Here is a 64,015-nt window from a genome sequence, read left to right as displayed (position 1 = left end):
CCCGTGCTTGGGTCGACCCAAACTTTTCTGGGGTTGACTCAAACCACTGTTCATCAGACTTGGGTCGGCTCAAGCTTTTCTGGGGTCGGCCTCTCAGAAAATCCAAAGACTTGCTTTTTTGGACATTTCAATCTGGGGTCGACTCAACTTTTTCTGGGTCGGCTCAACTTGAGGTCGGCTCCACTGGGGTCGGCTCAAGAAAACTTGGGCTCGGCCCCTTCAGTAAATTTCAAAAGGCTATATTTTCAGATGGCTGAAGTTTGGGTCGGGCCGAGCTTTTCTGGGGTTGACCCGAGCTGGGGTCGGCCCGAGCTTTTCTGGGGTCGACCCAAGATCTGTGTCATTTATGCCATTTGTGCCAGAATATTTCTAAAACGTGCTAGGGTCGACTCCATCTCTTCTAGGGTCGACTCCTACTCTGTGCCAAGTGTTCCAAAGGCGTGCCACTTCGTTCCAAGGTGTGCCAAATGTATTGGGATCGACTCCAAACTAATTGGGGTCGACTCTAACCATGTTTTTCTGCACTTTGAAGGTTAGTTATGCACATTGAAATAACAATATGATATTCCAAGCAAATTACGATGCATGGCACAATAGAGTTTCATATCCTTAACAGTAGAAATTACCGAATTGCCCTTTTAGGTATTTTTAACGTGAAACTTTACCAAAATGGATTTCTTGAGCTTTCTACCATTCTCTATTATAAATTTTATCTCGTTATCAATTCTTGAGAGTGGTTTTGACCATATATTCTTATATACCGTGAATGTATCGAGGGTGTGTCATTTATCAATGATGTATCAAATATTTCTTCCTTACTCACTTTATGTACTGGATTAATTGAGTTAATAGCATTAGCACTTCCATATGGCCTCAATGGCTTTGTAAGCATCAAAATAACACTAGGATCCTCAGATCCTTCTCAGACTGATCTACCCTGAGCAAGGGGCCTTTGTGGTGTCATTCCATTTTCTGACAATGTGCTTGTTGCTTACGAGTTTATGTATGATATCTAGAGGGCACCGAGAGACAGGAGTTTGATGAGCATTAAGCTTGACATTGGGAGAGCCTATGATAGGTTGAGGTGGGATTTCGTGGACTCACTCTTTGGAAGAGTTTGGGCTTTCATCCACTTTGGATCAGGTAGATTCGGGGGTGTATTCAGTCCCCATCCTTTGCCATTCTAGTGAACAGCTCCCCTTCGCTGTTTTTTCGAGTCTTCAGTCGGACTGAGGTAGGGATGCCCTTTGTCGCCGCTCTTATATATCATCTGTGCCGAACTACTTGTCTAAAGCGTTGCGACGTGCTGCTAATATGAGGAGGTGGAGGGCCTATAGGTCGACGTCGGATTCATTTTAGATCTCCACACCTGCTTTTCGTCGATGACTGCTTACTGCTAGCCCGAGGGATTAGACGGTCGGCTAGGATGATTCGAAAGATTTTGTGGGAGTATTGTTAGTGTCCGGATAGCAAGTCAACTTGCAAAGTCAGCTATCAGTTTTAGCTCGAAGATCCACCTAGGAGTGAGGATGACGATTACTGATATCTTGGAAATTGAGGAGCAGGAGGGACCTTGAGAATACTTGGGTCCCGATCTTAGGCAGGTGGCTTCGTAGGGTGGACTGCACTTCTATGGAGGAGGGCAACAGATGGAGACTAGAGATTGGTAGGCGGGTGCTCTATTGATGATGGGCAGAGTCATACTGGTGAGGTTAATCTTGAGTTCGATCCTTGTTATCTGTTTTCCATACCTTGATGCCTATCGCAGCATTGTAGCGTATGGAGCGATAGTTCAGGAGCTTCTTCTGAGGTCAGTAGGGGCATTCATCTACTAGCATGAGATATTGTCTGTCAGTCGACCAGCAGTGTGGGGCTAGGGATCCACTCCTTGACCGAGCGATGGGAGATCCTTTCGACCAGGTTGGCAACCAGATTTCTTCTAGAACCGGAGAGTCTCTGGGCGCTTTGATGATGGCCAAGTATGGAGATCCGGCCGACTTGGTAGTCTCTTTCTAGGCCACTGCAGCTCCTTCATTTGGAAAGAGATTTGTGCCCGCGCCCTCGGTGGTTTTAACCGAAGATCAAATAGGAGATTGGGGATGGGCGGTCCATAGACGTCTTGAAGCATAGGTGGCTACATGCGATGCCATTGATCAGCTGGCCTACCTTGATCGATGTGGGACTTTCTGGAGGGGGCAGAGTCTGTGATCTATTTGCTCCAGGTTAGCAGGTGTGGAATGAGGCCCTCGTCTAACGGGCTTTTGAGGATAGGTTGGCTGAGCTTGCTAGTCCCTTCTAGTGGAGACTACAAATAAGAGGGTCTGGAACTTGATTGGAAGGTCAGAGATGAGGGCCCAAGACTTACTCCCGGTGGTCAGAACGTCTACGGCTCAACAGATTGATGGGGGCTGGATCTGAAGGCTCCACATTCACCTGCGAGTTGCCTTGTTTATCTGAAAGGTGGTGTGGGGGCCTGCCCACCAGAGGTGTGCTAGCTTGGCGAGGGATGAGCTTTTCTCCAAACTACAGGGACTGCTCGGAGGAGGAGGAGACTATTTCCATGTCCTTATCTTATGCCCGAGAGCCTCCCAGATTTGGGGGTTTGCTATGAGCCCCCACGACCCCTAGTGAGGTGGACGTTTATCGAGGACTTCCTGCAGTTCTTGAAGATCTTCTTGCGGAGTTCTAGCCGAAAGAAACTAGGAATCAGAGCTACCTATCTAGCCTATCCCTGTTGGCTAGATAGAAATGCCCGGATCTTCGAGAGGCAGAGCAAATTCGAGATAGGTAGCGGACATGGCTCTTCTCCATGCAGTGAAGGTTATCCGCACCACCACGCCATCGTCCCTTGGGATAGCCAGAGAAATCTGGGCCTCTTTTTGCTGTTGCAGTGCCCAGGACTGTGTTGATTTCATGGAAGCCCCCACCTCTTGGTTTTTCTCGAGGTAAACTTTGACAGGAGTGTTGGTGAGGGTGGATGCACAGGAGGCGCGGGTTTCGTCATCAGAGACCACGATGCTAAGCTACTAGCAGCTGGGGTCGGCGAATCTTCGACACATTCATAGCCTGCGTTGAGCTCATAATTGCTTGGGATGGTATCACCTACGCGAGGCGTGTGCTGGAGGCGGACCGCATCCTCCTTGAGAGAGATTTGACCATGGTGATCGAGTGGATCCGGGGTCAGAGATGTGGCGCTGATTCAGACCGCTGCTCTAGGACATCCGCATGCTTGTAGATGAGTATGGTCTATCGCGGGCCTCACACATCTATAAGAAAGCAAATAGCACTGCTGATTGGGTGGCCTCCTTCAGGGCCCACCATTCTAGGGGCTTTGCCTTGCTAGATCACATGTCGGTGCTTTTTTTTGTTACATTGTCTTCTCTTTTCTAATTTTGTTGGTTGCATTCACATCCGTTATGTGTGAGCCGTGCCGTTGTACGATAAAAAGAAAAAAAAAAGAGAATGAACCGAAGAGAAAGCACAACCACGAAGAATGGAGCACCATACAACCTTGGAGTCCACCTCGAAGGTTTGAGGAGTGTACTCCTCTTAATGCCTTGAGGACCCAAACCTTTATGGAGATCCAAGACCGAGGCAACCTATGTTGGCCCTAGGACTCCTGATGACACAAAGGAGTGCCTACAACTAAAAGAGAAGATCCAAGACCGAGGCAACCTTGGAGTTCACCTCGAAGGCTTGAGGAGTGTACTTCCTGATGACACACGGTAGGTGGACTATTAGAGGAAAGGCGGTTGCGATGGGCAAACCCTTGAAAGGAGAGCTGCTTCAGACTCGAAAAGGGAGGCTGGTGTTGTGGCAACAAACGATCGAGATGATGTGGCATGGACCAGATTCATCTAGCTTATAATCTACGCGGTGACCCAGATGCATGCGGAAATCCTCCAAGGCATTGGTCAAGATCCCAACATCGACCTGGAAGCTAGGATTGGGACGATCTGACTAGAAGTAGCTGACCTCTAGAGTCGAAATCTCTCATTTCTGCCTGGTGACCTTGACAACTAGCTCGAGGTAAGTAGAATTTTCTTGCAGTAGAGACAGCTTGCTCCCTCGCCTAAATGTCCATGAGGCTTTAGCAATTCTATCACATGTCAGGCGGTTACGGTATGCTCCTGGATTATTATGTCATGTCAGCATGTTATTACAGCATGACTTCAAGTTTATTAGGATATGATTCGTAGAAGATTTAGGATTATAGCTATAAATAGGCTTGAAGCCCTTTAAAAAAGATAATCGATAAATCACTCTTTAACCGAGCGACACTTTGCCTCACTGATCCTTTATTCTACGTCTTCTTCTTTATTTTTCACTAAGAAACCTTGTTTGCCTTAATCATTGGAGGGTCCAACTGGAGCCAATCTAGTGAGCTCTCTAACTCTTGTCTGTTGTCTTGTAGGTCCATGAAGACGGTCCACGTCAACATCCTAAGATCGACAGCATCACTAGCCATTTTATTAATAAATGTTGGTGCTAGATTCCCCATTGGACGGAATGGTGCACACATTCCTAGTTGGATTGTGCAAGTATGAGAGTATGCCACCGGTGTTAAAAATTGGAAAAGAGAGTAAACAGGATTGGTATTATACAGATGCTGATGCACTAAACTTCAAGGACTTTCTCTGATGGTTTCAGTGACTAGAGCCAACCATTCTTCCACTCTCCATATTCTGATAACTGTTATGCCTCATATTGTATCATAAACCTCCTGCTAGGCCGATGGGAAAATTCTATAGGTCATCGTATTTGATCGGTCCCAAGTTTGATATAGTTGGTCTTGGCTTGGTCTATCTTTAACGGCTATTCGACCTATCCTGGCCGATACTCTTTGCGTTGAGCCTATGAGATGTCTGGTACATATTAAGCCACTGCTTTGCTGCTCGATTTATTCTTTGGGTGGAACTCAATAGTTTTATAGCTTTGGCTTCTAAGCATAGGGCTGAAATTGGATTGGATACTACTATATTCATATCTATATTTATTTTATTTGATGAATATAAATATGGATACAGATGTTTGTCGGTTACAAAACTTTATATTCATATTTGTTTAAATGATACAGATATAAATCATATATTGAAAGTATGAATATAAATACATATATAAGTTAGATAATTAAACTATATGACTATAGAATCAAAAAAATTACTAAGTAGAAGGTAAATCAAATTAATAACGTATTAATATGGTTATTTTTTTTAAAAGTTGATGAGTATTATATAAAATTAAATAGAATTATAAATAAAATTGGATATTTGGATACAAATTGGATAGTTATTTATCTTTATGTATATTGATTTTTTTAACGGATATGAATGCGGATATGAATATTAGCCTATATTAAAAAAATTAAATATAAAACCCAATCTAAATAAATATTATTCTATTTAGTTTTATTTATATCTAAGCATGTTGCTTGCTTATCCATCCGAGAGCCCCTTCTACTTCAAAACTCCTCTCCTTCGTTTTGTGTCGGCACTGTCACGTGGCTTTGTTTTTATTCGCCCGTTAGAATATGGTGCAGACGACAGTTAATCCAATCCGACCTATTCTAGTTAAACAGGTTTCCATGAACCGAGAATCACTTATTTTAATTTTTAATCCTCCCGCGGCCGCCATTTAGTTCCCGTCCATTCCGCCTTGGAGATATCGACGGGGAGATGGTGCAGGCCCCGCACCGCACTCAAAGTTAATGGGGCCAAATGGGCCCATCAGTCTGGCGGATGCCAAGTCACCATGCCGGTCGAGTCAGCTCGGGCGGCCGTCCGAGTCGGACCGGAATTAGCGGCACCACTCTCTCCTTCTAAATAGCTGGGCAGCACGGCCGTCGTCGCCATTTCTCGGTTGCCAGTTGGGTGTTTTTTTTTCCGGTCTTCCTTTTGCTCACAGAGAGAAAAAGGGTGAGCAGAAAGGTGTAGAGAGCGGTTTCGGAGAGAAGAAGCGGTTTCTCGGCGGCCATTTCCGGTTTTCTGGTCACGGTAAAGCGGCTTTCCCAGCCTTCTGTTTCATCTCCTTCGATCTCTCTGGGTTTTGATCACCGATTGTTTATCTCCATGTTCCGGATCTCTTTGTATAAACCCTTTGGTTTCTTTTTAAAGTTTTTTTGGGACATCGGAGTGGTTTGAGAGAATGCATCGCTTTTGCTTTCTCTGATTTTTTTTCTCTTCGATTTGTTTTCTGATGAAATCTGAGGTTTCAATCTGTGAACGAGAGAGAGATCGGGGCATTTGAGTGCTCCGACGAGTTGCTACTGACTGAGACTTAGTCGTTAGAGTTAGGGTTTTTCTCAGTTTGTTCTGATCGGTTGCATGGTTTTGATTTCTGCTTTGGAGACTGTAGATCTAGCGAGATGGTCGCCGATCTGTTACCTTGGTGTTGCTTTCGTTCTCTTCTATAGAGTTATAATATTGCTCTTCGACTTTTACCTTTTTTTGGTTGATATCTTATCTTTCTTCTTCCTTGGGTTCTTATGCCTTTTGAGTGTTTACTGTCGCGTTTTACAGTCGCGCGCAATGTTAGGGCTATTCTACTCGGGTTCTTCAGTTCATCGAGAAATCACGGGCATTAGGCTTCGACTCTTTTAATTTGAAGAGTGTTTTGTTTCTATGTTTGATATATTAAGTTAGAAGAGTTTGCAGGATGTTTTTGATTGTTTAATCGAATGGGGTTTCATCTAAGTACACCCCCCGCCCCTGGGCCGCTTTTTTGATGTCGCTGGATCTGTATGTCTCTTACTTTCACTTATAAGATTTTTTCTTTCGTGGATTCTGCCACTGCTTTTCCTCAATTTTGAGGCGCCCGTTTGTATACTGCCGCTCCATGCTAGCCATTTTATTATATTCTGTGTGCTATTTTTATTGTCTAATGCTGTTTTTACATAAATGGCAGTTGTTAACTTGCTGGGTTTCTTCTAGTTTTGCATTTTTACTAGTTTTCCTCTAGTTTAGGGTTTTGTTCTGTCTGCTGCTTGGGTGTTTGGATACTATTATATTTTAGATTGTTGGAGTTTTAATTAAAAAAAATTGAATTTTCTTATTCTCTAATCTTTAGTTTCTAAGTGTTTTAAAATACTCTAAATGCTCTTTTGTGAGATGTCTCTTTCTGTTAGTTTTCGAAAAGATATGGTGTTTTCAAAATATTACGTATCTTCGGAATGTTCGGATAGAGTCTATAAATAGACTCTTCCAGGATTAATCTAAAAAACAATCTAATCTCTCTTTCTCACTATTACTCAATCTTCCGAGAGTTTCTTCCACAAGACAGAGTTTTTTTACTCTTCAACTTTCTACTTTTATTTTTTTTATTTTCTGAGCATTTGAATGAGTCGGTCGAGTCAAGTCTTTAAGACGATCATTTTCGTTAGAAGAGGATTGGCCTGAGCCGAGTCATTGTACCTTGAGGATGAGATCGCCGCAAACCTGTACGCAGGGGCGAATCATGTTCTTATGGTAGTGTGTATCACACATCTCGATCTAAGCAAGCACTTTTCAATCTTCTTATTTTATTCTAGTAGATTATTTCTTTATAATACTTCTATAAATAAAGATATAGCAGTTTCTAGGCAAAATAGTTTTCAAACAGTTTAAGAACATGAGCTTGATTGGACTAGAAATTATTATATATTTATTTATTTATTAAAATTTAATTTGATAGCATAAAATTAGATTTATTTTAATTGGGTAGAAATTTAAAAGCTTTAATTTCATTCAGAAGGTTGTTTCTTCACAAAAAATAGTCTTTTAAGAAAGTCATATTGCTCTGAAAATTGTGCAAACAGATTTTTTGCGGCTTTAAAAACCATACAAAAATTTTCTTTAAATTTGAAATATTTGCAGAATTTTTCTGCAACTTTAAAGTTTGTGCAGAAATTTTTTGTAGATTAAAAATCTGTGTAAAAATTTACTGTAGCTTTAAAATCTGTACAAATTTTCTACAGCTTTATAACCTTGTGCGATCTATTTTCTGCAATTTTAATTTTTGTACAGAAGTTTTTACATCTTTAAAATTTGTGTAGAAAACTCATGCACTTTTAAAAGTTGTGTAAAAATTATTGTTGCTTTAAAAACTGTGCATATATTAGTTGTTCTCAAATTACATATTGCTGCTTTGAAAAATGTGTAGAAATTGCAAAGTTACATTATTTGTTATATTTTTTAGTGTTGTTATTTAATTTTATTGATATTATTGCGCTATATTGCATTTATTTTAAAACCTAGAATCTAACTCAAAACCTTATGAATTAAAAGAGTACTAACAAAAAAATAAATCGGCATATCTGGATTCGTCATAAATTTGTAAGACAACTAAAAAAGAGTAGTGTTATTTTCTTTGAATTTGTCAAAGTCTGAGAAAAACTTGGTAGATCATTTAACCAAGGGTTTGTCTAGGGGTGGAGTCCTAGAATCATCGAGGAGGATGTGGCTTAAGCTTACTATTTGATAGTGGATATCTAACCTCTGTGATTGGAGATTTCATGGAGGAGGTTCAATATGGTAGAAACGAAACTGATTGAGTGATCGTATCAGAGCATATTTTTCAAAGTATATCTCCTTTTATTCCTATAATGAGTGCTTTTATCAGTAACAAAAATATATATTGAAAACGTTGAGTTATACTCTTAATGAGTCCAAGATAGAAAATCTACAGGGTATTAGGCCGCAACTAGGGGTTTAGGCTAACCCTAATAAAATTCTCATGAAAAATCAAGGTACTAAGCCAAGGCTTTTAAATGGCGCTGACCACATAAAGACTTAATTGATCTATACTGTGTGTGTGATAAGTAGAAGTTTGAGTCAAAGGATCTAGTTCAAGGTCTAATCCGCTATGGTTCCTTCAGATAGATACTATCAACAGTAAGTGAGGTTCAAGTACATGGGGCACCTCACCCATTGCATAGTATAAGTTGTTCATATATTCTACTTTATGATTTTCAAAAATTTAAATCTTTTGTGGAAGATTGTTGGAGTTTTAATTAAAAAATATTTTTTTTTATCCTGTAATCTTTAGTTGTTTTAAATGCTTTAAATAATTCTTTTGTGAAACTCTTCTTTCAGAAGAGTTGTGATTTTTCGAAAGAGAACGTTGGTTTTTGAAAAGATATGGTGTTTTCGAAATATTACATATCTTTGGAATCATCACGTCTCTTCGGTCTTCGGATAGTCTTTAAATAGATTCCTTCAGAATTAATCTAAGAAACAATCCAATCTCTCTTTCTCACTAGTATTTTGTCTTCTGAGAGTTTCTTCCACAAACAGAGTTCTTTTACTCTTTAACTTTTTGCTTTCTATTTTTTTCTTTTTTGGGCATCTGAAGTAGTCGGTCAGGTTAATTCTTTAGGCGATCGTGCTCGTTAGGGAAGGATCGGGCTAAGCCAGGTCGTTGTATCTTGGGGACGAGATTGCCATAAATCTGCACGTAGGGGGCGAATTACACTCTTAGGTTAGTGTATATCACACGTCTCGATTTAGGCAAGCTTTTTTCAATCTTCTGATTTTATTCTAGTAGATTATTTTTTTATAATACTTCTATATATAAAGATATAGCAATTTTTAGGCAAAATAAATTTTCAACATAGATTTCATGATTACCAACTTTGGAACATATGCTAGGGTTCATGTTCTACAATATAAAGTCAGTTTATTGTATTACTTATTTGATGCTGTTTTATGCCTTGATTTCTGAGTTTTCGTGAACTGAGGGTTGATTTTGATACTTTTGGATGGAGACATACTACGATTTGCTATGATTGCGTGCATGGATTTGTGATATATCCACCCCTGGAGTTATAATGGGGAGGTTTTTGTTAGTATTATGTGATAATTAGATATTTGATGTAGCCATGCTATTTCCTATATGTGTCCATATTTGAAATGCATTTATGTTGCTAGTATTGAGTTGACCCAAATTATGCACTCATGATATTTGCATCACAGAATTTTTGGCACTCTTTCTTGCATCAAATGTTATGCTCAGCATTTCTATGCAAAGTTAGCTTACTGGCAAATTTTTTAAACAATTTTTAAATGGAATTAAAACAATTAAGTGTTGTTTGGTATTACTTTCATTTTTCTATTTTTAGAAATATTTTTTTTCTTTTTCTTTTTCTAGTTTGTAAAAATACACACATGATTATTTTTTAAAAATTAGCATATTGATGGTGATGGGCACGGTGGTAGTTGCAGTGGAAGTATTGGAGATGGTGATGGTATTGGTAGCAGGTATGATGCTGGTATAATGGAGATGGTGATCATGATGGCATTGGTTGCGGTGGCAGCGACAACGATAATGATTGTGGCAGGCACCAATGATGTGGCAAAGACGACAGTGGTGGTGATGGTGTGTTGAAGGTAGTGATGGTAGTGATAGTTATGGCAGCAGTAGTGGTTGTGGAGGCACTAATGATGTGGAGAAAGTAGCGATGATAGTGGTGGCAGCGGTGACAATGAGGGTGGCAGCAGCAGCGAGAACGGTAGTAGCACCAACGGTGATGGAGGTGGTAATAAAATCATGAGATTTTTTGTTTTTGAAAATATTGAACACAATGATTACTTTCTTTCATTTTTCTAGAAATAATGAACTGACTTTTAAAAAATAAAAAATAAAAACAGCAATACTAAACATGTTTTTTGTCTTGATTTCTGTAATTTTGTTTTTAAAAAATAAGAAGAAGAAATAAAAACGATGCCAAACGGGCCCTAAGATTACAACTTCTTTTTATTTCATTAATTATGGAGTCCTATCCTGGGATTAGAAACCATGCTTGTTTTCCATTAAGATATCTTTATGTATTTTTTGTTTATTTAATGGATCTTAAGATTTATAGGTGTAGTCAAAGATGCTTTTATGGTAATTCATCTAGAAATTGGAGGATATATGGTTTCGTTTACTTTAAAATTTAATCTTTGCCTTTTGTTTTTTGTATTATCTATTAGCAATTCATAGAACTCATATATATATATATATATATATATATATATATATATATATATATATATATGCACATATATAATATGTGTATGTGTTTGTGTATTTTCACTTGTATCATCATTGAGCATGCATGCATGTATATCTCTGTGTTCACTCTTTAAAATTCTTGTTAGGTGTATTCATTACTGTTGCTGAGTTTACTGAAATATTGTAAAGCTGTGTTGTTTGATTTAGTCATTGTTGGTTCCTTTCCTGTACCCTTAGTTTTTGATGTACTTTGAAATTGATGCAACTTTATTTATTTATTATATTAGATTTTGTGCATGTTGGTTTCACTTTAGTACATAGAGCTATCATTCCATGGCTGTGCTTCCCATGGAGTGGGCATTTTCTAGTCTGCTGGACATTCGCTTGCTAAATTTTGCTTTTGGTTATCTTTGTTTCTCAGTCTGCTTTCAATTATTGGGTTTTTTGAATATTCCCATCAGATAATTTACATTTTTTATGCTTTAGAGTTAATGATGTTTAATTTTGTGCAAATAGTGTTGTTTATGTCCTCAGGGATTCTGAATTCAGTGTTTGTTGTGTGATATAATGCCAAATTGTCAGCTTCTCCTTGCTACTTCTTTCCCCCGTCTTTAATTTAATGAAGATTGCACTTCACTGTTTGTCTTACCGTGCTTTCATGTACCTACTGAAGGCAAAAACTACTATTCATGTCATTTACCAGTGACATGCATGCTATAGGTCCCATATGCGACTTAGCTATGCCCAAGGATAATGCCAGATGATGAGTGGTGCAAGGCTAGGTGCTTTTAACTTGCATGTACATGTTTATGAAGCATACAAAGTATTGCTCAGTTATCCACCCTAATGTTGATGAAAATTTTTAAGTTTCCTTTTATGATTTCATACTCAATTATTTAGTGTATCTATATTTTGAACATTATGGGTTCTCTGTTTCTTGTTTTGTGTTGTTGTCACATGTTGTTTCTATAGTTACTTCGAGTTTCTGCATTATAATTTTAACATTTACCAGTAGCAATCAACTGATCCCAGTTATGTGTGCATAGTTTGCATGAGTACCTTCTCAGGAAGATATTCTCTGTTTAATGTAAATATGGTCTGCATTCTTGGGTTTAAAACTTAAATCCAGGAAGCATGGCGTCTTCTTTCTTTCCATAAAGCATGACCTTTCATTGTTAAGGAGATTAGTGCAATTTCACTTATGAAATTATGCATACCATTGTCCTTTACACTTGTTCAAGTTTTGGGAACATTGTATGAACGCTTTTCTGTTGTTCTAGTTTAAACTGCTTAGTCAACAATGAAGGGCTTCTTACCTGCCAACAGGCCAGGTTTCACAGCAGACCCTCTCCTGCATAAGTTGCTTTTGCAACAAATTTAGAAGGTTGACATCAGGTTGACAGCCATTTGCAAAATGCACTCAAACCTTTGATAGAATGTACCTCTTCCCATTTAGCTTACCCGCATAGATAGGTGAGGCATGGTGATTACGATCAAGAAAAGGATTTATAAACTTATTTTCTTTGTTGATAAATATGTCTAAGATTATTAAAAAAAGCTTTTTGTTAAGAATGTTAGTATTTCAGATGTGAACCATTACTGATCTTATCCTATACTCTGTATGCTATATATACACTACAGTTTTTTATGCATTAATTATTTAGAATTATTGGATCCGCACTGCGTATTAGTTGGCTAGCCCATACTTTTCACAATATGGTCTCGCCACATTCTTCACAATGTATATGTTGAACTGTTTACTATATAACCTTGCCATGTAAACAAATTTGCCTAATTTATAACCTCTTAGTTGCCTCCTTTAAGGGAACAAATCAGTTGCAATTAACATCTTGAGTTTCTTTTAGTTGATTCTTCCACTTGTCTACCATGATTGAGAAAGCTTTCATAAGAGATAATCTTTTATTCTTTTATTTTATTTTGATATATTATTTATTATTTCCATAATATTGCAGGAGAATGATAGCCTTTTTTTCCTTTGCCTTTTCTTTTCATATTCTTTTTTATCACTTCTTATTCTTTTGCAGCTATAGTCATGGTGAGGAAGAGAAGAACAGAAACTTCTGGGGCTGCAGATAAATCTGAGTCTCAGGAGCCAAGTGGCAGTGCTGGGCGAGGTGGGTCGCAGCATCCAGTTGAGAGGGCTTCAATGCCACAGCAACACGGAGGTGGGGGAGGAGGACGTGGCCAGGGTCTAGCCAACCCGCAGCAGTCTCAACAAGGAGGCCGTGGCAGTGGATTTTACCAGAGTCACGGCTCCAGACCGCAACATCAGGGAGGAGTGGCTCGCCATCAGGCTGGCCCACCTGCTGAGTACCAGGGCCGTGGTGGGCCCCAAACAAGAGCTCCACAGCAACATTTTGGTGGACACAGAGGTGGTGGTAGCATGACAAGTGGACATGGGGGTGCCCTTGCTGCTGGTGCCTCAAGGCCAGCACTACCCGAGCTGCACCAAGCAACCGAGGTTCCATATCAAGCCACTGAACCATCCCTGCCAGAAGCCAGCTCCTCATCACAGCTCTTGGATGTTTCTGCTGCCCAGGTGGCTCAACAGTTCGAACATCTTGCTGTTCAGGGTCAAGCATCTAGTAGCCAAGCAATTCAACCGGCAGCTTCATCAAGCAAATCAATGAGGTTTCCATTGCGTCCTGGAAAAGGTAGCTTTGGTGTCAAATGTGTCGTGAAGGCAAATCATTTCTTTGCTGAGCTGCCAGATAAAGACCTTCATCAGTATGATGTATGTCTTCTTTCCTCCTAATATCAAGTTAATCACTACATAATTTTCTTTTTTCTAAAATCAAACATGCATGGTTCTCATCTGCGTTAATTCTGTTTACAACAACAGTATGCTGATTGTTGATGCTGCTTGTTGTACTTCAGGTTTCAATTACACCTGAGGTAACATCTCGTGGCGTGAATCGTGCTGTTATGGGGGAGCTTGTCAGGCTACACAGGGAGTCTCATTTAGGTGGTCGCTTACCAGCTTATGATGGGAGGAAGAGCCTCTATACTGCTGGGCCGCTTCCATTCACCTCCAGGAATTTTGAAATTAATCTTTATGATGAGGAAGATGGTCCAGGTGGCCAGAGGTATTTTCTAGAGGATTCATGTTTTTTTTATAATTATTATTTATTTTTACAAAATGCGTGATCAATTTGAATTACTACTTTTGTTATCCAATGGAACCTTAATGATAACTGATGGGTGTTAATTAATGTAGACGAGAGAGGTTGTTCAAGGTCGTAATAAAATTTGCTGCTCGTGCTGATCTTCATCATCTAGAATTGTTTTTATCTGGGAGGCAGGCCGATGCACCCCAAGATGCGCTACAGGTTCTTGATATTGTGCTTCGTGAGTTGCCTACTGCCAGGTAATCATTGTTTCTATAAACCCTTCCTGCTGTTTGATTTTCCCTTTTTACCTACAGTAATGATGTTAATGCATTCTGATGGCTTGCAGATATGTACCTGTTGGTCGGTCATTTTATTCACCTGATCTTGGGAGACGGCACCCACTTGGTGAGGGATTGGAAAGCTGGCGTGGTTTCTATCAGAGTATTCGCCCAACGCAAATGGGATTGTCATTAAATATTGGTGAGACAGACATCTTTGTTTTTTTTTCGGTCTCTTAATTCTTTGGGTTTCCGAAATCAGCTTGGCAAAGAAAAAAAAACAATAAAAGATCATGAAGCATGAATGTCATAGAAATGAGAGTTTGGTATCTCAGAAAAAAAGCTGAAAGTTGCTGCTCTGAATAAGTTCAGTGAGTGCATGCCACGGGTGATCCTTGTAGGCAGACATCGTGGAGAGTTTCCAAACAAACCTTGACAAACTTTATCCATAAATGCAAATATATTGTGTCGTTAGGCATAAGAAATTGAAAATTTAAATCTTGCTTTTAATTGTTCCACCAGTTGCTGATAGTTGCCATTGATATATAGCGAAAAGGACAGATCGATAAACTGTTGCTACTCTCAGAAAAAAATAGTGCTATATATAGTATATTGTGCTTTTCACATGTTGTCTCTTCTGGTACATTATGGTATGTGCTGCTAAAATTTGTTTGCCCTGTGTTTGCAGATATGTCTTCCACTGCTTTCATCGAGCCACTTCCTGTAATTGACTTTGTAGCTCAGCTTCTGAACAGAGATGTCTCTGCTAGACCACTGTCTGATGCTGATCGTGTGAAGGTCTGCCATTATTCTATAATTTTCTTTGCCTCATTAAAACATTTCAGTACCTTTATGATTACAGAAAATGTGTTGAAAAAAGTCAATAGGACCTACCAACAAAAGAGAACATCAATAATATATTGCAAAATTTTGGTGGTATATTGCCTTTCAAATCGGCCAAAAATGTGAACTGATCGTCTTTCTTTATTTTTTTAAAAATGATTGAACCTAGGGTTTTCTATTCTCAAGTTCACAAAGGTGTGCACATTTTTCATCTCTCTCTGACTGATTCTTTCGTACTACTTTATATATCACACTTTTGGGCTCAACGAATATAAATTAATATTTTTTTATTGTAACTCAAGAATGCTGTACTTGATATGATAATCTGTTATTGTAATTTCAACATCTTTTCCTGTCTTCATTCCTCTGGGTCTTTTTGCAGATCAAGAAGGCTCTGAGAGGTGTGAAAGTAGAAGTTACACACCGTGGCAACATGCGCAGAAAGTACCGTATAGGTGGTTTAACATCACAGGCTGCAAGAGAGCTGATGTATGAGGTTTTTCTTATTTCTTTTTTCAGTTAGCTTTTTCAGATCTCCTGCATTATTGGTCTCTGGTAGATTATATCATTTCATCCATTCCCATTTTACCTTAGTATGGACTACTGACATGACATTTTATTTCATGGTGCCTTTGTTCTAATTTTCTCCATATGTTAATAGGTTCCCAGTTGATGATCGAGGTACAATGAAATCTGTTGTTCAATATTTCCAAGAAACCTATGGATTTAATATTCAACATACTACATGGCCTTGCTTGCAAGTTGGTAATCAGCAGAGGCCAAACTATCTGCCAATGGAGGTCAGGATGTGCCTCAATGTTTTGATATTGTATTTTTATTTTATGACAATATGATGCATGTAATTCTCTCTTGTTTCTTCATTGAAGTGCATGTTCCAAAATTATCGATAATTGTCAAACTGTGAATGGAAATGTTAGCCTTTCTAGAAAATGGTTCTAGGTTTGCAAAATTGTGGAAGGACAAAGGTACTCCAAGAGGCTGAATGAGAAACAAATAACCGCTCTTCTTAGGGTCACCTGCCAGCGGCCTGATCAGAGAGAACGTGATATTATACAGGTGGTGCATTTTCTTTTCCTAAATGATCCTTTGCATAATATTATTTATGCATTTCCCACAGTGAAATAAAATCATCTGATTCTCTCTCTCTCTTATACATGTATATGTATATGTATTCATATGTATGTGGACACAAACACGCACATACACTACTATCAGGCATGTGCTATGCATATTTTTCTGTGCATCGCACAGCCCTCTTCCTACCCGAAGGATAAAAGAAGCACCGCCCCATCTCCTTGTTAAATAATGTATTTAGAGGCTTCTCTTTATGGGTAGTCTGGTTTTGCATGCCTAAATTTCAGAGACTTCTTTATTTATGTGTTGGATGACAAATTAGGTTAGCTTCTGAATGATTCATTAAACTACAATGTAGTAGCTCCACTATAGTGTGACGTGGCTGAATAATTAGGAAGCTTGTCTGATCTAAGTCTGATGTTGTTGTTTGGGCATCAATTTCTTTTCATATATTTATTGTCTACACTAGTTATGACAAACCAGTTATGGGGCAGATATGATCAAAAAGTCGATAAGTGGGGATATCCAATAGCGGTCCAAATTCATCAGAAACAAACCCCCCATTTTTATCTTTCTGGGAAAAGGTTAATGTCATTTGATTTGGTTGCACAGTTTAAGCTTCCGACTGGGGTGCAGCTCCATAAAATTCCTGTGGACTCAGATGGAGTCTCGGTGGAGAGGGATGATGATGCGATATGATGTTCTTCATTTAAGTTAAAAGAAGCTACCTTTTCATGGTCATGTCTGGTGTGCCCATTGTTCTAATTCAATCACAAAGTTTTTACAGACTAGTAGTGGCTAATGTCTAGCAATCTCATGGCTCTGTTGACTAGCAGCCTGTGCATAATGTAAGGGTTGCTATTTATCAGAGCAATCCAAAGGGTACATTCAGCTATGTAAATTTATTCTAAGATTTGTGTTACAGCACCGCTTATTCTATCTCCACTGTGTAAGATCTTGGACCTTTTATTTTAGCATTTAGAGCTATTCAGGACATGAATCTCTTGATTGATTTGAAGGTCTGTTGTTTTTTGTTCAGACTGTTGAACAGAATGCATACCATGATGACCCTTATGCACAAGAATTTGGTATCAGAATCGATGAGAGACTTGCTTCAGTTGAAGCACGGATTCTACCTCCACCATGGGTATGTAGAACAAGAAATGGATCTTTCTTGAGATCTTCCTCTTGTATGATATCATCATCCTTTCAAGTTTTTTTTTGGCATATGTTATGATTAATTTTTTTCTCTCTTGATTTCATAGTTAAAATACCATGATACTGGTAGAGAGAAGGATTGCTTGCCAAGAGTTGGTCAATGGAATATGATGAATAAGGTATTACCTCTTACTGTCTCGACTGGAAGATCAGTTTGTGTTCTTCTTGGGTTCAGTTAGTGTGGATCTACATTGCATATTGTGATTTTTAATACCAGATTCTTTATTAACATGGTTTAGGCTCAAATTTAATACTCTTAAAATTTATCACTTTATTCTCTTTTGTTTTTTCATATCTTTAGCATACAATATTAGAAAACTTTCTTTCTTTAACATGCAATATGAAATGTAATTTAAGTTTTCTATTGCCTAGTACTCCATTTTTTTTTTCTTTTCCCATTGTGATCAACTTCAATAGTTGTTTAATTTCCATCATATTAATATATCAAAGAATTATAAAGAATCATATAGAGAATATAGTTCTTCATAAGAATGATGGGACTGAATTTTTTCCCTCCCCATATCGCTGTGTTATTATTATTGACTGTATCATTGGATATGCTACCTGCTGTTCTAATTATTTTTCTTCAACATCAGATGGAAAATTTTGCATTTCTGTTATTGTTTGGTGGTATGTCTGGTACCTACTGGATGGGTTCAGTCAAACCCTTTCTTCTGGTTTCTATCCCTTATTTGAGAAACTTCATTTTATTAATTGCGAAGTTAATTTAGTGCAAATTGTACCAGGTTTACTGGGTTTTATTATGAATTAATACAAAATATTCCCATAGCTTGTATTGTGACTCATTAGATTGCTAGCTGATACTTGGTGTAAACTTATGCATTCTAACTTTTATTTATTATTTATTACCTTCATACTTGGATAATTGCCTAATCCTATAACGACTCAATTTATCTTGTGGATAAGTTTTGACTGATTAGGAACTGAATTTGTTTTGTTCTGTTTCATCATATAAATTTATTTATTTTCTTCCAATGATATTCTGTTGGTTGTTGTGTTCACAGCTATTGACTTCTATTTGAAAAAGATTTTGTATGTCTTGTTTGAGCCACCTTTTATTGTCCTCTGGTTTTAGCTTATCTGGTATCAGCGACATGCCTTCCTTTTTGTGGCCGATTCTTATTAAAGTTGTCCTTTCATCGGTTGTTGAAAACTTGAAAGCAGTAGGTCTTACGCTTTCTCAGTGCTTTCTTTTGGAATGCTTTGTTGTCTGCATCAGGGACATTTCTAGTTCCTATTTGATTCCTTTTATTTCTTATGGTTGTGAAATTAAGTTTACATTTTTCTACTTAACTTTTGCTTCTACTCACTTTGGTATCAAGGAATTTTTGAGCAGCATTTCTATTGCTTTTACCTTTTTCTATTGGCTTTGCACCTCTAGACTGATTTTTCTCAACTTTCCATTAAGTACACCCTCATCTACTGTATCAGGGTTAGTTCTAGCATCACTTCAAGACCTATAATTTCTTGTTGCTTTTATTTAACTTCATGCCTGTTCTACTTATTTTTTCTATTATAGAAGACAGCTTATTGTTTGTAGTGCTTGTGCAATTTGTTTTCTTGCATTTTGGACTATTTTGTTTTAGCATATCCTTTTTATGATTGAAGAAAATGATCAACGGCGGGAGGGTCAGTAACTGGACATGTATCAATTTTTCGCGGGCCGTGCATGATAATGCTGCCAGGGATTTCTGTCAACAATTAGCTGTGATGTGCCAAGTATCTGGAATGGTGTGTTTTAAAATTTTTGTTAAGAATGTGATAATCTGGTTATTGCCAAGGGCACCTCTATTGTGTCTGTTATTTTATCTATTTTTGTTATTTAAATCTTGTGCAGGAATTTGCTCTACAACCTGTGCTACCTCCATTAGGTGCTCGACCTGAACAGGTGGAAAGAGCTCTAAAAGCACGTTTTCAGGATGCCACGAGCATACTTACACCCCAGGGCAAAGAACTTGACTTGCTTATTGTAATACTGCCTGACAATAATGGTTCTTTATATGGTATTACTTTAATTCGCAGTTCATACCTTTGTCTTTTCAACTTCCCTATCTATTGTTCTTGTTCAGCAATTGAGACCTTGCTTTTTCTTAAATTTTTATGAAAGGTGATCTGAAAAGAATTTGTGAGACGGATCTGGGCTTAGTCTCCCAGTGCTGTTTGACCAAGCATGTTTTTAGGATGAATAAACAGTATCTTGCAAATGTTGCTCTTAAAATTAATGTGAAGGTATCTTTGCTTTTACATTTTTAATTTCTTCCCTTTTATTAACAACCTTATGGTGACCAGCATCTTGTGATGCACAGGTTGGTGGAAGGAACACAGTGCTTATGGATGCCCTGACAAGGAGAATACCTCTAGTCAGTGACAGACCAACAATTATATTTGGTGCTGACGTGACACACCCACATCCTGGGGAGGACTCTAGCCCTTCCATTGCAGCTGTAAGACCTAATGTTCTGATGGAAATAGTTTTGTTTGGAAAAAATAAAATAGGATAGTGTTCTCAGGGGACTTGCTGCAGGTTGTTGCTTCACAAGATTGGCCAGAAATAACAAAATATGCAGGGTTGGTTAGCGCACAAGCCCATCGACAAGAGCTGATCCAGGATCTGTATAAAGTTTGGCAAGATCCCCAGCGTGGAACTGTTGCAGGTGGCATGATTAGGTATGTTTATCTATTATTAACCTTTGGCATGTGCGTATGGTAATGGATTTCACATTTGCATTTTACTTTTTGTTCAAATTAAGAAACTTCTACATGGTGGTGCTTAATTTTGTAGGGAGCTTCTCATATCTTTCAAGAAAGCAACAGGGCAAAAACCCCAGCGAATTATATTTTACAGGTACTGTTTCCCTCCTATATAGTGTTGGGTTCCGGCATATCAGAATAGGCAGCGGAAGCTAGGAATTTTAAAAATTTCTTAATAAAGTCCCTATGCATGAAACCCTTTTAAGCCTAGATCACTTTAATGATTACAATCAAATGATATAAAATGAATGCAGAATTAGTAGAATACCTCAAACGCTAATCCAAAGTGTACAATCTCCACAAGGCGTCCAAGTGTCCGCCCTCCAATGGTGATCCACACGGGAACTTGCTTTAAGATTCTAACTCCAAAAGAACTTGATTCTTGATGTTTAATCCTTCCAAAGGATTTGATTGACTTGCTTTATTTCCTTTCTACTTTTCTTCCACCTTCTAAATTAACTTCTAATCTTCTTGTCCTAAAAAGACCACCTTGTCTTGGCTTAGGACGCTCTAGAAGCAATGTAGGAAAGAAGGGAACTAATCTAAGAAAGAAAGAAAAGGAGTGCGGTGGGATTAGAATGCATTGAATGACCACCGTGGAGTTCCTTTTATAGATGGCGTGGGGTTGCATCTTCAAAAGATGCATCCCATCCATTCATCCCTTCATCAAGGGGTGTGATAAGGGAAAAGAGGCGTGATCTTATGAAGAGCCATATCAATATGGCGTTTCACAAGATCCCCTCCCTTATGTGGCACCGAACGGAAGGAAGAGAGGGAGGCGTATCAACTTGGAAGTTAAGATATGGCGCTTCATCCTTATCTTATCCCAAGAGGCGCCTCTTCATTTAATACGTGAATCCTCTTCTCATCCGCACAACCTTTTATCACGCCATCCAATCTGTAACCTTCCTCATGCCAAAAAAGGAAAGAAGTGCTAACCAATCACACATGTCCTTCATCCCTAAAAAATAGGAAAAAAACGCTCACACCAAGTTACGCCCATGCTCTCATTCCTTTTTTGATTTAATTCAAATCAGCGAATGAAAATCAAATGGGGAGCCGATCAGATCTTATGTGGCGCCAACCTCATTCAATGGCTGATATTGATGGCGCCTTATGCATTTTAGGCATGAGAATAATTAAGGGAATTTAAATGGATAAGATTACTTTTTCCATAGAGATTTTTCATCCTTATCCAATTATGGTGCCATCAAATCCAATCTAATTGGGTTCAAACCAAGCCAATTAGGTACCAACTCTTGGCTAACCCAAAATAGGATATGATCTAACCAAAAATGCTAATTTAGTTAGATCAATCCAAATCAAGAATTAAATTTGAATCTAATTCAAATTAGGAGCTAGAGTTTGCAACACGTGCTAGCATGTTCATTCTGCAAACATGGTCTAATGTAATTAGATCCTTAATGAGTTCCCTTGTGTATGACCCATTGGGTTCCATACTTAGCCAGCAATAGGTGTGAGTGTGAGTTGACCCAACTTGATTAGAACTCTTCGAATCGATTTAAGTCCAAACTGTGCGAACCCGAACTTAACAATTAGAATCCTTTCTAATTGGTGATCGAATTAAACTCTTTAATTCGATCAAACCCATAAGACAAGATTGACGTCTGACAACGTGTCATGTCTACCCGAAAAATATGGAATTTGGTAGAAATACCAAAAATACCCTTCAGTGGCAAGTTACCGTGCAATTTAATTCTTTAATCAAACTGCATCCCAAATATGTATATGAGTATGAATATATGTCAAACTCAATTTCATATTCATATTTTTCTCAATCTTTTAATGATAATTCAAATAATGAAACATTAGAAACTCTTTCTAATTTTCATTCTGCTTTGATCAAAGGCTTCATGAATTATCATATGATTAGAATAAATAGGATGCTATCTTCTTTTACTAGAAGTGATTAATTCCTTGTTGACCTACTCATAATCTTCGTACACAATTCACCATATCCAGGAGACGTCGTACACAACTTATTGTCATGAATGAGTGTAAACCAAAACATGGGTTCATGTGCACAAGATACCATGGTGATCTCAGGTCATAGGATCAGTTGCACAACTCCCACTAAGAGAATCATCTTTTGACATGTAAGTAAGACTTCATTAGATTTCTCTTTATAGGTCAATTCAGTGAACTCATTTTTCTAATGAGCACCCATATCTTTGTATTAGTGTCTCCACACAAATGATTGTGAGATCAATCACCCTCTGCATCGAGCATACATAAGACGTGCCAGTCTTTCCGGTAATCATTGATCCCCGACTCAATGTACCAATGACTGGAAATATTTAAGATTAGAATTTTAGGATTTTAGGTCTCACTAGTATGATCTCATTATAGCCTCAAAACCATTGCCCTAATCTAAGGAGTTTATCACAAATATAATTAACAGCATATGATAAAACACAATGTCTTTATTCATATTTAAATGTCATGTACATGATTTGGAAAATCAAAAGAAAACCCTTCGCAATACATATTGTGATTGGCTTATAGGGCATCTACTCTTTTACAGCTGTCCAATGATCCTCTCCTGGATCAGCCTGGAATCTGCTTATAAGCAACATCAGGCCTAGTACATAGCATTGCATGCATAATCGATCCTACTGCCGAAGCATAGGGAATAGAATTCATTCTATTTCTCTCTTCAGATGTCTTAGGAGACATTTTCTTAGAGAGACGTATGCCATGACTCATAGGTAAGTAACATCTTTTACTTCCTTCCGTGCTGAATCTTTTCAGCATATGATCTATGTACCTAGACTGGGACAAGCCTAGCATCCTTTTAGATCTATCCTTAGATCTTTATACCAAGTATATAGGATGCTTCTCCCAAGTCTTTCATGGAAAAGCTTTTTGATAGCCAAGTCTTGACCGATTGTAACATTGGAATATCATTTCCAATGATCAGTATGTCATCTATATACAATATTAAGAAGACAATGGCACTCCCACTAGTCTTCTTGTACACATATGGTTCATCCACATTTTTGATAAAACCAAACTTTGACTGTTGTATCAAAACGGATGTTCCAACTCCTCGATGCTTGCTTTAATCCATAAATGGATCTCTTAAGCTTGCATACTTGATTTGCTCTCCCACTTGAGATAAATCCTTCTGGCTGTGTCATGTAAACCTCTTCCTCAAGATAACCATTAAGGAAGGCGGTTTTGACATCCATCTGCCAGATTTCATAATCATAGTATGCAGCTATTACAAACAAAATCCGAATAGATTTAAGCATGGCAACTGGTGAAAAAGTTTCATCATAGTCAAATCCTTGCTTTTGCCTGAAACCTTTTGCCACCAATCTAGCCTTGTAGGTTTCTACTTGGCCATCTGCTCCAATTTTCTTCTTATAGACCCATTTGCAACCTATAGGGTTTACATCTTCTGGTGCATCAACCAAAGTCTATACTTGGTTGGTATACATAGAGTCTATTTCGGATTTCATAGCTTCTAATCATTTGTTAGAGTCATTACTCATGATAGCTTCTGAATAGGTTAGAGGATCATCATTTTCAACGATGTAGGCTTCATCATTCTCAATGATAAACCCATACCTCTTAGGTGCATTTCGCACTCTATTTGACCTTTGGAGAGGAGATGTGTGTTGTGGTTGTACTTCATCAATGGGTACATATGGTTGAAGAATTTCTTGTGTTTCTATTTGTAGGTTTTGAACTTCATTAAGTTCAATTCTTCTTTCACTGCCCTTTTCTATGATAAACTCTTTTTCTAAGAAAGTGGCATGCTTACTAACAAATATCTTTTGTTCAGTAGGGTGATAGAAGAGATATCCAATACTTTCTTTGGAATAACCTACAAATGTACATTTATCTGATCTAGCACTTAGCTTATGTCCAAAATTTCTTTTGACATATGCTTGGCAGCCCCATATTTTAAAATATTTAAGATTGGGCTTCCTACCTCTCCATATCTCATATGGAGTACTAGATACAGATTTTGAAGGTATCCTGTTTAGCACATATGTGGCAGTTTCTAAGGCATAACCCCAGAAGAAAATAGGAAGATCTGTAAAGCACATTATGGACCTTACCATATCTAATAGAGTACGATTCCTCCGTTCAGCTATACCATTTAATTGTGGCGTATACGAAGGTGTCCATTCAGAGAGAATGCCCTTTTCTTTAAGGTGATTTAAAAACTCACTAGAAAGGTATTCACCTCCTCGATCAAATCGAAGGATTTTAATACACTTTCCGGTTTGTTTTTCAACCATACTTTGATACTCTTTAAACTTATCAAAGGCTTCGAATTTATGTTTCATAAGATACACAAATCCGAACCTTGATAAATCATCAGTGAATGTGATGAAGTAAGTATTCACCTTTAGCTGGAGTTGTCATAGGACCACATACATCTGTATGTATAAGTCCTAATAACTCACTTGCCCTTTCTCAATGTCCAGTGAATGGGGACTTGGTCATTTTTCCCATAAGACAAGATTCACAAGTTCCTAATGATTCATAATCATAAGGATGAAAGAACTCTTCTTTGTATAACTTGTTGATTCTTGATTCACTTATGTGACCAAGTCGGCAATACCAAAGGAGGGTATTATTCACTTTCTCTCTCTTTCTTTTATTGCTTTTATTAATATGAAAGACATTGTCATTAAGTAATAAAACAAAAAGACCATTTTCCATAATGCCATTGCAAGATGCTTATTAGAAAAATAAATAGAGCAACCATTGCCCTTTCCATTAAATTCAAAGCCTTTCTTTAACAATAAAGGAATGGAAATTACATTTCTAATAATTTTGGGCATATAATAACAATCTTCTAATTGTAGGAGCTCTTCCGAAGGCAACTTCAAGTCGTAGGTTCCAACAGCTTCAGCCTGGATGGACTCTCCTCCAGCGCCATATAGCTCGAAGTCACCTTTTTTCAAAATTTTAATTTTCTGTAGTCCATGCAAAGATTTGCAAATGTGAAAACCACAGCCAGTATCCAATACCCATGAATTTGAATTTGAAGAACTTAATGACAAGTTGGCATGTAACATAAACATACCTTTCGATGCAACTCTTGCATCGGTCTTCATATTTGCAAAAAAACTCTTGCAATTTCTTTTCCAGTGGCCAGCTTTGCCGCAATGAAAATAGGTACTTGATCCGGAGTTTTTCTTTCCTTTTTTCTTTTTGATGCTACTCTTGGGGTTCAATCGTTTCTTAGAACCCTTATTTCCCGATTTCCTTATAGAGGTGCTATTTATAAGGAGGAGTGGACCTTTATCCTTTTTAATATGCCCTTCAGCTGTTTGAGCATATTTAACAGCTCGGGGAGGGAGGTGTTCAGCTTGTTCATGTGAAAGTTCACAACAAACTGAGAGAATGAATCAGGCAGTGATTGCAGGATCAAATCCTGACTGAGCTCACTATCCATAGCAAACCTAATTGACTTAATCTGGTGATCAAGTCTATAACCATAAGAACATGGTTTTGCACTGGAGTTCCTTCATTCATTCTAGCACGGAACAACTGCTTAGATATCTCATACCTAGCAGTTCTGCTTTGTTCTCCATACAACTCTTTTAAATTGAGAAGTATGGATTGAGTGTCCATGCCTTCATGTTGCCTCTGTAATTCATTGCTCATAGAGGCAAGTATGATACATTTGACAGTCACACTGTCATTTTTCCACATCTTATGTGTGGCAACCTCCTCTTCTGTAGCATCATCCCCTAGATCTCCAAGATCAGGGGTTTCAAGTATATAGAAAATTTTTCTCCTGATGTGAGTACTATCTTTAAATTCCTCAACCAGTCCACATAGTTTGGTCCGGTCAACTTGTTGGCATCTAAGATGCCTCTTAGTGAAAGTGAAGAAGCCATTTAATAATTCTACATATGCAAGAACAAAACTAGCATAAGTAGACCAATCATGATGACATGTTTGCAACTAGATAAGGACTTTAATCTAAATTTGTCTCCTATTTTTATCGAATATCATAGCCCTCTCCTATGATAAACGTGAAAATATAATTTTTCTTAGTAGGGTTGAGATCCTAATTCATCATAAAAGGCCTTGTGGTTACACAACAACCCTTATGAGTTCAAAGGTAGGAAACTCTTTTCAATTGCATCTCATGCAATTCTCAACTTTATCTTGTCCTCTTAAAACACTTATTGCCTTGTGTTAGCACAACAAACAATAATGTTTTAGTTAAGTCAAACCCTTCATTTCCATATAGTCATATTCGAATAATATTGCCCTTGTGGTTGGCACAACAAAGCAATATATTAAAATATGCAATAAGCATCTTAATGCACCAAGACAACATAAAATCAGTCCCCATAGCAAGCCTTGTGTTAGCACAACAAACTAGCATGGATCTTGACATAATAATGTCGAAGCATGAAGGAAGGCTATTAATAGTGTTATATCAATATTAAGCTTATCCATAATAGGCAATCAAACAATTGGCCAGGTAAGCAGGTGGGAGGCTCCCCTTACTCAGAGAGTAAGGTCCTAATTAGAGAACCACCTTTAGTGCTTTCCTTAGACACCCAATTAGATTAATTGTTCTAGAATGGGTTAGCCCAAAGTTTTTCTTCAACACTATGACTTAATATAATTTTTATTGAGGGCTTACTAGTCTCTAGCACATTCTTTAATTGTAATATATATTTAACATGTCTAAAATAAACTATCATGCATCATGGCTATCTCATAGCATGTATAAATCATAAGCAATTAATTAACATGCTTCAACATATCTTCATATGGAAAATTTTATATCATGACATTTATTACATATCATATCATATATAAATCATACATTTCAGCATTTCTCTAAGCATATGACATTACTATCTCATAGTAAATTAATAATCATTTGATTGAACCAATTAAGGACGGCTCTGATACCACTGTTGGGTTCCGGCATATCAGAATGGGCAGTGGGAAGCTAGGGATTTTAAAAATTTCTTAATAAAGTCCCTATGCATGAAACCCTTTTAAGCCTAGATCACCTTAATGATTACAATCAAATGATATAAAATAAATGCAGAATTAGTAGAATACTTCAAACGCTAATCCAAAGTGTACAATTTTCACGAGGGCGTCCAAGTGTCGCCGCCTCCAATGGTGGATCCACATGGGAACTTGCTTTAAGATTCTAACTCCAAAAGAACTTGATTCTGATGTTTAAGTCCTTCCAAAGGATTTGATTGACTTGCTTTATTTCCTTTCTATTTTTCTTCCACCTTTTAAATTAACTTCTAATCTTCTTGTCCTAAAAAGACCACCTTGTCTTGTGGCTTAGGACACTCTAGAAGCAATGTAGGAAAGAAGGGAACTAATCTAAGAAAGAAAGAAAAGGAGTGCGGTGAGATTAGAATGCATTGAGTGACCACCGTGGAGTTCCTTTTATAGATGGCGTGGGGTTGCATCTTCAAAAGATGCATCCCATCCATTCATCCCTTCATCAAGGGGTGTGATAAGGGAAAAGAAGGCGTGATCTTATGAAGAGCCATATCAATATGGCGTTTCACAAGATCCCATCCCTTGTGGCACGAACGGAAGGAAGAGAGGGAGGCGTATCAACTTGGAAGTTAAGATATAGCGCTTCATCCTTATCTTACCCAAGAGGCGCCTCTTCATTTAATACGTGAATCCTCTTCTCATCCGCACAACCTTTTATCACGCCATCCAATCTGTAACCTTCCTCACGCCAAAAAAGGAAAGAAGTGCTAACCAATCACACATGTCCTTCATCCCTAAAAAAGGGAAGAAACTCTCACACCAAGTTACGCCATGCTCTCATTCCCTTTTTTGATTTAATTCAAATCAGCGAATGAAAATCAAATGGGGAGCCGATCAGATCTTATGTGCGCCAACCTCATTCAATGGCTGATATTGATGGCGCCTTATGCATTTTAGGCATGAGAATAATTAAGGGAATTTAAATGGATAAGATTACTTTTTCCATATAGATTTTTCATCCTTATCCAATTATGGTGCCATCAAATCCAATCTAATTGGGTTCAAACCAAGCCAATTAGGTGCCAATCTTGGCTAACCCAAAATAGGATATGATCTAACCAAAAATGCTAATTTAGTTAGATCAATCCAAATCAAGAATTAAATTTGAATCTAATTCAAATTAGGAGCTAGAGTTTGCAACACATGCTAGCATGTTCATTCTGCAAACATGGTCTAATGTAATTAGATCCTTAATGAGTTCCCTTGTGTATGACCCATTGGGTTCCATACTTAGCCAGCAATAGGTGTGAGTGTGAGTTGACCCAACTTGATTAGAACTCTTCGAATCGATTTAAGTCCAAACTGTGCGAACCCGAACTTAACAATTAGAATCCTTTCTAATTGTGTTCGAATTAAACTCTTTAATTCGATCAAACCCATAAGACAAGATTGACGTCTAGCAACGTGTCATGTTACCCGGAAAATATGAAATTTGGTAGAAATACCAAAAATACCCTTCAGTAGCAAGTTACCGTGCAATTTAATCCTTTAATCAACTGCATCCCAAATGTATATGAGATAAATATATGTCAAACTCAATTTCATATTCATATTTTTCTCAATCTTTTAATGATAATTCAAATAATGAAACATTAAAACTCTTTCTAATTTTCATTCTGCTTTGATCAAAGGCTTCCTGAATTATCATATGATTAGAATAATAGGATGCTATCTTCTCTTACTAGTGATTAATTCCTTGTTGACTACTCATAATCTTCGTACACAATTCACCATATCCAGAAGACCTCGTACACAACTTATTGTCATGAATGAGTGTAAACCAAAACATGGGTTCATGTGCACAAGATACCCATGGTGATCTCAGGTCATAGGATCAGTTGCACAACTCCCACTAAGAGAATCATCTTTGATATGTAAGTAAGACTTCATAAGATTTCTCTTTATAGGTCAATTCAGTGAACTCATTCTTCTAATGAGCACCCACATCTTTGTATTAGTGTCTCCACACAAATGATTGTGAGATCAATCACCCTCTGCATCGAGCATACATAAGACGTGCCAGTCTTTCCGGTAATCATTGATCCCCGACTCAATGTACCAATGACTCGGAATATTTAAGATTAGGATTTAGGGTTTTAGGTCTCACTAGTATGATCTCATCATAGCCTCAAAACCATTGCCCTAATCTAAGGAGTTTTATCACAAATATAATCAACAGCATATGATAAAACACAATGCTTTTATTCATATTTAAATGTCATGTACATGATTTGGAAAATCAAAAGAAAACCTTCGCAATACATATGTGATTGGCTTGTAGGGCATCTACTCTTTCATATAGAGCATTCAAGCTGCTGCTTTTTTTCTTAATTTTCTTTTTTCAGAAAAACATTTTTGTTTTTAGCAGGGATGGTGTCAGTGAGGGCCAATTTTATCAAGTATTGTTGTATGAGCTGGATGCTATTCGTAAGGTATAGCAAGAGTAGGATGCTTTTAAATCGATGCTTATTTCATGTAGGCATTTTTTTCTTATGTCTGTTACCTTTTTAAACTTCAGGCATGTGCCTCCTTAGAGTCCAACTATCAGCCACCGTAACTTTTGTGGTGGTTTCAAAAGCGTCATCATACGCGGCTGTTTGCTAATAACCATGCTGATCCTCGTTCGGTTGATAGGAGTGGAATATATTTCCTGGTTAGATACGGAATTTTACATCCAATGTTTTTCTTTATTTTCAAAGGAAGTTTTGTTTCCCAAGTTCACTAAATCTGATTATATCCTTGCTTTGGTTGCAGGCACCGTGTAGATTCCAGGATATGCCATCCAACTGAATTTGATTTTTATTTGTGCAGTCATGCTGCATTCAAGTAATAAATCTCCCAATTTTTTGTTTACTATTTAGTTTTTTTCTCGTCTTTTTAGACTTGAACCTTGTCCTTGATTACTGATGCAACACCAATCTTACAGGGCACCAGCACGTCCTGTCCATACTACCATGTCTTGTGGGGACGAGAACAAGTTTTACTGCTGATGCACTGGCAGTCTCTTACTAACAATCTTTGCTACACGTAATGAGCTCACCTTTTTTATGTTCATTTACTTTCAAATTCTGTGTGGTTAATGATTATAGCTGAGATTGCCTTTATTTTAATTGCAGCTATGCGAGGGTGCACACGCTCAGTATCAATTGGTAACTGTCTTTAACTTAGGTTTTAGTTAATTTTTAAATGAATGGTAAAAATGCCCGCGGGTGTTTATGCTTTGCATGCAGTGGCCGCCTGCATATTATTGCTCATCTGGCTGCATTCCGTGCTCGGTTTTACCTGGAGCCAGAGACCTCGGATGGTGGGTCAAATGGCCAGCGGTGCGCTTCTGGCCGTTGCGGTGTTCCTGGCTCGCTTCTCGCAGTACCAGGGGCTCCAGCAATGCTGCTGTTAGGCCCCTACCTGCCCTCAGGGAGAATGTCAAGAGGGGTCATGTTTATTGTTAACCTGTGTTTCGGGTTACTAGAATTGTTGATGGTACCAGAAATATTGCGCTTTATATCTGCTAGTTGACTTAATTCTTGGTGCATAGTTTGGTTCGGATTCTATTTGGCTTGTGTTACAATTGTGTTATGCTGACTCTCGACAATGTATGTTAACACTGTTAATCAGCACCTTAAACTGCAATTCTTTTTTTTGGGCATTGTTTGTAGCAAGGGAGGAGTATCGGAACTTCCCAGCCATGGTTTGCACTCTTGTTAGTGTTCTGTTGCATAATGCATCTTCTTTCTACCTGACTTTGCTTGAGTGGTAATTGTTGTTTTGTCACAATAACATAATCAAATGATACATATTCCTGTTTCATAGACTTGAAACGAGAATTTTATTGTTCAGGTTTCTCATTTCTTGTTGCCAAGCTGGGAGCCGGGTGCATGGGAACGGATTTCTCTAAAAACCTTTGGAAGATAAGCAGCACCAGGAAGTGGTTGGAGTATTTATGGCGAGTCTGTGAGGTGGACATGTTTTTTGGTAAATATTTTCTGCTAGCTACTGAGGGTGGGCACCTTGATGCTTGGCACTCATCTTTAAAACTATCCTATATATCTTCATTAAATATACATACTATAATACTAATATTGCCATATTGAAGGTTGAATTACAAACAAACATTTTAAGCTCTCGTTAATATTGGCTGCCATCCATAGCAAGAGCATCCCATAAATCTGCATGGTGATCCTGTGATGGGCGCCTTAAAACAAATATCCCCCTTCCCCCAAGTCCCGCCAATTTCCGTAAAATTCATTGCCAAAAATATTTCCTATTGTCTCAAAAGGTCGGAGTGGAGAACGGCCAATTTAAAGATTTTATTTGACATACTACCCTCTAAAGTTTTATGGGACAGTTATTAATTGGTGTTAGTGATTCTAACCGAAAAAATGCTCAACATACCTTAGTGCATATTTTTCAACTATGGTCATTATAAATTCTAAGGAGGAAAAATCAAACAAGTTGCCCTTTTTATGCTTGGACAGAGATCCAAAGAATGGCCAACACGTTGCTCCAGCAACAATATATCTCATTCAAACTCTGCAAGATCCAAAACATAATCAGTTCTCGTATAACATATGTTTAAAGACTTTTGAAGATGCCTTAATATATTATGATTACGGCACTATAGAAAAAGTTAGATATCTGACATTTACATGCCGAGTGCTTTTACCATACTTTAAAATATGTATTACCAACTTTAAAATATGCTTTCTCTAAAACGTCGTCGAAGGCTATTTTGCCCCCCTCCTAATACAAATAAATCACAGGCTCTCTCTCTCGATCACTAACCCCTCCGAAGTGCGTGGGAAGCCTCCACCCTACCCCCGGCCTTTGCGGCTTCAATGACTCGGCCATCGCCGACGTCGTCCTCAGTCGGCATGACCCGATTCTGTCCCCATTCGCTCGACCTCCACCTCCATCTCCGCCCGTCCCGCTACGTCTCCGCACTCCTCTTCGACCGATGGCCACCCACCCCGACCTCGGCGGAGACGACAGCTTTTCCTCAAGATCTCCCCCCTCCAGCGACCTCCGCTGCCCCCCATTCGATGCCTACGTCGCTGTTCTCCCCCTCCTTCACACCCTCGACTTCACCGATGCGATCCACTCGGTAGCCGACACCTTGGAGATGCTTTTAGTAGTGCTGGAGCTTCTTTTCAATGACTGTGTCTAGTTCCTTGAGGCCGTGCCATGGACTGAGGAGGAGGAGGAGGGGGTCCTCAGCGTGATACCCTTCCTTCGCGAAGAAGAATCTCGAGATCTCCTTGCTAGGTTTCTTCGAGGGTGGCAGCCAGAGACTGGAATAGACATCAATTCTTGCAAGGAGATGTTCTCCTATCAACTTCTTGCAAGGAAAGCTCCTCTTGGCTAGATTCGTAAGCCTTAAACTCTCCTCAAGATCTCATTTCATGTTGCTCTGTTTCGAAGATATCTTGTGTTTGAGTGTAATTTCCACGATAGCGACAACGATGCACACCGAGATCAATCGGAGGAGCAGGGTAAGCTAGACATCATCAAAATCTGGTGAACTTTCTCATCGGCTGCTCTTCATCAAAATCTACTATGGCTCTCTCCCCCGCCTCTCCCTCTTCTTCTCCTCACCTCCGGACGATCAGGGATTGCCCCAGCAAACCAACCTCAAGGCTTCTAGGGTTAGAGTTTTTAAATAATTTTTTTCTAAAAAAATAAATATGCCGATGCTTTTAAGCATCGGCTTATTTTTGGTTTTGCCGATGCTAATAAGCGTCGGCGGACTCCAAACTAGGCCGACGCTTTGAAGCGTCGGCATAGCTTTAGTTTTTGCCCATAGCTTTAGTTTTTGCCCGATGCTTTGAAAGCATTGGCAAAAAACCTTTCCACCCCACCTACGCGACGCTTTTGCGATACTCTTAAAAGCGTCGGTGCCAAAATTATCGATGTTTATAAGTTGGCACATGCTCTAAAAAGTATGGGGATAGACTATTTTTTTTGTAGTACGGGGAAGCCAGCTAAGTTGCTGATCGACTTTCGGAAGGGTCTATCCTCAAGTTTTGGATTATGGGCCAATAACTTTCCTTGGCTCATGACGGAACTCAGACAAACATTAGAAAATATTTAGAATAGATGTCATGCTGTTTATATCCTATAGTGATTCACCCTTCTAACAATCCATTATATTTTGTTTTTGGGGCTCCAAGTTCCTAAAGTCCTTTTGAATTTGTAAATCAATTAGTGCCGTATCACCAATAGATAATTGAAAAAAGATTAATTGGAAAGTCACTTCCTCCAAATTACCAAAAGCTAAATGCATAATATTTTTCCAATACAAAAGTTAGATCAATTGAGGGACCCTAACTGTGCAACACACAGCCCGACCCAGCCCATGCTTCTCTTTAGCATCTGAAATAGAACGGCAATAGAAAGAATAATAAGCTAACAGCCTAGAAAGTTATCTCTACATCTCTAATTGCATTAAACATATAACATATATGTATGTGTGTATAGATATCATTAAATTGTAGTAAAAAGTAATTTTGCAATTTTCAAGAAGAAATTCCACAATTGGCATGTAGATGGTTAAACAACTTAGTAATTCATCTTTCAAAATGTTAGTTAAAAATTAGATTTAATGTAACACCAATTTATAACACATCAAAATTTTCAAAAACATTTATATAACACCATGTTTCCCTCTTTTCTATCAAAAGGAAGGAACCAGCCTGCAGCTAGATCAAGTAATTGCATGAGCATGCCTCTGGTTGTCGTTGGAATTGAAAGACTTCAATATTCAATATTGAAGAGCGAGGTTCAAATGTCTTCAATATTCAAAGACTTTTTGATTATCGGTATGCTGCTTAAACTACTATTAGAACTATTGGTAAACTAAAGATAAAAAGAAACAAGTATGAAAAATAAAAAGATTCATTCATTTTTTTTCTATATAACCTCTCTTTTGTACTTTCTGCAATCGGATCGATAACCACTTAGAGTGCATGCTTTCTAGTTTATGCAAACCTTGATTAATTACCAGCCACATATCCACTCATTGTGGTGGTTATTGACTTTAATTTTGAATTCAAAATGGATCCTCCAATTCTCTCGTCAGCCTTCTTGAGATGCAATTGATCTTGGGACTTGAACTTCAAAATCTATGGTACTAGTAAGTTCGCCCTACCTTCTGGAATAATTTCTATTAAGCCGTTAACCCTCTCAAACTCTTTATGTCTCTTTCTGGCAAACTCAAATATTATGTACTACCTAACTCCTTTAATAAGTCATGCATATCGTCTCTTTTATGGCATGATTCATCAGGCAGCATCTGGCACACTTTAATGACTAATCTTACTGCATCATGTGGTGCATGAGCAGGATGTAATTCAAACAATATCCTCCACATCCTATTATACCAATGGTCGAGAGGATGATAGGATATACAATGTCACCATATCTTGATTCTGATTAGCAAACAACTAAGTTGTGCATAAAATGGCTGATGTAAATCTGGCTAAACAGCATAACCTCATTCTATTGCGTCCAATTGGCCATTAGTCAACATAGCCATCTTGTTTCGTAACTTAATTGGTTTAGTTTTGAAAGGCAATGTAGCTAGACTATTCATTGATCAACGTGACTGAACTAGTCATCTTGCTTGCCTTATTTATCAGTACATCATGCAGCCAAATTGCCTCACAACCTGACTTCCATAGAGAAAATGCAGCATTCTTAGTTAGTTGGTGCACCAAATTAGCCAAATTTTAAGTAGTCTGATTCCCAATAAGATCGTCCACTAATTGAAGTGACAGAATAGTCCACTTTACCATTTTAATATATCATGCAGCTGTTTACAGGATGGTGGCCGATAGCAAGCGCTATGTGGACTGGATTTGACAGAGACAGACAAGCGAAAGTCACGTGACCCTTACCAGACAAGTAGATTCGATTATGGTGATTGTGCTAAATATGAAGATGAAGACTGAACATATAGGATTCATCCAGAATATGGACAAGCAAGTTGAAAGCTTAGAATCATACATGGAGTGACCCCAGTTTGGTGGTTACATTCACAATTATAAGATCAATGAAAAGCGAACTGTTGGAAACTGTTGAAGGATCTTGGCCATTAGAGACATTTATAGGTATCAACAGTAAATACAAAATAGTTTATTTTATTTCAATTGTGCTTCAGTTCATTGTGTCCTTTGTATAAATAGTTAAAAATTTTACTTCTATAAGAGGACCTTTTGGACGATCAATTGAAATTGGATCTTAATTCTTTATTTTAATCCTTTTATCTCGGAAGTAAGGTCTAACTTATATTTTCTACTATAGCTTAGCCGCTGTACGCCCTTACTATACGCCCTAACACTAGACCCCGCTACTATGGCCCAACCTTAAACTCCTATTTAGTTCTATCTTCTTTGAATGGTGGTGTGATGGTGACAAAATTTCTGAAGATCAAGGCAACATCTTTTCAGCTAGTCAATGCCAACGGCATGCTACGCACACATCTTCCCTTTGTCCAGCAAGCTTGGCAACATCCTCTATCAACTAACGAGTTTCCAGTTCACCTGAATGGGATGAAAGGGGCGGCAAAAAGCTTTTTGGGCATGCCTACTAGGACACTACTTTGCTGCTGTTATATCCACCAAGGAAGAAGAATGGAAGTTTTTAAGAGCCGGACAACTAGGTAGCTGACATTTCATGTTGAAGGATCGTCTATATTTTCAACTGAGGCCATCTAGATTTCTTCCCAGCCTGCAGAGGGCTAAAGACTTTGGTGATTGTGTGGATTATACCCCTCAAAGGGAATTTTATGTTGGGGGACAAGCCATACTATAATTAGGGGCACCTTTCAAGTATATAACAATCCTCTTTACTAGCTAGTGCCAGGACTGAATCCTTGCTTAACCTACCATTCACAGGAGGCAATAGAGGGAATTTGAATGTTACACAGTTGGGCCGACATGCTACAAGACCAACTAGGATGTGCGCATCAGCCTACATGATGGCTAGTATATTGAAAACTGTAATCTTGATTAGTACAATCAGTTATATAAGTTCCATAAGACTATAAAGTTTAAAATTCTTAAGGTTTTTGGTGGAATGATACTTATCTATAGTGTTACAATATTGGCAATTTCTTAGACCAATGCGGTGAGATGGCAACAATGATTTTCTCGAGCTTTGCTTGTTTGCTAATTCATTAATAGGATCACCTTCACCTGGTATGTTAATCTGCGCTTGAATTTTATCATACTTCGCAAGATTTGTTGTCTCAATTTCATACATAGTTCTACCAGATTGAGCCTGAAGGGTCAGTAGCTAACCTGACTAGGTTGGTCCAGCAAACTGGTGAATTTGTTGGGTAGTTTCATGGCTCGATTTCAAGATTGCCTAGAAATCAGTGTTATACTTTTGTGAAAAAGGCTAAATATTTGAAGATAGTATAGAACAACCTAAATTTGGAATTGAGAAAGAAATTTGTAGGGCGGACATTTGCTAGCCTCTTCTAGTTGACAATGCAAGCAGTGAATGATGAAACCATATTGCAGGAAGAGAAGTAAGAGGAAGCATACAAGGGGACGTTTTTCGAGAACCCTAGCTATAAGATTTAGCTTTCGAGGCTGATGACTTTAAGCAATGGAGTCTTTAAGGAGAGGATTGCAATGAGATTGATGTAGTAGATATCCTTATAGGGAGGCTATATGTTTCTAAAGTGTTGAGTAGGCTGATCTCTCAGAATCGGCTAATGCCTGGACAGCTAGAGTCGAAAAGGGGACAAGAAATACTTCTTTGATATTACAAAGATCGAGAGAATTTTTGATCATCTTCTCAAAACAAGCATTTTTGGCTTTCTGAAGGGTATAAAATCTCTCTACTAGAAGAGCTAAGGGATTAGAAATATTGCAAATGGCATAATAAATGGAGCCACTATATTGCCAACTGCATCATCTTATAGAATGCCAACTAGAAGGCAATTATGGATGGTAGACTAAAGTTTTTAAAAGAAAGCAAAGATGTGGTGCTGCTGGGAGTCGAGATCCTTTCCAAGAAATGTAATAAATGTAGCTTCAGTAGATCTGATGTTGTCCAGTGCAACCCAAGAGAGGGGATGAAGTGGGTTTTTCAAAAATTTTTACTTAGTGCACTAAAATTACATACTAGATAAAAGAAAATAATTTCTAGCAGAAAACTAATAAGTAAATATGCTGAAGATATTAGGCAATGCAAATACAAAAAAATTATAGTGGTTTGATGTAAACTTGCACCTACGTCTACTTTCTAAGACTTTCTTTTTGAGAATTTTTTTACTATAATCTACAATCCAGATTACAACCTAGTTCTTTTTTCGATTCACAACCAAATCTAGTTAATTTTTTTAGGTCAATCAACCAAAACCTACAACACATCTAATAAGAATTGATGGAGTGATAGAAGGTAAAGTTGATTGTAGATATCGAGATCTATCTTCTTGAGAGTTTTAGCTTTTTCTACTAGAGATGTCTATTTTAGAAAAAAAGAGTCCCTACTAGAATTAAAAAGAGTAATCCATCCCAAATTGTATGAGGACAGACTTTACAGACTTTACATTATGTATCCTCATTTTTTTGAAGGTTAATGAAAGAAAAAGGAATTAAAGTCCTACTTTTGAGGTTCCTCCATCTCTTCTTGTTTTTTTATTAAGAGATTCATGTTGAATGGGTTGAAGAAAAATCTTTCTTCTCTCTGATTGGATCAAGTTGGTATTAGAGTTTTGGTCCTCTATATCTATGGGAGCCTTAGTGCAATGGTCCAAATGTGCATGCAATGCAAGTAGTTAGGAGAAGAACTATCCATATTTGAAGTATACTGAAGGACAAAGACAAGTATGACTACTACTTCTACCTCGACGGATGATGAGATGATGAAATGTCTCGCACAATTAGAGCAGAAGATAATCCAACTTACTGAGATTGTATCTCGATTAAAGATGCCTTCAACACAAGCACCAGCAACTCTATCTTTGAGCAAAACCAAGTGGTTCGATCGTAAGACAAGAAAGCAAGTATTTTTCCATCTTCAAATTCTGAATTAGCAGGAGCTAAATCTCCTAAATAAGGAGAGCTCTATCAAGAAGGATCACCAAACTTGATGTGGACTACTTTGGCTACTACAAATATTCAAGAAGATTACCAAACTCGATGTAGATTACTTTGGCCACTACAAATTTTTAAGAAATCACTAAACTCGATGTGAAATACTTTTGGCTACCTACGAGTATTTAGAAGAATCACCAAACTCAATGTTGATGACTTTAGCTACTACACAAGTATTTAGGGGTCCTCAAGACTAAATGTAGAATATTTTGATCATTACGAGCGGGGTGAATAGGGTTTAATAGCAAAATCTGCCACATCAAAAAGCTGAGTTGTAGCTAAACTTCTTGAAGGCATAACTTGGTCATACGATGCCCAATTAGGATGATCATTTTTTTTTTTAACTTGGTATCTTTTCAAGATCTACAACTTTAGGTTGTAGGTTGAATTGGGCTGAAGTTCTATCATTTAAGCTCCAAAACGGACTGGTCAAACCAATATTTTTTTTTTGGGCAAGATTTTGGTTCGGGCGTAATTTCTTTATCCGATAAAAATTCGACAGAGTTGATGTAGAAAGTCGAGATCTATCATTTTTGAAATTTTTTAGCTTTTTCTCTACAAGAGATTTTCCTATTTTAGGAAGAAGGATCCTACTAGGATTAAGAAAAGGAATCCAGTCCAAATTGTGTAAAAACGGACCTCACATTATAAATAGAGGATATGTACTCCATTTTTTTGAAGGATCAATAAGAAAAAGGAGACTTAAAGCTCTATTTTCCGAGATTTCCTCCATCTTTTTTTATTTTTTTTGAGAGATTTAAGTTGAGCGAGTTGAAAAAAAATGTTTCTTCTTCCTGTTTAGATCATCTGAAGTATAAAAGTAGACTCTAGTCGGCTAAGGGTTGACTTCAGTGTGTTCATTTGGATGAAATGATGAAGATTCAGCATTTTTGAACATTAGGTGTCGACCCAAGGGGCCTAGGGGTTGACCCCTAGGTCGACTTCGGCACCCTAGAATCAAGTGGCACATAGGGCCATAAACCAGAAGTCGATTTGTAGATCGGCTCCCAATGTGTCACAGGCAAGAAACAAAGCAATGTTTTTTCTATTTTCTTTTAGGGTTTACTTTAGTGTCAACTTTTGGAGCAGGAGTCTACCTATAAATCGACCTCTCTACTTTAGCAGGTTATAATAGCTAGTTTTCAGCGGGAAAGAGGTGCATCTAATGGGCTCCAACCACTCTCCAACAGTCTCCCATCGGCTAGTAATTTAGTCTTCAACAACTTTTCTTCCTAAATAAGCTTCCAAAAGGTATAAAACAAGAAGTAGACTCGAGAGAAAATCATTCAAAGCAAGAAGAGCATTCATTGAGTGAGAAGAATTTAATTCAAGTTCAACAAAAAACTTCAAGATCATGCATTGAGCATTTCCCATTGAAGTGCACATCAAAAGGCTTTCTCCCAAAATTCTAAAGAGCAATTAATTGGTTTTAGTTTTGCTTACTTAGGGGCTTTTATTGTATTAATTGTATATTCACTATTTTATCATTGTATCTTTTTTATATTTGTGGGGACAAGTTTCAATTTAAACTGAAACTAGGAAAAGGTTGATCCATACCTTGAATTGGAGTGTGTAAGGCTTGCCCTGTTAGATGTATAACCCTAGAAGCCAATTGTTTGGCTGACAAATTATTAAGTTCTGGGACATAATTTATATTTGACTTTATTATTGAATAATAAAAGGCATCTTTTTCATTCATATTGTTTATGTGTCTATGAATCGTCCAAGAATTAATAAGATGATGCATATCTTAAGAGTTAAGAATTTGAGCCATGCATCATTGGTGATTAATTTCTGAATGCTCCTGATCAATGGATCATCACGAGGGCAGTGATTGATCCGATGAGATCAGTGCACACATTACTTCCTTATGGATGGACGAGACTCATGTCCACAGTGTGGCGACACTGAAGTAATAGTGCAGGTGCTTGTTAAGAACAAGGTACTTGAGCGTGACCAAATACAAGAAGTCACTTGGATGTCTATCCACTCGTCAGTGACTTGCTTGATGTTGCAGTAGTGTGACTGGTCCTTTGACCTGCGGTGCTTCGGCCACTCACAGTGAGGTTATTGTAGTTTGACTGCACACATACATGGTCTCTAGTCATATGGGTCCATGCAGTGTAGATTGGGCTGCAGTAGGTTCACTGTAGGAGTAGGGTATGCACCTATAAGGAATCTACTGACCTTGATAGATAAGGAGAGATCCTATGTAATTTATAAGACTGAGTTCGTAAGACCTCGGCCGGGGCATAGATTGCACCAGTAGAGAAAGAGTTCTCCCGCTCTCGAACTTAAGTCGAATAAATCTTGACATATGACAGACGATGGGGTTTGACGAGTTTGTCCATGACCTCCATCCTGTAGGAATTCCACGATAGAAGGACTGTATCACATAATAACTGCACCTAGAGGTTCACCATTCTATTCTACTGGGTAGCTACTACATGCTGCTAGGTGTCACTGGTGGATGGGTGGGACTCATAGGGATTGTCTCGATGATCGATAAACCCTAATGAGTTGAGTTGGAATCGTTCCATACCTATTGAAAGAAGTTTTCAATGATATTGTGATAGAGATCGCAATATATCTCACTACCAGTCAGAATAGAACCTATGGGGTCACACACACTAGAAGTATTGACCGATCCGATGTTTGAAAAGTGATTATGAATCACGAGTAATCAATTCGATTGAATAAGAAGTTGAAGAAGGAATGGAAATTGATTAATTGGACTTAAAACACAAATCCTACTTGGAGTAGGATTTCTAGAGTCCTAATTAGATTAGGACTGGGAATCCTATTTGGAGTAGGACTGGGATTCCTACTTGGAGTAGGATCCTACAATCCTAATTAGATTAGGATTTTGAATTCATTCTTTGGATTCCTACTTAGAATAGGATTCCTAGAAAATCCTAATTGGAATTAGGACTTCGGATTCAATTAGAGTCCTAATTGGATTAGGACTAAAATTAAAAATATCCTAATTTGGATTAGGGTTTCTTTAAGTCACAATTAATTATTAATCTAATGAATCAATAAGACTCCTAATTGGATTAGGATTGAAGAGTTCAATTGAGTCAAAATTGATTTAAGTTCTAATTAGATTAGGACTTACCTAGATTGGATCCAAATTGGTTCACCCTTGGGCTAAGCCCTAATTGGATTAGGGCTTGACCACATTAGGGCATTCCAAACCCTACTAAATGTGGATTAGGGTTTACCAAGAGGGAGGGGCGCAAGCCCCTCCCCTTTTGCTTCCTTGGTGCGGCATGAAGAGAGGGGGCCGGCGCCCCCTCTTAGGAAATACTCTAGGGATGGGTTTAAAAGAGGAACAAGGGGCCGGCGCCCTGAAAGGATAGAAGCCCTCTTCCTTGTGCCGTGGCCACCCCTCTCCCTTCCTTGGTTCAGCCGCAAGCAAAGGAAAGAAAAGAAGAAGCCATTGGCGGCCTCCTCCTCCTCTCTTCCTCCTTCCAACGCAGGGAAAAGGAAGTAGGCTGCAAGGGCTTTGATTCATCTTCAAGTTTCATCCTTCTTCTTCCTCCTCCCAAGCACAATCAAGGGTTGATTGAAAGGGAGGAAATCAGCCATCCAAAAGAAGTCTTTGCAAGGGAGCTAGCACCCCGGGAAGACTAGAGAGCTTTGATCGGATCTCTGCTTCGTGTGGATACTCGTAGAGGCCGGACACTTGAACGGCTTCAAGCGAACCCTCTTCCTAAAACCACGAACTCGAATTTGCGGTGATCATCTACCCGCACAAGGTGAAGATCTGATCTTCAAATTAGTTTAAAAAAGTTTTTAATCCTTATCTATCTACGAACGGTTCATGAAACAACGTTCATGGAGATGAACGTCGATCCCGCACATGCTTCTTTCCGCTGCCATCTGATTTTTTTGAATTATCAGCGGCATGGGCGGGGTTCCCAACAGTGGTATCGGAGCCTAGGTTTCGTAGATTAAGGTAAGGATTAATTATTAATAGGCTTATTAGATCTGAAAAATTGAATGATCATGCATGCTGAAAATTTTCTGCATGCAGATTTTTTCTAGGGTGCTAATTTTTACATGCTGATTTTTATGTGATAAAAAGATGATTCTAATTGCATTGTTAATGGGATTACAAGTTTAGAATCATGATTAGTATGATCAGCAACCTATGTCATAAGATAATCAATTAGTTTTCAGATATGAAAAGTATAATTGTTGCATGCGGTGATGATCATAGGATTCAAACTCTTTTGGTATTAAATGTAAAGACCTGCGATGTGATCTGCAATGTCATGTAATTTTTCAGATGCTTGCATGCATCTTATTTAATATTTTGAGAGGCCTGCGTGCCTCCTAAAAGGAAGATGTAATTTATTTTTATTTTTATTTTATATCTGGTTGTATTTCTGTGATGTGATGTACGTCAACGATCAAGTCGAAGATGATGCATGAGATGAGCAGGGGTCTAAGCGGTTGATGGCGATTGGATCAAGAGTTGGTCAAGGATCGAGTCAAGGAGGCTTAGAACCAATTCAAGAGTTGAAGACAAGTTGATCGATTGACGTGCATATGCTTGTAATATGACCTAATTAGAATCCATGATCATCACCTATTTAAAGTTTAGCTTTAATTATTGCTGCGATTATAACTGCCTGCAATGTGTCGTTTGCATGTGATGTGAATGAGAGTCGGGTAGATAGGTTTACATGTGATGTAGCAAACCCAATGAGACCTAACTAAAACCTCCTCAATCAAGTCGAGAGTGAACCGACATGAGCAAGTCATATTAGATTAATTGATCTAATTAGTGTCTAGGAAAGCATGAAAGGTGGTTACTTAATTAGGATCTTACTCTCTGAGTAAGGGGAGCCTCCCACCTGCTTACCTGGCCAATTGTTCGATTACCTCTTATGAAGAGCTCAAGTTGCAAACACTAAGACCTGATTAACCAATATTAAGTCAATAGGTCTTCCACTGTAGTAGAGCTGCTAAGGTCTTTCTGATGTTGATTTGTCTCGGCTGGATACAGTGGGCAAGTTGCATCGGGGGGGCTGGACCTCTCTATAGACATGAGATGTTGTAGGGTAAAGGTGGGGTTGGGCACCAATAACTGTTAGTGTGAGGACCCAATGACGACTTTATTCCTACGGTTATACGGTGGGTCTGACTTAACTAAGAAATGGGACCAATAACTGTTAGGTGAGGTTTTCATGGCTTAGAGACCAAGTTGCACTGCAACATGCTTGAGAAGCATTGTACAAGAGTTGTACATTCATCAATCTATGCATCACCAATGACTGTTAGGTGAGGTGGCATGTAAATCGGTGGAACCACAGTACCCACTAGAAACCCTGTCGTGTAGGACTTCCGTTTTCCTATCAGGGGAGTGTGAGAAATTTGAAAAAATAGTGGGAGGTACATTCGTTCTAAAAGTTCTTAGAACAGATTAAGGATCAAGTACAAAAGTCTAACTAGAATCTTTACTCTCTGCAGATCATAATGTCAGCCTCAAACCCTTTGACCCGTATTCTTGAGACCAACCGATTGACCGGTACAAATTACAAGGACTGGCTTAGAAATCTCAAAATTGTTTTGAGCTGTGAGAAAATAGGCTACATACTCGATTCAGATATCCCACACTACCAGCACGTCCTACTGATGTTCAGCGACAGATGCATCAAAAGTGGATGGATGATGACATTAGAGTCAAGTGCTATATGATGGCATCCATGTCCAATGAACTCCAATGCCAGCATGAGAATCTCAAGACTGTTAGGGACATACTAGCACACCTGCAAGAGTTGTATGGTGAGCAGAGTCGCACAGCTCGTTTTGAAGTGTCCAAGAGGCTCTTCAAGACAAAGATGCGCGAAGGGCAGTCAGTCCATGATCACGGTCTGACTATGATCAAGGACCTTGAGGAGCTTGAGAAGCTCGGTATAAACATGCACAAGGAATTGCAAGTTGATCTGATCCTTCAATCCCTTTCTGATTCATTTGGTCAGTTTATAGTAAACTACCACATGAATAAGATTGAATGCACTAAGACTGAACTGATAAATATGTTGGTAACTGCTGAGGGAGCCTTGAAAGGTTCAAGGGGCAATGTCCTTGCTGCTGAGTTGACTTCTGGTTCCAAGAGAAAGTCTGCTTGGAAGAAAAAGAAGCCTGCTAAGAAGCAGAAGAAAGACAAGAAGTCAAAGAAGGAAGTTCAAAAGAAAAAGGCTAATGACAAAGGAAAATGTTTCCACTGCAATGTCGACGGCCACTGGAAGAGAAACTGTCCTTCATACCTCGAGAGTCTGAAGAACAAGAAAGGTGACACACCTTCAGAAGGTATAGACTTGCTCATAATTGAAACTAATCTAACGGTTTCTTCTACTTCTAGTTGGGTTATAGATTCTGGTTCTAGTGTTCATCTGTGCACTACCATGCAGGGTCTAAAGGAAAGTAGAAGGCTGGCGGAAGGTGCGGTAACCCTTCGGGTTGGCAACGGGGCAAAAGTTGCTGCTGTGGCTGTGGGCACCTACCATCTGCGACTACCGTCTGGTTTTAGTTTATTACTTAGAGACTGCTATTATGTACCTGCTGCTAGCAGAAATTTGATTTTTGTTTCATGTCTAGCACAGGAAGGTCATGTTTTTACATTTGACAAAGACTGCTGTTCTATTTATTTCAGAAATAAAATAGTCGCACGTGGTTTTATGATTGACAGTCTCTATCATTTGCATATGGATGTATCTATAAATATGTCTGAGCAAGAAGTGAGTGCCAAAGGATCCAAAAGATCCAGGGATGAGATAAACCAAAAGTATTTGTGGCACCTTAGGCTTGGCCATATTGGAGAGGACAGAATGAACAAAATGGATAAAGATGGGCCTCTTGGCTCATTGACTTCCGAGTCATATCCAGTTTGCGAGTCCTGTCTTCAAGGAAAAATGGCCAGATTGCCCTTTGTAGGACATGGGGAGAGGACCACTGAAATACTTACCCTGGTATACAGATGTATGTGGCCCATTCGATGTGCTAGCCAGGGGACGTTATTCATACTTCATTACCTTTACCGATGATTATTCACGGTATGGGTATGTGTATCTTATGAGACACAAATCTGAATCTTTCGAAAAATTCAAAGAGTTCAGAAATGAAGTAGAAAAACAAACTGGAAAACCTCTTAAGGCTCTTCGATCAGATCGAGGAGGAGAATACCTTAGTGGAGAATTCCAGGACTATCTCAAGGACAATGGCATAGTCTCACAATGGACTCCTCCGGGTACACCTCAACTCAACGGGGTGTCAGAGAGGAGAAATCGGACTCTATTGGATATGGTCCGGTCCATGATGAGCTTCACTGATCTACCGATGTTTCTTTGGAGAGATGCCTTACTTACCGCAGTATATCTACTTAATAGAGTTCCCTCTAAATCCGTTCCTACCACACCGTATGAGATATGGCATGGTAAGAAACCAAGTCTTGGTCATCTCAAGATTTGGGGATGTCCAGCCCACGTCAAAAGATTACAGGCGGACAAACTAGAGGCTAGGACCATAAGTGCTCGTTTTATAGGATATCCTAAAGAGTCATTAGGATACAATTTTTTACGTCTCAGAGGAGCACAATGTGTTTGTGAGCCGTCATGTCATCTTCTTGAAAAACCAGTTTATCCTTGATAGAGGCAGTGGGAGGAAAATTAAGCTTGAAGAGAAAGTCTCTGAAAAGCAACGAGTCATGGATCCTATCGAACCCATTAATACAGAGCCAGTACACGATGTCCCTCAACCACCTCGCAGATCAAGTAGGGTCTCCCATCCTCCTGATAGATACTTAGGTATACTAGAAGAGGATACTGAGAAAATGTTCCTAGTGGGAGATAGGGATCACGTACAGGATCCCAAAACCTACAACGAGGCGATATCTGATATCGATTCCGAGAAATAGTTGGAAGCTATAAAGTCAGAATTAGACTCCATGCATTCCAACCAAGTCTGGACCTTAGTAGATCCACCAGAAGGTATTGTACCTATTGGATGTAAATTGATCTACAAAGGAAGATAGGTTCGGATGGAAAGGTAGAGACCTATAAAGCAAGGCTGGTGGTGAAAGGATATAGTCAACGCGAAGGCATTGACTATTAGGAGACCTTTTCACCTGTAGCCATGCTAAAATCCATCTGAACATTGCTTGCCATTGCAGCATTTCATGATTATGAAATCTGGCAAATGGATGTGAAAACTGCTTTCCTAAATGGATATCTTGAAGAAGATATCTATATGGAACAGCCTTTGGGTTTCACTTCCAGTGATGGAGATCACAAGGTCTGCAAGCTGCAAAGGTTCATTTATGGACTAAAGCAAGCATCTCAGAGTTGGAACACTCGTTTTGATGACGCAATCAAAACATTTGATTTCATCAAAAATGAAGAGGAACCGTGTGTTTACAAAAAGGTTAGTGGGAGCGCTATCGTATTTCTCGTACTGTATGTGAACGACATCCTCCTGATAGGGAATGATATTCCCATGCTAATCTCGGTTAAGGTCTGGTTGTCAAAAGAATTCTCCATGAAAGACCTTGGGGAAGCATCCTATATTTTGGAAATTAAGGTCTATAGAGATAGATCTAAAAGGATGCTTGGCCTATCATAGAAGATGTACATAGAGAAAGTGCTAAAAAGGTTCAGCATGGAAAACTCTAAAAGGGGTCTCTTACCCCTAAGACATGAAATTCATCTCTCCAAGAAGATGTGCCCCAACACATCTGAAGAGATTCAACGCATGAGCAAGATCCCTTATGCATCGGCAATAGGGAGCCTCATGTATTCCATGCTATGTACACGACCTGATATAGCTCTTGCTGTGAGTGTCACAAGCAGATATCAGTCGAATCCAGGTGAAGAACACAGGACAGCTGTGAAGAATATTCTTAAGTACTTGAGAAGAACTAAAGATTTATTCTTAGTCTTTGGAGGATCATCAGAGTTAAAGGTAGAAGGGTACATAGATTCAGACTTCATGACTGATGTCGATGATAGGAAGTCAACATCTGGATATGTGTTCTTGTGCAATGGTGGTACGGTGAATTAGAAGAGTTCTAAACAACCGATCATTGCTGATTCTACTATGGAAGCCGAATACATCACCGCCTCTGAAGCTGCTAAGGAAGGCTTCTGGTTCAAGAAATTTATTGCGGAATTGGATGTAATGTCATCAGATGCCATAACACTCTACTGCGATAATAATGACGCTATAGCTCTCACTAAGGAGCCAAGGTCTCATCAGAAGTCCAAGCACATAGAGCGGCGCTTCCACCTCATACGCGACTATGTTGAGAAGAAGTATGTCGAAGTGCAGAGAGTAGACTCCGCGGACAACGTGGCAGACCCATTCACTAAACAGCTAAGTCAGCAAAAGACTGAAGCCCACCTTGAGAAGATGGGACTAAGATATATGACTGATTGGCTTTAGTGCAAGTGGGAGATTGTTAGATGTATGCCCTAGAAGCCAATTTTTGGCTGACACATTATTAATTCTGGGACATAATTTGTATTTGACTTTATTATTGAATAAATAAAAGGCATCTTTTTCATTCATATTGTTTATGTGTCTATGAATCGTTCAAGAATTAATAAGATGATGCATATTCTTAAGAGTTAAGAATTTGAGCCATGCATCATTGGTGATTAATTTCTGAATGCTCCTGATCAATGGATCATCACGAGGGCGGTGATTGATCCGATGAGATCAGTGCACACATTACTTTCCTTATGGATGGACGAAACTCGAGTCCACAGTGTGGCGACACTAAAGTAATAGTGCAGGTGCTTGTTAAGAACAAGGGTACTGAGCGTGACCAATACAAGAAGTCACTTGGATGTCTATCCACTCGTCAGTGACTTGCTTGATGTTGCAGTAGTGTGACTGGTCCTTTGACCTGCGGTGCTTCGGCCACTCACAGTGAGGTTATTGTAGTTTGACTACACACATACATGGTCTCTAGTCATATGGGTCCATGCAGTGTAAGATTGGCTGCAGTAGATTCACTGTAGGAGTAGGGTATGCACCTATAAGGAATCTATCGACCTTGATAGATAAGGAGAGATCCTATGTGATTTATAAGACTGAGTTCGTAAGACCTCGGCCGGGCAGATTGCACAGTAGAGAAAGAGTTCTCCGCTCTCGAACTTAAGTCGAATAAATCTTGACATATGACAGACGATGGGGTTTGACGAGTTGTCCATGACCTCCGTCCTGTAGGGATCCACGATAGAAGGACTCTATCACATAATAACTGCACCTAGAGGTTCACCATTCTATTCTGCTAGGTAGCCACTACATGCTGCTAGGTGTCACTGGTGGATGGTGGGACTCATAGGGATTGTCTCGATGATCGATAAATCCTAATGAGTTGAGTTGGAATCGTTCCAACCCATTGAAAGAAGTTTTCAATGATATTGTGATAGAGATCGCAATATATCTCACTACCAGTCAGAATAGAACCTATGGGGTCACACACACTAGAAGTATTGACCGATCCGATGTTTGAAAAGTGATTATGAATCACGAGTAATCAATTCGATTGATAAGAAGTTGAAGAAGGAATGAGAATTGATTAATTGGACTTAAAACACAAATCCTACTTGGAGTAGGATTTCTAGAGTCCTAATTGGTTTAGGACTGGGAATCCTATTTGGAGTAGGACTGGGATTCCTACTTGGAATAGGATTCCTACAATCCTAATTAGATTAGGATTTTGAATTCATCTTTGGATTTCTACTTAGAATAGGATTCCTAGAAATCCTAATTGGATTAGGACTTCGGATTCAATTAGAGTCCTAATTGGATTAGGACTAAAATTAAAAATGTCCTAATTTGGATTAGGGTTTCTTAAGTCACAATTAATTATTAATCTAATGAATCAATAAGACTCCTAATTGGATTAGGATTGAAGAGTTCAATTGAGTCAAAATTGATTTAAGTTCTAATTAGATTAGGACTTACCTAGATTGGATCCAAATTGGTTCACCCTTGGGCTAAGCCTAATTGGATTAGGGCTTGACCACATTAGGGCATTCCAAACCCTACTAAATGTGGATTAGGGTTTACCAAGAGGGAGGGGCGCAAGCCCCTCCCCTTTTGCTTCCTTGGTGCGGCATGAAGAGAGGGGGCCGGCGCCCCCTCTTAGGAAATAACTCTAGGGCTCCTAAATTGTAGGAGCCCTAGATGGGTTTAAAAGAGGAACAAGGGGCCGGCGCCCTGAAAGGATAGAAGCCCTCTTCCTTTGTGCCGTGGCCACCCCTCTCCCTTCCTTGGTTCAGCCGCAAGCAAAGGGAAGAAAAGAAGAAGCCATTGGCGACCTCCTCCTCCTCTCTTCCTCCTTCCAACGCAGGGAAAAGGAAGTAGGCTGCAAGGGCTTTGATTCATCTTCAAGTTTCATCCTTCTTCTTTCTCCTCCCAAGCACAATCAAGGGTTGATTGAAAGGGAGGAAATCAGCCATCAAAAGAAGTCTTTGCAAGGGAGCTAGCACCCCGGGAAGACTAGAGAGCTTTGATCGGATCTCTGCTTCGTGTGGATACCCGTAGAGGCCGGACACTTGAACGGCTTCAAGCGAACACTCTTCCTAAAACCACGAACTCAGATTTGCGGTGATCATCTACCCGCACAAGATGAAGATCTGATCTTCAAATTAGTTTAAAAAGTTTTTAATCCTTATCTATCTACGAACGGTTCATGAAACAACGTTCATGAGATCAACGTCGATCCCGCACATGCCTCTTCCGCTGCCATCTGATTTTTTTAAATTATCAGCGGCATGGGCGGGGTTCCCAATATGCCCGTGCTTGAAAAATAAGTGATTAGCTTGGAAGATCTAGGATTGTCTGGTTGGTAGTATCCGACATTATAATCTTTTGCAGATGATTTGTGGATTGGAATTTTCAAGTAGGAAGCATGTGGAGTGGATGTGGGTGTTGGGTTTGACACCAAACCACTTTAAATCTCTTGTAATTATAGTATTCTAATTGTGTGCATTGTGCACTTCACTACAAAGTTATTGTACCACTGCACTTATAGCTCATAAATTTTTGAAAAACACAATTCACTCTTCTCTCTTGGGCTGCATAGCTAGAAAATAAGTGGTATAAGTGCTTAGTACTCTAGCCCCTTATTGACCTAACTATCAAGAGTAAAAGATTTATAGCAGCCCCGATTGGATCATCTTGTCGAGGGACAATCTACTAATAGACCTTCTCTCTTTAATGGCAACAACTACACTTATTGGAAAGCATGCATGAAATTTTTATCTAAGCACTCGATTATTCTATGTGGAGTATCATAATCAATGGACCACATACACCCACAAAATTGACTGATGGTATGCACTTTCCTATGCCCGAAGGTGAATGGGATAAGTTTGATAAAAAAATGGCTCAGCTCAACATTAAAGCTATGAATGTCTTGTAATTCTCTTCAGATGTAAATAAATTTAATAGGATTTTAACTTGTAATTGATGAGAGCACAAAAGTGCAATCGTCGTACCATCTTAATTAGTATTATAGTTAATCATTAATGATAAAATTAATTAATTAACGTTGTATTTGTGTTTAAGTGCAAGTAATCCAGGAAACCCAATAACATTGGGTTTGAGCCCAATGCCCGGCAGCCCGAGCTCAACAAATTCCTCAGCTGCCATGCATGCATGAAATCCCGACCGACCACATCCTTCCAAATCAGTCTCCGCGTATCTCATCCCGTGAGATCACGCGAGCCCAAGCATCAAGTCACAATGAGCATCTCATGCGATCTCCAGCTTCATCAAGGGAGAAGAAATGGTCCCACGATCAATCGAGCCATGCCAGCATCCCATCCAGAACTCCAGCCTCCCATTTCCTCTCTTTCCCAGCCATCAAGGAGCCACCTCACAGATCGCGTCCAAACCTCGGATCACGCCATCATCCCGTCCGGCCTCCTCCGCATCCAAGCTTCAGTGCCAGCTCTTCCGAATCCCCTTTCATCCCGGAATCCCAGCGGCCAGCCCCTCCTTCCCGTGATCCCGCCTCACAGATCGCCCCCAAGCACCGCGTCCGTGAATGACGTTTTCCCAGCGCGTCCCCAACTTCCCTCACAGCCATCCACCCGCCCGTGAAGCATCCGCGTCTCTCCCGGAGTCCCAACTGCAATCTCCCAGCGCCCATCAAGCCATGATCGGCTCCTCCCGTCGATCCCGCGGCCAGCCCTTCATCTGAGTCACCTCCGCGCTCCACGCAGCCATTCGTCCTCCTCCCAGCTCCTCTTCTCCTGTCCGTATCCAGCTCCACAAATCAAGCGTTCGCTTCGTGTCCCAGCAATCGGATCCCCCAAGCACCGCATCCGTGATCCTCCCATCGATCACGCATCCTGGACGACCCCTCTTCCGCAAGCGCACGAGCGTCCGTTACCCCTCCATCAGGGGATCCATCGCTGGCCAAACAAGGGTGGGCGACCTATTTAAGGGAGGAGAAAGGAAGGAGGAGGGGAGCTCTCGGTGCGGGGTGGAGGCCATGTAACAGGGGTGGCCGGCGGGTCCACAGAAAAGAGAAGAACAGGGGAGAGGGCTCGGTTTGGGAGAGAAGAAAGGAAATCAAAAGGAAAATCATGTTTTAGGTTAAGTTTAATTCCTGCAGTTTATTTTATGCATTCAAGAATTCTTGCTTTAGTTGCAATATATGAAATTTTCTTTTATGCAGTCTATGTTCCAGGCTTCAATCTTCCTAAGCACTGTTTTCATCCATGCCAAAGTTTTCCTTTGAATAGTTAAATATTTTATTAAATTTATAAATGCTCTTCTATTCCAAGTATTTGTCTTTTCATTATTTTCAAATGGAAAACCTTCTCTGGTAGACTAGAGAATCATTTAACATCCTCAAAGTAATGTTTTTCTTCTACCATTCAAAAATCGATTTTGAATCCGAGTGAATGTTTTAATTTTTATGCAACTCCAATCGCCTCCCTGTGGATCGACCTCTTACGAACACTATTCTTCGAGTAGAACAGATAAGAGTAAAAATTAATTTAAAACTTTATTTGTCGGTTCTAACAACGACCTGTTTAGCATATTTTTAGGTAAACAGAAATCGGACAACAAAATTTTGGCGCCGTTGCCAGGGAGGCAAATCGAGAAGCAAGAACGATCACGAAGATCAAATCGAATTTTGGATGTCCGAAGTGAACGCACTCCGGTAGTAAGTTTTTTTTATTATTTTTATTAATGTTTCTTATTTTGATTATTTTTAGTTAATAATTTCGTAGCTATTAAATTCAGAAATTTAAAATTCGGGATTTAAAATTTTGAAAAAAATTAAAATTCAAAAAAATAATAATTTAGAAATAAAAAATTCCAAAATTCTAAAATTTAAAAATTTAAATTCAAAATTTGAATTCTAAATTTCGAAATTTGAAATTTAAATTTTAAAAAAATTAATTAAATCAAAAAATTTAAAAAATAATTATTTTTGCTAGTAATTGATAGGGTGCAATCCTCCGAGATTATCATACCTCTATTGGGGCTCCTCATGGAATAATCTTCAGAGCTTATTCAACGGGCATTCGGAGATTGACTGACGCACAAGGATTAGTTTTTAGTTTACATTCAAGTTATTTTTATATAAATTTTTTTTAAAAAACATAAAATTAAAAAAAAAGATTTAAAGAAAAATAAATATAAAAATAATAAAAAAAGAAAAAAAATCTGCTTGCTCATTTAATCAATACAACCTAATGACATTCCATAAACTTTTGAAAAAATCATTGATTATTTGTTGCATTTAGTATTAAGCATTTGCATAAAATAATTTAAGGGCAAAAACCATTAAAAAAATAAGGTCGGGAAGTCATTACCTGTCCTTAGCCCAAAAATCACCACCTTGCATACATATCCTAAGCCAAATTAAATTAAAATCAATTAGACGTTGGCCTTAGAGTTTTCGAGCTCAATTAGGCTCTGGGAAAGAAGCGGCTGAAAGCCACTCCAGTGAGAATTTAGTAATTGGTGATGTCTAGGAAAGTTTTGCAACAGTGAGAACTGTTACGAGTATTGTGGTATCGGTGTATCCTTTCTGGCAACACCACACACCCCAGGACTTTTCTGGTCACTGGTTACTGGATCGCTTAACTGGTAAGCTCAAGCTTAATCTGAAAGGAAGATTAGGAGCTGTCTAATCTAGGAGAGAATTTCAGAAACTTTTTAACCTGATTAATCTCTGTGCAACTAGATTAAAAGCTACTAAACATTCGTTAATCTCAAGATTAAAGAGCCAATCTGTTGTGTGGTGTTAATTATGGTCATCTTGGTCTAGCCCTTCTTCTTTTCTCTTAGGATTTCGTTCATTTTAAAAATCAAATCTAATGAATTGTTGATAATGTATGCATGGTAGAAGGTCATTAAGGGATAAGTTAACCCCATTTGATCCTGAGATTGACAGAACTTTTCATCACAACCGGCGAACTGTAAACCAACCGTCAATCTCTACAATGGATATTAGAACTTTGAATGAGTTGTTTGCACCCGCATCTGCTAGTCCCCCTACTTGCATAGTATTACCAATTAATAATGCAGCCCAATTCGAGATTCGGGCTGCAACAATAAACATGTTATCCAAGTTTCATGGGTTCGGGAGTGAACAACCCTACATTCATCTAAACAAATTTTTGACAATCTGTCAAACATTTAGAAATCAAAACTTAGATGAAGAGGGTATTAAATTAAGGTTGTTTCCCATGACTTTAGAGGATCGTGCTGCTGCATGGCTGTATTCCCTTGCTTCAAATTTCATCACATCATGGGAACAACTATTTAGGAAGTTCATGGCTAAGTTCTATCCCACGGTAAAAACTGAAAAAATTAAGGATGCCATCAGAACTTTTAGAGAAAAATCTGAGGAGGAATTTTTCCAACTTTGGAAAAGATTCCATGATCTTTTGGTCAAGTGCCCGCACCATGGGCTTGATAAGGCTGATCTGGTCCACTTCTTTTATAAAGAACTACCTCCGGCACATAGAAACATGATCGAGTCCATGCACAAGGGTAGGTTCATGAACCAAACCCCGGATCAAGTCTATGAATTTCTTGTTGACTTAGCCGAGAACGCCCAAAATTGGAGTAGCTATGGTGAAGAAGTAAATAGAGATGAGTTCGGATCTAGAGAACTAAGTACCTACGGAATAAAAACAGATCCAGAACTAAAAAATGTCATGTCCAATCTGGTGAATGGGATGAACAAGTTAAGTAAAAAGTTTGATGCTTTCACTGTTTTCACTAATTCAAGTTCATACAAAGAGTCAAATCCCATCATAAAAGTGGAACACGAGCCACAGGGCTTATGTATCTTGTATAACAGTTCTGAGCATCTAGTGGAGTGCTGCCCTAATCTGCCCACCATAAAGGCCGAGCAAGCAAATGCTCTAAATTCATATAGTGCCTTTAAGAAGCCCACTCCCAAATCATTCAGCCCAGTTTACCACCCTGATAATAGGTTCTATCCAAATTTCTCATATAAGCAGAACGAACCTATTCAGCATCAAGGTGGTTCCCCAGGTTTTCAGAACAACTTCCCCAGGATAGGTCCATCACAAATAAACCAACCTTTAGTTCCATCTGTACCTCCTTATAATGCCCCTATCCCACAGCAACCTTCACCATTAGAAACTGTCACGCTCCCGGCCCGAGATCGCGAGCCGGGGGTCCGCACCAACCGCCGCACACTCGTAAGAAACTCCCCCCACGAGCATGCAAGGCATCTTAACCAAACATGTCAATTATATATATATATATATAAAATAATTCAACTGAAATAAATGCAATCTTACTCCATTGACTGACCCAAATTATATAGTCTCACAGTTCTAAATACGCAGCGGAACAATAAAGATAAAACATTAATTTAAATAAAGCCTAATCTAGGATAACTTGTGCTTCAGTTCTTCTAGTCGCTCTTCCATTTTAAATTCTCGATAGGTTAGTTCTCAGAATCTGTAAAACAACAAGAAATTGTATAATGAGCTAGACATCCCAGTAAGTAATAAATACCTTAACTATCATATAATAACATAAAATATAAATACAAATTATGATGAATCAACATAATAACATAATCAATTCCTTTTCAAGCACAAATTCATTAAAATTCGTATTTTTCAAATATCTATATACATAATCATAAATCTGATTCGAAACAAATCATATTCATCTCATCAGCCTTTAGCTACGACCACACTTATACCCTGTTGCTAGGCCAGAAACAGAACCGTACTTATACCCTGCATAGTGGTTCAGAATACCGCACTTATATCCTGCGGAGTGGGCCAGAATACCATACTTATACCCTGTGGTGGGGCCAGAATTGGCAATGCATAACCCCCTATTGGCAGGGTCCAGAACATAGCCAGGCTGAGAGTTCTAAATCTGATGCACATCAAAATTCTTTTGTAAGATAATAGATATATCATAATCCGTTCTAAATATGCATACGATGCAAAAACAGTAATATAACAATAGTCCAAAAAATATTATTCCAATTCATATATCTATTTTTCATTCAAAGTATCATCTCGTAAAATTCATAAATCACATATAAATTCATTAACAATTTATTCGATGCAAAAATAATATTATATAAATGAAGAGTCTAGAGAAGGCAGTTCATTACTTACCTTGAACGCGATCCACAATAAATCCAATTAATCTCACAAATTTCTCGCAGAACCTAATATCCAAAAATCATATTTTCTTTTAAAATTAATCATAATATATATAAAACTTAAATTTTAACATTCTTCCAGGGCCGACCCTGCAGAAGTGTCTAGCACCCTGGGTTCGGATTCGGATTCGGATTCATACCCGTAAACCACCCTCCTCCTTTTATTTTATTATTATTTTTATTATTATTATTTTCTTTCTTTCTTTCTTTTCTTTTCTTTCTTTTCTTTTTTTTTTCTTCTCTTTTCTTTTCTTTCCTTTCTTTTTCTTTTTCCTTCTCCTCCCGAAGCTTCCTCTCCTTCCTTTTTTTTCTTCTTCTTCTTTTTCTCTTCCCCTCTTCTCCCGCGACCATGGAGGGGAAGATGCGACCCCATGCCGCGGCTCGGAAGGGGTGGCGGCCAGAGGCCGGCAGTGCCGGCGGCGCCTGCGGCCGGTCGGCGGTGCCTGCGACTTGCGGTGGTCGGCCTTCTCTCCGACCCATGGAGAAGAGAGGGCTCGGAAGGGCGGCGACTGACCCTCTCTTCTTCCCATAGAGGAGAGAGAGAGCTCAAGAGAGGAAGAGCTCGCGGCGGGGACCCACAGCGTTGGCGGTGCTCGCGGCCGCACACGGGTAAGTCCCCTCTTCCCTCTCTTCTTCTTTCTTTCTTTCTTTTTTTTTTCAAATGGTTTAATAGAGAGATGAAGTTAGGAACCTTACCTCAGCCCCGGCGAAGATCTGGTGGCTTTCTTCTTCTCTGGCGGCAAACGGAGGAGAAAAGGGTCATCCATGCTGTGGCTGCTCGGCTCTCTCTCTCTCTCTCTCCCTCTCTCTCGGCCGGCAGCCCAAGGAAGAAGGATCCCCCCTTCTCCCTCTTCTTGGTGTGGCGGCTCTCCTCGGTGGCCTCAAGGAGAAGGAGAGGAAGCCCTAAAAATAGGGCTTCCTTCTTCTTCGGGATGGAAGGAATTCCATCCCGTTGCCTCGCGTGCGTTGCACGGGAGGCCAAGGTTTGGGACTGGGCCGGTCAAATGGATCGGGCCCAGTTCCAGGGTCTCATATTCTCCCCACCTAAAAAAAATTTCGTCCACGAAATTTTCGTACATGCAATTCAAGAGTAGAAAATACTTCTTTCAAATCAAGTCATAACATTTTTTAAATCAAAGTCATCTTGTCTGACCAATGTCAAATAATTCCATTCACCACACTTCCTCTGCACACACTGATTTAAACCTCAACATACCCATGTCAAGTCTAGATTTTTTTTTCCTAGAATTACTTGCTTATTGGTACATTCATTATTATGTCTTAATCCGTGTGAACACTTTCAAAATTTAAAAGTTCATATTCTTCTTTTGACAACTAATCAAAAATGTTATGTAACTATTTAATCTTTTCTAGCAGTATAATGAGTTATCTAACAAAGAGCAGTGGGTATGGTTAGACAATAAATAGAAATAAATATTGGAACTAGATTAATACCTGTTGTCAACACATCAGAAGCCTGTGCATCTTGCTGTGTAAGTGCAAATACTCTTCCTTGAGTCTTTGGCCCCTGGCTTCCTTCCATTGCCTGAGTAGATCTATTCTCATTTCTTTGTGGGCAGTCTGCAATTTTATGATCTATCTTACCATATCTAAAATAGGCACCGGTGTTCCAATGGCAATCCTGGTCAGCATGAGCCTTACCACATCTGAAACATTTATTGATATTCATCTGCTTAAGGTTGTCACTCGTGGATTTCTTGTTTGAACTTTTGGCGTTTTTATTGCTCTGCCCCTGAAATTCATTCGATCTGTTCCTCTTCTTTTGATTTCTTTCCCTTTCCAACCGTTCATCATTAACTTCTCTTTCAATTATTAAAGCCTTATTTACCACAACTGCATAGGTAGTCAATTCATAAGGTACCACTTATTTTCTAATTTCAGTCTTTAGTCCCATCTCAAATTTATGCGCTCGATCTAGCTCATCCTCGACTAACTTTGGAACAAATTTGTTTAGCTCGATAAATTTAGCCTCGTATTCTGCAACAGTCATATTTCTTTGCTTTAGATGAATAAACTCATGCTCTTTTTGCATCCTTACACTCCAAAGAAAATACTTATCATAAAATGCTCCTCGAAATTTTTCCCAAGTGAGTGGCTCCCTATCCTGCTCATATTTATGTTCCAACATCAGCTACCAGTTGAATGCCTCACCTTGCATCATGTATGATGCAAACAAAATCTTTTCATCATCCTGGCATCTCAAGACAGCAAATGCTTTTTCCATCTCTGTAAGCTAATTGTCTGCTTCCAATGATTCTGTAGTCCCTTTGAAAGCTAGAGGAGCCAGCCTCTTAAATTCAGCTATACTGCTACGCTGTTCACACTGTTCCCCTCGCCCTTGCTGTGGTTGTGTCTGGGGCAACTGCGCTTGTTGTTGGAGCAACTGCTGTTGCACCTGCTGTTGCATCTGCATAAGGCCCACTATGGTCTGCATAACCTGGCCTAGGCCCGGTTCTTATTGTCCTGTCTGAGTATCACTAGCAGGATTGACGACTCTCTCCTGCTGAGGGGTGTTACTAACTTGTTGGGGCGTGCTGTCATTTTGCGGGTTGGGTGCCTTATTAGTAGCTCTGCGAGTAGACTTTCTCGTCCGACGTGGAGGCATCCTGATCTATGTCTATCAGATAGCAACATGCCAATAATAAGCTTACCAGTTCGTTACAAGTACATAGAATGGTTGCTACAATTATCATAAACTAACGTCCCAATGTCCCTAGTGTCTACCCACCTACACTCATGTCATGTCAGATTTTCTTATCTCATAATTTATCCAATTATGCTCTGATACCATAAAAGTTGTCACGCCCCCAGCCCGAGATCGCGAGCCGGGGGTCCGCGCCAATCGCCGCACACCCGCAGGAAACTCTCCCCACGAGCATACAAGGCATCTTAACCAAACATCTCAATTATTTCTATATATCTAAAATAATTCAACTGAAATAAATGCAATCTTACTCCATTGACTGATCCAAATTATATAGTCTCACAGTTCTAAATACGCAGCGGAACAATAAGGATAAAACATCAATTTAAATAAAACCTAATCTAAGATAACTTGTGCTTCAGTTCTTCTAGTCGCTCTTCTATTTTAAATCCCCGATAGGTTAGTTCTCAGAATCTGTAAAACAACAAGAAATTGTATAATAACCTAGACGGCCCAGTAAGTAATAAACACCTTAACTAGTCAATTCATATAATAACATAAAAATATAAATACAAATTACGATGAATCAACATAATAACATAATCAATTCCTTTTCAAGCACAAATTCATTAAAATTCGAATTTTTCAAATATTTATATACATAATCATAAATCTGATTCAAAATAAATCATATTCATCTCATTGGCCTTTAGCTACGATCACACTTATACCCTGCGGAGTGGTCTAGAATACCGCACTTATACCCTACGGAGTGGGCCAGAATACCACACTTATACCCTGTGGTGGGGCCAGAATTGCCAATGCATAACCCTCTATTGGCAGGGTCCAGAACATAGCCAGGCTGAGAGTTCTAAATCTGATGTACATCAAAATTCTTTTGTAACATAATAGATATATCATAATCCGATCTAAATATGCATATACGATGCAAAAACAGTAATATAACAATAGTCCAAAAAATATTATTCCAATTCACATATCCATTTTTCATTCAAAGCAACATCTCGTAAAATTCATGAATCACATATAAATTCATTAACAATTTATTCGATACAAAAATAATATTATATAAATGAAGAGTCTAGAGAAGGCAGTTCATTACTTACCTTGAACGCGATCCACAACAAATCCAATTAATCTCACAAATTTCTCACAGAACCTAATATCCAAAAATCATATTTTCTTTTAAAATTAATCATAATATATAATATAACTTAAATTTTAATATTCTTCCAGGGCCGACCCTGCAGAAGTGTCTAGCACCCCGAGTTCGGGTTCGGATTCGGGCTCATACCCGTAAACCACCCTCCTCCTTTTATTTTATTATTATTTTTATTATTATTATTTTCTTTCTTTCTTTCTTTTCTTTTTCTTTCTTTTCTTTTTTTTTCTTCTCTTTTCTTTTCTTTCCTTTCCTTTTCTTTTTCCTTCTCCTCCCGAAGCTTCCTCTCCTTTCTTTTTTTTCTTCTTCTTCTTTTTCTCTTCCCCTCTTCTCTCGCGACCATGGAGGGGAAGATGTGACCCCATGCCGAGGCTCGAAAGGGGTGGCGGCCAGAGGCCGGCGGCGCCGGCGGCCGGTCGGCGGTGCCCGCGACTTGCGGTGGTCGGCCTTCTCTCCATCCCGTGGAGAAGAGAGGGCTCGGAAGGGCAGCGACTGACCCTCTCTTCTTCCCATGGAGGAGAGAGAGAGCTCAAGAGAGGAAGAGCTCGCGGCGGGGACCCGCAGCGTTGGCGGCGCTCGCGGCCGCACACGGGTAAGTCCCCTCTTCCCTCTCTTCTTCTTTCTTTCTTTCTTTCTTTCTTTCTTTTTTTCAAATGGTTTAACAGAGAGATGAAGTTAGGAACCTTACCTCAGCCCAGGCGAAGATTCGACGTTTTTCTTCTTCTCTGGCGGCAAACGGAGGAGGAAAGGGTCGTCCGTGCTGTGGCTGCTCGGCTCTCTCTCTCTCTCTCTCCCCCTCTCTCTCGGCCGGCAGCCCAAGGAAGAAGGATCCCCCCTTCTCCCTCTTCTTGGTGTGGCGGCTCTCCTCGGTGGCCTCAAGGAGAAGGAGAGGAAGCCCTAAAAATAGGGCTTCCTTCTTCTTCGGGATGGAAGGAATTCCATCCCGTTGCCTCATGTGTGTTGCACGTGAGGTCAAGGTTTGGGACTGGGCCAGTCAAATGGACCGGACCCAGTTCCAGGGTCTCACAGAAACCATGATGGCTAATATGATGAAACAACAATAAGATTTTATCAAGCAACAACAACAGACCAATACAGCCCAAGCCCAGAGTAACCAATTCCATGCGCAAGCAATTGCAAAACTTGAGGTTAGTCTAAGCCAAATAGCAAACTCTCTAGGGGATAGGAAGAAAGGTGAACTACCTAGTCAATCAGTGCCTAACCCTAGTAGACAACAGAATCAAGGTCGAAGAGGTCAGTATCAAATCGATTCTAATGAAAATCCGACCTATGAAGTCCAGACAATTACCACTTTAAGGTCTGGCAAGCAAGTGGACAATAAAGTCCAACTTCCTGAACATAAAAAAGAAAATAAAAATGAATCCGATAAAAACCCTATTCAGAAGAGAGGTCAAGAACAGGATAAATCAGAAAAAAAGGAAGAACCCATAGAAACATACAAACCTAAGGTTCCCTTTTCCAGTAGACTTCAGGACTCCAAGAAACAATCTAACTTTGATGAAATAATGGAAGTCTTTAAAACTGTTCAAATAAATATACTTTTCCTCGATGCCATACGACAAATTCCCTCCTATACAAAATTCTTGAAAGACCTCATGGACTGTCGCAAGCAACCAAAAATAAAACCTATACCCCTAAAAATATATATGTAGTAGTGCGAGTAAGGATCGTTCCTACGAAGAGTATCTAGCCTAATTTTATGCTACTTGAACAAGGATGGGGGAGGTTTGAGTATAACGAAAACAATAAAACAACTAAAGAAGAATTCAGATTAAAGTATTGAAATCAATCAAAAGAACAAATCTTGGTCTAAGTCAACATCCACCATCGGAATTTTACAACTGATCATTGATGCAATGATATCAATTTGCACTTTGAATGTCCACCGATAGAAATATTTTTCTATCTCTTCTTAGTCGTAGTTAATTAAAAACAAGCGATCTAATTAACTCTAACTACTAAACAACCCAAGACAAGCGCTAAAGGTTTAATCTAGTAGCAGCCTTAAGAATTAGAGAGATCGATGAAGCTAAACAACACAAACACAAGCGGTTGCATTTGATTTAGCCGAGTATTCTTCCTAAGATCTGAAAATTTCTGACGCAGCAAATTATTAGATCTTAGTTGCTTCACAGATTAGAGGGATCAAACAATTACGGATTTGATATCTAACCTAGCAGTAGATTGCAATGAATAATAAACTAGTAGGCCTCCTAGTAATTAAACGAAAACAATCATGAAAATATGCACATAAGGACATTCGACATCAAAGCAAGAATTGAACAATGAAAACAAATTCAGATCTCACAGTTTTATTGATTCCGAGGCTTCTGTTTCCTTAGACCAATAAAAGCTTTAACCACGCAGAGCCGTGGATGCAAACTTCCAAGGAGAAAAGAGAAAGAGGAGTCCTCCAAGAGAAAAGAGAAAGAGCCCCCCCGTGCAGCCCCCTTACTTTCACCTTTATCCCTTCCAAAAAAATCTCCTAACAAATATTCAAATCTGACTAATTACGATAAATAAAATAAAGTCCTAATATAACTGGGAAAGTGGTATTTCCAGCTGGAATTTTCGTGCATCAAATCTGAAAACTTCTGAAAATTGACTGAGTCAAATCCACGTATTGCAGGCTAAGGAGATGTAGCAACTTCAAGACCAATTTTGATCTCGATAAATCCATTATCTATCAAAACTCAAAACATAAAAGTTGTAGAGCGTTTTCTTGGCATTCCACAGCATCTTGAATCATCTCAATCAGAGCTTAGATGAGTAAGTTATGCTCAGATTACGAAGCAATATTGAAACTATCCAAAATCACCCAATTAGCTTTGTTTTGTACTTTAACGCTTTCATTTGCATCCTAAATCAAAATATAAGAATAATGAGTACATTTAGGCACAAAATAAGTATACAAGACTAAACATTAAGAAAAAAAAAAAGATATTTTGCACTCTCATCAAATTCCCCCACACTTAACTTTTGCTCGTCCTCGGGCAAAACTCAAAGTCACTTTTTCGAAAACACCAAGGTTGCAACGCCATCAACAAAGAACAACCAAGCTCTTCAAAACTCATAACAACTATTCTTGAACAACTTATAATTACTTAGTAAGCATTTTCACTCAAAAATGGAATGCTAAATACGTAGATCCTTACGGAAATAAACACTCGACTCTCATGTATTTGAAGGGTATGTGTTTCGCTCAAATTCATTCCAATGGAAATAATCTACCATAGGCTTGCATATCTTCTCATTCTCCACCACTGGGATCACATGCATAACATGAATCATAAGGACTTTTCAAGGGTTGTAATGGGGCATAGGATCAAGGTGGAAAATATTTGGGAATGTAGTTCAAAAGCCATCAAAACTAGTGGAGCAAAAATGAATCAACTCAAGCTCGCATATATGACATGTAAAACCATCACTCCATTCAGCAGCTTCTTCAATTTGGCTTCAAAGCATTTAAACCATGTGAAACTTCTGTATTGAAAAAGAGATCGTTCAAAAGGAACATTTTTCGTTTGCAGTAGGGAACGATCTTTCACAACAAATATTCCAGAAAGTGATGGTATTTCCACCTTTATCCCTTCCAAAAAAATCTCCTAACAAATATTCAAATCTGACTAATTACGATAAATAAAATAAAGTCCTAATATAACTGGGAAAGTGGTATTTTCAGCTGGGATTTTCGTGCATCAAATCTGAAAACTTCTGAAAATTGACTGAGTCAAATCCACGTATTGCAGGCTAAGGAGATGTAGCAACTTCAAGACCAATTTTGATCTCGATAAATCCATTATCTATCAAAACTCAAAACATAAAAGTTGTAGAGCGTTTTCTTGGCATTCCACAGCATCTTGAATCATCTCAATCAGAGCTTAGATGAGTAAGTTATGCTCAGATTACGAAGCAATATTGAAACTATCCAAAATCACCCAATTAGCTTTGTTTTGTACTTTAACGCTTTCATTTGCAT

At 38.9% G+C, this 64,015-nt stretch overlaps 1 protein-coding gene across 1 annotated transcript; it reads left to right on the top strand.

Moving 5' to 3' along the window:
• The first annotated feature begins 5,834 nt into the window (after positions 1–5,834).
• On the top strand, positions 5,835–30,304 carry LOC103697226 (protein argonaute 1A-like). The gene is made up of 21 exons (XM_008779045.4): positions 5,835–5,993; positions 13,014–13,723; positions 13,867–14,075; positions 14,207–14,356; positions 14,446–14,579; positions 15,066–15,175; positions 15,603–15,709; positions 15,882–16,020; positions 16,181–16,297; positions 17,355–17,462; positions 17,581–17,652; positions 19,163–19,285; positions 19,392–19,557; positions 19,662–19,783; positions 19,861–19,998; positions 20,079–20,221; positions 20,337–20,399; positions 29,715–29,778; positions 29,865–29,999; positions 30,101–30,172; positions 30,273–30,304. Exons 2-19 carry the CDS (start codon positions 13,022–13,024, stop codon positions 29,901–29,903), a joined length of 2,706 nt encoding a protein of 901 aa, XP_008777267.2. The 5' UTR covers positions 5,835–5,993; positions 13,014–13,021; the 3' UTR covers positions 29,904–29,999; positions 30,101–30,172; positions 30,273–30,304.
• Positions 30,305–64,015: the final 33,711 nt, after the last annotated feature.

The sequence above is a fragment of the Phoenix dactylifera genome, chromosome 5 (genome assembly GCF_009389715.1).
Source record: "Phoenix dactylifera cultivar Barhee BC4 chromosome 5, palm_55x_up_171113_PBpolish2nd_filt_p, whole genome shotgun sequence".
Taxonomy (NCBI): Eukaryota; Viridiplantae; Streptophyta; class Magnoliopsida; order Arecales; family Arecaceae; genus Phoenix; species Phoenix dactylifera.
Note: the sequence above shows the minus strand (reverse complement) of the source record. Positions and strands in the feature narration are given on the sequence as shown.

What these genes read in the sequence shown, in the direction of transcription:
- LOC103697226 (XM_008779045.4), top strand. Translation starts at nt 13,022, where the DNA reads ATGGTGAGGAAGAGAAGAACAGAAACTTCTGGGGCTGCAGATAAATCT. An exon ending in CAGCGAATTATATTTTACAG is followed by an intron (nt 20,400 to 29,714) that starts GTACTGTTTCCC and finishes TGTTTTTAGCAG; the next exon opens with GGATGGTGTCAGTGAGGGCC. An exon ending in AGCTGGATGCTATTCGTAAG is followed by an intron (nt 29,779 to 29,864) that starts GTATAGCAAGAG and finishes TTTAAACTTCAG; the next exon opens with GCATGTGCCTCCTTAGAGTC.